The sequence below is a fragment of the Eupeodes corollae genome, chromosome 3 (genome assembly GCF_945859685.1).
Source record: "Eupeodes corollae chromosome 3, idEupCoro1.1, whole genome shotgun sequence".
NCBI lineage: Eukaryota > Metazoa > Arthropoda > Insecta > Diptera > Syrphidae > Eupeodes > Eupeodes corollae.
The window spans coordinates 62,447,790-62,508,737 of NC_079149.1; the positions used below are offsets into that span (position 1 = coordinate 62,447,790).

The following is a 60,948-nucleotide window of genomic DNA, read 5'->3' on the forward strand; positions in this document are numbered from 1 at the left end:
TCTGGGTTACACAAGTACGTTTAATAATTGGACTTATGGCAGCATTCTCAAACCTAATGCTTTGTTTTCTTTTTGTCTTCTTTTTAGGCCTTATGGTTATAACATTTTGGTTACTTACAGGAACAATTGGTTTCTTCGCAGCGTATAGTTTTATAAGAAAAATTTATGGTGCAGTTAAAATCGATTAAATCTTATGGGTAGTTCTCTAATCTCAAAACATCATTATTATAATTATTATATTCTCTTTTATGTATTTCTATATAAGTAACATTCAACTGTGTATACATTTAAACTAATTTTGATTTTATGGACTGTAAAAAAAACACTAGTAAGTTAAAGTAGTTTTTAGTTGTTTTTTTCTCTGTTGGCCGTAACCAAATTAGCTTTGTTCAATTTGAATTAAAAAACAAAAAAAACTTTCATTCAAATAAAATTAATATAAATAGGCATTATAAGTTATTTTTAACTTTAATAATTATAAATAACACAAATGCATAAATAATAATAATGATAATTTAATTAAAAAGAGTTTTTGATATAATTCGTATTGATTTTTGACAAAATTTAGCCAATAAAAGTAACACAATCCTAACAAAGTTTGATCGTCTGGGTTCAAAAGCCTTAGTTTCGCCGATTTAATAAACTATTAGATTCACAAAACATAGTTTATTTACATGAATAAAAGGAGATGATGAATCAGACTTCATTAATTATAACTATGAGACTATGAACAATCTTGGAACCCGTTTACCTGTATCCTGTATCCCATATATTGTATATTAAATAAAAAAGGTTTATTTCAAAAAGTATGAATAAACGACCAATGGTGGGCCTCAGAGCTTGACTCGCTCAGGAAGGAATGCAGGAAACTTTTCAACCGGGCCAAAGCTGCAAGACTAGCCTCCCATTGGGACTCCTACAAAGAATCCCTAAGAATCTACAAGAAGGCACTTCGATCTTCTTGGCGATCCTTCTGTGGCATGATAGAAAAAACATCTGAAGCCTCTAGGTTACGGAAAATTCTTTTAACTAATCCAGCTATGCCAAGCTGCTTGAAAAATACAGACGGCTCGTGGACAAATTCAAGTAATGAATCGCTGAACTTACTATTAGACACTCACTTTCCTGGTAGTTCTCTTACCGAAACTTGCAACAGTTTTATACGTTCAAGTTCAAATACAACATATCCACAAGGTCTAATCACAAAGGATAAGCTACAATGGGCTCTCAACAGCTTCAAACCATATAAAGCTGCAGGACCAGATGGTATAATACCAGTCGAATTACAGAAGGCTTCTGATATAATTACACCAATCCTTGAGGCAATTTTTACCAGCTGTCTTTACCTGGTCCATGTTCCCTCGGCATGGAGAGAAGTTAAAGTTGTTTTTATACCTAAAGCAGGTAAATGCTCCCAAGTCAATCCTAAAGATCTACGACCTATAAGTCTATCATCATTCCTTCTTAAGACCCTGGAAAGATTGATTGATGTCCATTTAAGAGCACGTATCGATACAAGACTTCTGTCTTCGTCTCAACATGCCTACTGTAAAGGTAAATCGGTGGAAACAGCGTTACACACTTTGGTACGCACCATCGAATATTCCCTCCATCATAAAGAGTTCACTTTGGTTGCTTTCCTTGACATCGAAGGTGCCTTTAACAACGTGGACGCATCTGCAATCACATCTGCACTGACATCTCTAAATGCAGAGAGTTCGCTTCGGGAGTTAATTCATTTCATGGTTACTAGCATAATAATTAACTCAAAACTGGGCAACTCTTCTTGCAGACGATTCGTTAGTGGAGGTACACCGCAAGGCGGTGTTCTATCCCCTCTCCTCTTGAACCTAGTGGTGAATGAAATCCTAACTAGTCTGGATGCGGAAGTTTTCAGAGTGATAGCTTATGCGGAAGACGTTGCTATAGCAGTTTCAGAAAAGCATCTTAATATCCTAAAAGAACTCTTACAAAATGCCTTGGACAGACTAATACTTTGGGCTGATCGGTGTGGACTGGGTGTTAACCCACACAAAACCGATCTGGTCTTATTTTCGAGGAGATACAAAATTCCATTTGTCAAACCTCCTTACATTAAAGGTATCCAAATAAAATTCTCAGATGAGGCTAAATACCTAGGTCTTGTCTTAGACAAAAAACTAAATTGGAATCGCAACATACAGGAAAGAGTCAAAAAAGCTACTGTAGCTCTCTTTTCTTGCAAAAAAGCTATTGGTAATAAATGGGGTTTCAACCCAGAATCACGCATTGGCTATACACATCGGTAATCAGACCGATTTTAACGTACGGTGTGGCAGTATGGTGGACTGCTTTAGAAAAAGGTATAAACAGGGATAAGTTAAATAAAGTCCAACGTTCAGCCTGCCTATGTATAAGCGGATCGCTTCGACCCCGTCTGCGGCACTGGACACCCTGCTCTACCTTACACCTCTTGACATATTCAGTAAACAAATAGCTGCAAGCTCTGCTATTCGCCTCAATGCTTCGTCGCAGTGGACTAACAACAACATTGGCCACTCCGTAATTCTAAGGTAGGGTAAACTGGGGCACATTTGACTTTGTGATTTTCGGTGTGAACACATCCTTTAAGAAGAAAAGTTTGGATAGTGAACGAAGCCTCAATTAATATAAAGAAACGTTATGAACTTCGGCAGTTTTGCTTCAACTCGTCATCGAGTAACACGTGTTTTTGTGATTTCGGGATTTTTGATGTAATTTTTGACTACAGGTTTGTAAGAGATTTGTGAACAAAATAAAAAAGGTTTTGTTATTGTGAATTAATATTATGATAGCATTGTTCCTAAATTATTAATATTTTAAAGCCAATTTTGTTAAATCAAAACATTAATATAAAAAAAACATTACAAATGTTATGAAAAACCTTTGGGGCACCTTTGACTTTTGCAAAGGGGGCACATTTGACTTATAGTAGGGGTACATTTGACATTTGTTAAATGTGCCCCAACATGATTTGTTATGCTAATATTTGTGTTTTATTTTGTTTTCATGTTTATTTTGAAGAGATGGTGAGAAACTACAAGAGAAAGACAAATAGGATAGCAATCGACGAAGAAAAGGTGAAGAGGGCTATTGCAGACATACGGAAAAAACTTGAAACGCAAACATCAGCTGCTGAAAAATATGGGATAAATAGAACCACATTGATCATGCGAGTGAAAAAACAGGATCCCTTATTTAAAACGAAATTCTGAACTCTCGCTACGTAAGCCCGAAAATATGAGCCTAGCCAGACTAAAAGGATTTACAAAATCAGCCGTTGATAATTTCTTTCAAAACCTTCAACAAATTTATGCACAATATTCATTTGACCCTAAGGACATATACAACTTAGATGAGATTTATTTGACGTTGACTTCGGCAATCTCTATATTAAATAAGATATTTATAAATTTTCCTATGAATAATTCTTAACGACCTTATGGACTGATAGTTTTTAAAATGAAGTTTTATAACCTGTTATTTTTTTTTAAAGAAAGTGAATTTATTTATTTATGTTTTTTATATTGTTAAAATAAATCGTTAAAACAATTTTTGACTTTTCTTTCCATTCAAACACCCGCTAATCCTTTTTATGCATACGATCATGAGATAAAACTGCAATTGTCAAATGTTCCCCGCGCAAAGTCAAAGGTTCCCCATGCCCGGGGCACTTTTGACAAAATGACTTTTTTTAAAACAAATTTTTAAAAAACGATGCATTTGTTATAACAGTTAAATGTATCTGTGAGTCTTATCTAGAATAGTCAATGCATCTTATAAATAAAAAAGTATTGGAATTCATATATAATATTCGGAAAAACAGACTTTTAAAAATTAAGTGTCAAATGTGCCCCAGTTTCCCCTACTTAGAATCAATTCCAAAGCACACAGACTACACCATCCCCCAACTACAATTCGACAGGAATTTCCAGATTTTTATACCTACCAGATATTTTTGGGAGGATAGGACATTCTTGGAGGATAAGTCAATCCACACAGATGGCTCAAAAACCAAAGAAGGGCTTGGTGGTGGTGTGTACTCTGAACGATTGAAATTAAGTCTCTCATTCCGCCTTCCCAATCATTGTAGCGTGTTCCAGGCGGAACTTTTGGCGATTAAGGAAGTCTTGTCTTGGCTCAAAGAAAACGTGATATCAACATCTGATATTGGTATTTTCTCTGATAGCTAGGCCGCTATCAAATCTCTGGACTCTGTCTCTACAAACTCTATAACAGTCCATAACTGTCGATCATCTCTAATGGAGATGGCGCAACAGTTTAATATTCACCTTTGCTGGGTGCCGGGCCATAGAGACATTCCAGGTAACTGTAAGGCAGATGAACTCGCCAGGAACGGTATAGTACAGCCCATCCTACCACGTTTGGCAAGTACTGGCATACCAATCGCTACTTGTAAACTGCTACTAATGCAAGACGCTGTGAGGAGGGCAGGCACCAGGTGGACCAACATCACCACGTGTCAAGCCACAAAAAACATCTGGCCAACACTGGATTTAAAACGTTCAACGTGCTTGCTCTCTCTAAGCAGATCGCATATAAGCTCGATAATAGGTGTCATAACCGGACACTGTCTAATAGGAAAGCACGCCACGAGACTAGGCGTATTCTCAAATGACTTTTGCAGAAGCTGTATGGACGAGGAAGAGGAAGAAACGGTTCTTCATCTTCATCTTCTCTGCATGCCCTGCTCTAGCTCGAAAACGCAAGAATTACCTAGGAGAATTCTTCTTTAACGATCTAAACGATCTAAATCATATCGGTATAATCAGCCTCTCACGTTTCGTAAGGGACTCTGGTTCCATTGAGCTTAAGAGGAAGTCTCAAGATTCATGTGGTATCACAATGGACCATTAAACTGGCCTAAGTGTGTCCGTTTCCATCTTGGACAGCCACTATAACCTAACCTAACCTAGCCTACTGGAAAGTTAAAAAATCTCCCTAACTATTAAGTCAAGTCTACTTTTATCAAAATGACAGTTGATCATGTTTTTTCATTTAACTGAAAGCTGAACTTTATTACTTTATGATTTATTTATTTTTTGCACAGCTTCATTTAATGTTTTGTCCAAAAGGTTTCCTTGAAAATTTGGAAAAGAAATAAGAAATATTTCTTTACAGTATAAAATACAAATCGTGATTGACTTGTAGCTTGCCTGAGGAATATTGTGTAGACAATAATTTGTTTGGTACTTTTTGTACTATGAACTTAGAGTAAAGGTTTGCGAAGTAAAGTTCTGAATTTGAAATTCATGACATTTGAAAAACTTACTAGTTGCTTAGGTCAAAATTTACGTTCAAAGAATGAAGTTGACTGCAAATGAAGTCCGTTATGTTGCCTAAACGTGCCCAATGTTGGATAAATTATTTTGATCCATACAAAAATTAAGTTTAATTAATCCACCTAAACAGAATTAATTATTAAATGTATGTAATTTTTGGAAATAGCAGTATTGGACTTTTTATTCCAAATGTAAGCAGAGGAATAAGAGAATCCTCAAACTGAGAGCTTCGGAGAAATGTTAGAAAGTGTTGTTCTTCCCCTAAAAAATGTTAATAACATTTTATTTTACAAAATAAATATTCGAAAATTTCATCAAATGAAAAAAAGCTGCGTTTCATATGTGGATCTAAATTGGTAGAATGAATGCTTTCATGTAAATGGACGAATACCGCGCAGTATTACCGGCGTTGCCGATATACACAGATTCACTTCGAATGAATAGCAGAATAGTAATTAATGAAAATCCAAGTTAAATTCACTTCGATGAAAAGCAGAATAGGCCTGTAAGTAACGTTCGATGCCAAACTAGTAAAATAAAATACTCATCTACAAGCAGCTCTTATGACCAGTCATCAACTACTCCTTTCCAGCATGGTTTTCAATCTCGAAGACAGCTATGAAGAAGCTTTTAGTATTCGAAAGGACAATTCTCAGAATTTGCTGTACTTCGACCAGCAGCGACGGAAACAATACATGAACAAACATCTATACTCTGAAGCCAAAATAATCCCGTTTGACAAATACCTAGTCCTGTCAGCGAAGAGACTTGTACGTGTAAGGGACTTCTTTTCTTACAATTAAACTTTATTTAAATAAAACAAAAAAATAATATATCAAGGCAACGCTGATTTACGATATTATGTTCAGCTTAAAGAAATATTATAAAAGAAAAGCTTTACACATATGTTTCGTTCGAAACATAAACTATGTTATGTATAAGGTTATCACTCAATGATAGATCGAATGATATTCAAACTGTTCTTATGTACAGAACTTAAAATCTATTGTTTCTTTGTTTTAAGAAAGCTTTCTTTTAAAATGATTGTCTTAATCTTAAGTACAGTCTGAATAAATAAGTCAAACGAAGAAGTTGTTTTTTTTTAATGTCTTTTGATTTGCTTGCTTAACCTTCCGAAGGCAAGGCTTTTTTGCCTTAGTGAATTACATCTGCTGTTGTTCATCGTCCCATCACCTTTTATAAAAAAAACAGTAATGAAACTGAAGATCAATTATTATAATTTATTAAAGATCAAGTATTTACATTGAAAGAAACTGAGAAAAGTATTCTTTTGAGGTTTTATAAAAAGTAGTGGGGTGATGGGCGACCCCACTTGCCGTCGGAAGGTTAAATATTTAAATTGCACGTTCAAATTATTTTAATTTTTTTTAATTTTGCATGCCGTTAATTTAATTAAATTAAACATTACATACGGAGCATCATCGACCACCCGAATCAATTAATGAGAAGGATGACCACTGAACAACGACATCCAGAACTAATGTACCTCAACCTCAACCAGGAATGAACACAATGAGAACGATAAATCAGCTGACTTAAAAAAAAAAGGTTGACACGTAATTGATATATGTTTTTATAATTTTTTTAAACTTAAGACACTTTGCCAATAAATGTAAATTTATCATAAGTATCATATAAATTAAAATTGTACAGTTGTGTTCATAAAAATATCAGTGCTCTCTAAATAAGACAAAAAGGCCTTCAATATCAACGTTATAATATATTTCATTAAACTTCTAATAGCAAACGGCAATATTTTATTCATAATAACAGAAAATTAGTACTATCGATTTTTTACCGTTAGATTTGTCACTGTAAAAAAACGTTTTTTAAATATTTGGCTGTTCATAAAAATAGCAGTGCATGACAAAGTACTGGATGTATTACGTAAGAAGTAAGAAAAACTGTAATAAGTTATACGAAAGTATACAAATAATGTTAGCTTACAATTAGTACTTTGTTGCATAACCATTGTTTTGTATGATGCTTCGTATCTACGTGCATCGAGTTTACTAAAACCTGACACCTCTTGACTGGCATTGCGTTCCACGAATCACGCACTGCTTCCCAACTGCTTTCGAATAGGTTTTGCTTTATGAACTGCGTTCTTAACATCCCCCCACAAATTTTTGATTGGATTAAAGTCGGGGGCTTGATCGGGCCACTCCATAACGAATAACTTCTTCTACGCAAACCATGATTTTGTCCTTTTTGACGTATGCTTTGGGTCATAGTCCTGTTGGTATACCCAAACCAACGGCATTTCCTCTTCAGCATGGGGTAATATAATCTCCTCCAGAATTTTCACATACTCGGTTGCATTCCTTATACCCTCGATGGGATAAAAGGCCCGACCCCGTAGTATGAAAAGCAGACCATATCATAATTTGTCCTCTATCATGCTTCACTGTTTTTATAGTGTACAATGGATCGTATGCTGCATTTTAGCGTTTTCTCGATGACCCAAAAGGGTGCTTTTATCGCTCCACAGAACATTCCTACATTTCTCTTTTGCCAAATCTCTATGCGCTTTAACAAACTTCATTCTCTTTGCACACGCCTTTTCGTCAAGAATGGTACCTTGCGTGGACTTTGGACCGGTAATTTCGCTTATAAAAGACGTTTTCGTATTGTGACAGTGTTAACAGACAGTTGAAGTCCATTTCTTATTTTCCTAGAGCCTATGGAAGGGTTCTGTTTGCTAACTGAACAATTTTTATGTCAGTTCTTTCAGTAGTCATCCTTTTTGGGCCTAGCGTTTTCGGTTTATTTTGCCATTTTAAGGCGTTACTGACCATTTTTGGTGAGCAGCCTTGGATGTATTGAATATTTTCGTAGGTTTTTCCCTTCAAACGCAGTTTCCCAATAAGTTTTCGAATTTCTTCCGTGCAGTGTCTTGAACGTCCCATTGTTTATTGTTGAGATAGTATTTATTAATTGTTTATATACTAGTATGTTACAAATACTTAAAACTTTAAATATTAAAATATTTACTTACCCAAAAATTAGAGTATAACTTCAAGCTAAAAGTCTAATATGAAAACGAAAGCCCGTTAGATGCAAGTAACATGTAAATTTTTTTTTGTAAGAATGTCCGTTTTTTTAAATAATTGCCAATCTAATAAAATTTGATCAGCACTGCTATTTTTATGAACACAACTGTATATATTATGTTCAATGAAACAAAATTCAATTCAAAAGTTAATGATTCATTTGATACATACTTATACAAATCCTGCAATGGGTACCTGGCACATAAATCTTACGGCTACCCGTGTATCCGATTACTCGGATAATACTTGTAAGCACCAGGTTCCCGGGTATTCATTCAATTGGTTATTTCCCGGGTTAGGTTAGGTTGGAATGGCTGTCCAGATGTCATTGACGCACGTAGACCTCAAGGGTCCATTGTGATACCACTAATGAGGTTACTCATGGGAGAGAAATGTGTTAATCGTTGCCAGTTCACTGGTATTATCGAGGAAGGGATTACCGAGAAAGTTATTTCTTCTAATGGAGAGTGCTGGACATGTTCATAGAAGGTGTTGGACTGTTTCTTCTTCCTTGTCCATGCAGCTTATACAAAAGTCATTTGTGTAGACCCCTAGCCTCAGAGCATGTCTTCCTATTAGGCAGTGTCCTGTTATTACTCCAATTGTAGAGCTTTGTCTGCTCAGAGATATGCTTGGCCATATTTGCTTGGTTGCTAGGCAGGTAGGCAGGTGGTACTCTAGCATTTGTTGGTTCTAGACCATATTGTTTGAGAATATATTTGCATGTAGCAAGTGGTGTTCCTATGTTATGTTTTTGTCTAACATTAGGCAGAAGTGTTCCGTTTTTGGCGAGCTCATCGGCTTTGCAATTTTTCGGAATGTCTCTGTGGCCCGGCACCCAAATGAGGTGAATATTTAACTGTTTCGTCATCTCATTCAGAGATGATCGACAATCGTGGACTATTTGAGAGTTTGTGGAGACAGACGCGAGAGATTTAAGAGCAGCTTGGCTGTCCGAGAAGATTCGTATATGCTTGCAAGATAAAACGTTTTCTTTGAGCCAGGATAGTGCTTCTTTAATCACCATTACTTCTGCTAATACGCTACATTAATTGGAAAGTCTATAGAATAGACTGAGATTCAGTTGTTCCGAATAAATACCACTTTCAACTCCGTGATCGGTCTTTGAACCATCTGTATAAAAGTGTACCGCATCGTCTTCCAGGGGTCTCTCTTCTTCTCAGGAGGATCTTGAAGAGATGGGCACATGGAAGCTTTTACCGAATACCATTTTTGGGGTGGTATAGTCTAAGCGATCTGGGATAGATCTGAAACTGTCTAGAATAGTAGTATGTCCAGTATTGTTACTGTTCCATTGAGAGGTGGCTCTAAGCCTCACACATGAGTTGGCAGCCACCATTTTGGAGAAGATGTCAAAAGGTGAAGGGTTTAAAAGCACTTCCAGTGCTGCGGTGGGTGTTGAGCGAAGTGCTCTTGTGATGCACATACCTGCTGACCGCTGGACTTTGATGAGCTTATTTAGATTTACCATCTTGTCCAGTGCGGTCCACCATACGACAGCTCCATAAATGAGTATCGGTCTGATTACCAAAGTGTATAGCCAGTGGGTTATTTTTGGGGAGAAGCCCCATTTTTATCATATGGCCTTTTTACAAGTAAAAAGCACTACAGTAGCCTTTTTTACTCTTTCATCAATATTTGCCTTTCAATTTAGTTTTTTGTCTAAAATAAGGCCTAAATATTTAGCTTGGTCGGAAAAGCTTAATGGTATTCCTCTAAACTTGGGTGGGCTAATCTGAGGAATTTTATATCTTCTCGAAAAGAGTATTAATTCTGTTTTATGTGGATTGACGTCCAAGCCACATTGCTTAGCCCATTTTGTTAGTCTATTTAAGGCATTTTGTAGGAGTTCCGAGAGAACTTGGGGGTGCTTTCCAGATACGGATATTGCAACGTCGTCAGCAGGTGCAATCACCTTGAAACCCTCTGCTTCCAATGATTACCCGGGTTAAATTAGAGCTCTAATAAAATGTCAGCACATTTTTTTTTAAATTTTATTGAAGAAATTACATAATTTTTTAAAAGTATTCGTATACGTTCCTCGGGAAAAAAAGTTAGTTAATTATTTTTTTCTTTTTAATTTATGTTCTTAAATTAACTATTGTTTTTACATTTAAAAAAATAAGTTTATTTCTTATAATTAAGTGTCTAGTTAGTTTAAATGATTCAAAAACATTTTTATATTGTATAAAAGTGGAATAATGTAATAGACTTCAATTCTATACAGCTAGGACGTATCATTTTGTTATTTATTTGGAATTTGTTTTTCTTTTTAAGTTTTCTTTTTAATATATGCATATTTAAAATAAACTATCACAATTATTATCAAATTTTATTTGCTAAGTTGGTTTTTGTTTTTTTTTCTTTATTTTTGATTAATGTCATATTTTTTTAATTTATAATAGTTATTTTGCAACAATGTTTACAAAGGGCTAATAACAACATATTGTGCGTATAGTTTTTGAGACCATTGTTTTGTTTATGGAAAAATACAACAAACAAAATGTGAACATAATTTTTATATTTTGAGCACGCTTTGAAAAAAAAAATGAATAATTCTTTTATATATAATAGAATCTTATAATTTGATTTAATCATCATCATAATACATTTTTTAGTATTATAGTTTGAACAATATACTGTTGGATTTATTTGTTTATTTTTTAAGAACTTATCACAAGTGATCTTTTTAATTAAAAACAATTTGGATTGAGTAACTGAGGAGGGAGTTTTACAGAAAGTGGGAAAGGATGGAAAAGTTTTTTTTTTCCAGTGTCATTTACTTTAATCACAAAACGCGTTTATATTATCTTAAGGAACGATTTGAACTTTGTTCAGCTCTTAAGAATTTTAGTTTACAACTTTATTTAGATGATATACAAGTTTATTACAATTATACCTTAGACACTTTGCTTCATTAAGAAGTGAGCAAGTTCATTTGTATATTTTCCACTAATTAAGTTTTTGTATGTACGTTGCTTGCGGTCAGAGTTTAAAGATTAATACAAATTTAAGTATGACTATAGTAATGGAATACTTTTAGGACTTTTTTTTAAAACATCTATTGAACTGAAGAAACTCAGGGGTGACGTTCTGAAAGCAAAAATAATTAAAACGTTTTCAGTCATGCAAACGATTTGCTACACATAGCTCAAAAAACATATAAATTCGATTGCACGCTTTACAAAATATCTTTACAACACAATTTCATTCGTTTTTGAAAAAGAAACAATTATTTTAGTTTTGCTTTTTGAAAATCTTGGCCCAGTTTTTGTTTCTTTAAATTTATATGGTCCAGAATAGATAAAAGACAGAACTACAATAAAATATTCTTAAAAATTATTCAAAATTCTAAAAAATATTAATAAAATTTTCCCAAGCATACAATTTATAAAAATATAATTAGTTGAAAATGAACAAACTAAATTATTTTTGAATTTATGATAAATAGTTATAAGTATTTCAATGTATATTTAATAAATTTAATCAAAACAAGAATGGCTAAGAAATGAAAATAAAAACTTAAAATCCGAATAAAAGTCGTAAGCCGAAATTCACAGTAGTTAAATTCCATCAAAATACTTGCTTTTCTTTATGTGGGAGAAAAAGTCCTGGACAAAATTACAAGTAAGGTACTTTGGCCCACTTTATATTCCTAACATTTATAATAATAATTGAGATGAAAAGAGTACATGGTTAATATATTTGATCAGATTTGAATAGAAGAAAAAAACGAATGTACTACTGTATTAGGTGCCGTAACAGCTCGTTCATAACTATGGTCTTAACTTAACTTACAACTCTCAACCATTCCAATGTGCTAGTCACATCAGGGATGAAGGACACTGAAATTCTATATGTAGAATCCGAACGGCTAGTTTCAGAAAGCATTTTTCATGACAAGAATCACTCTTTTAGAATTCTCAATTCCCCACAAGGGGCATGAAAAAAACTCAAGGTATCTAAGTTGTATCTAAGGAGTTTGAACATCCGTTACATTTTTTGTGAAATATATTTAGCAATTCAGTTGCTTTTGTTTAGTATTTTTCTATTATTAGTGCAGTTTAATCTTCTGTTTAAATTTTCCAAGTAAATTAATTTTGACCAACTATGAAAATTTGATAAAAATACTAACCATTTATGTACTTAAATTGTGTGTCGTATATATTGTGTCGTACAAAATTACTTAGAATAAGGAGATTTTAACTTTTAAAAGAAATTGTACGAATATCTAATTGAAACACTGGGGTGGAATCGGCTAAGATGATAGTTGACATCAATTCTTTGATAGTCAAATTCCGTCTGTGTAAGATGATTCAACTCAAATCAATTCGATTGAACAATTTCTGATTCAAATTGACAAAATTCGTTGTTGCCTTGGTGAAATTTTAAATTGATTCTTATAAAATATCTAAATAAAAGTTTCAAATTGGCTGATTTTGCATACAACTCTTACTTTTCTTGCTTTTTCCGAATGTAGTAGGCTTTGTCGGTCACAGGAATGTGTTTTTTAAAGAAACAAAGTGTTTTTGTAAGCGTCTGGTAGCTCTATTCGGAATAAACATATCTGACTATCACATTTTTTTGTGACATATTTTTAGGTATCAATTTGACTATCACCTTACGTAGATCAAATTCGACCATTTTGATTGCAATCACCTTAGCCGATTCCAACCCTGTATTTCATTATTGACAAAAAGTGGTACAAGTGCATAAGGCATTTGTTGGATAAGTATGCCATAGAGTGTATACATTTTTAAACTTAAAACAAATGTGTATCAACATATTAAGACAAAACTCTTGCACAAGAGCTCATGCTTCCTAACTTGTTTCCAACAACCCTCTTTGGTCTGTTTTTACTGGGACACATAGATTATAAACAACTATAAAAAAATATTCTTAAACAAAAGTAAGACATCAGCGGAAGCTACAAATACAAATAATAATCAAGTACTTCATTCCCTCCCATTAATCAAATTGAAAATTTGTGCCAATTATTTCAATACACCGGTTTTAACTAAAAACAAGGGCAAAATTTATAAAAAAAAAACCTCTATTAAATAACCAACACTGTTCTCCTCTTGTTAACTATTCAATATACTAAACTTATGCTTAACATGAAATTTTATTAAACAAAATATAAATTTAAATTTTAAGACTGATTTTAATGTAATGGTACTTAGCATTTCATACAAATAATTGTTATACAAATAGCAACCTTTTAACTTACAAAGATTAGATCACACTGGTGTTTTTAGTTGTCTTTCATTTTAGCAATAATAGTACAAAATCTAAATTATTATTTAATAATAAATTTAAAACCACACTTTAACTTTTCATTTTACATTTTTGCTCGTTTACGAGTTTTTTTCCAATAAGAACAAGATAATTAAAAAATAAAACAAATAACTCAATCCAAATGATTAATTATTCTATGTTAAGTTCCATTAGGCAAGTTTTGGGCTCGTCTGGCACTTTTAAGCTTTTTTTTGATCTCATTGGATATTATTTAGTTTATGCTATAGCTACTGCTAGCGGTTCCGTTTGGTTTTTCTATTGACATTTCCTTCAATGATGATCTATTAAAAAGAAATGTTTAATTGTTAAAAAACAAAAGATATTTGTAAGTGGGACATAAATTCTAATTGGTTCTGAGAAAATAGCTCAACATAACAGATACAAAGAATTAATTTGTTAAAAACAGGATTATTAACATTTTTAAATAAATCAATCATTAGTCAACCACCAAATTTAAATTAACTGAAACTAAAACCCGAAATGTTGAAGTCTTGTAATTAATTCAAAGAAGTTAAAGTAAAATGAAAAAAGAAAAAATATTTACTTACTTGTAGTATTTGACTAGCTTCGAATGCAGTTCCTGGTAAAAGAATAACCGGAGATGAAACGTGGCCTGATTCCACACACAACATGTTTGGATATTCATCGTCTCCAAAATCGGAAATTTCCCGAGCTTGATCTATCCATGGATTCCACACAACTAATAGAAAATTAAATATAATGATTTTATGGTAAAATTATTAGATCGAACATTTTCAAGGTTTAGTGGTTTATTTATTTTTTATTCAAATTCAGATTTCCTTTTAAATTGATCATATAATTATAGAATTTTTAAGATGAATTGTACTAGTCTTCCTGTTGACGAAATTAAATCATAAAAACATTTTAATCTGTTTTTAGAAGTTTAATAAAAACAGGTTAGGTTTAATGGGATGATCAGTAAAGACCGACAAATATCTCACTTTGAGTTCTGTGAATCCATTGTGCTCCTCAAGAAAGGAGAACGATTGGTTCAGCTATAGAAAAATCGGTGAGGATTTAGGTTTAGGGAACATTTTTGAATATGTCCTTGGTTAACAACAACAAGAATTTGGTTGAAATGTGAAAATGTATTTTCCTAATATTTGCATTCCTCTTGTAGCTATACTTGAGTGTTTGCAGATTGGGAGATATCTTCCCCTAATCTATATATATCTAATACCTATTCTATTCATAAGGGTGCACAATGAGTTGTGACGCGTTAGGATACCTATCAATTCAGACAACTGAAGACTGAATAATTGTAAAATGTATTTTGTATTTATTTTGGAAATAATCCCTGTAAGTTTTAATAGCCGATCAACTTGCTTACTTAAGGTGGCGCTACAGTCCTGTGTAAATTAGGGCCTCACTCAACAAACTTCTCCATCTAGCTCGGTCCCTAGCTAGATGTCTCCAGTTTCGCGCTCCAAGTTGGATAAGGTTACTTTCCACTTGTGCGCGCCACCTGATCCATGGTCTTCCTCTACAGCGCTGCCTGTGGGTGTGAATTCGAAGACTTTCCAGGCAAGAGCATTGGTTTCCATGCGCTCTACGTGATCCAGCCATCTTAGTCGTTGAACTTTTACCCTTCTGGCTACATCTACTGTACTGTCTACATTGCTGTACAGCCCGTACAGCCCGTCGTTCCATCTTCTCCTCCACTTCCATTCGATGCATACGGAACCGTAGATCACACGAAGAACTTTTCTCTTGAAACGATCTAAGGTTTCTTAGCCGAAAGAAACAGCTGTTAGCATGAGTTATTCTTCGTTTCATCTCAGCGCTGGTGTTGTTTTCTGCGTTTACAGCGGAGCCTAGGTAGACGAAGTCCTTGACTACCTCAAAGTTACGTCTATCGATGGTGACGACCACCGACCACCTGTTATTTGTAACTTCAATGAAACTTTGGTGGGAAAGCCCATTTCTTTGCTCATGGATTAATTCAATATGGCTAACATTATGCATTAATACGTGTTCGGCCAATTTGCCGACTTTTGAATTTCCACCAGTGTCATTGTCCTAGGAAGATACCCGCCTGAAGTACATAGTCGTTCCATAAATTCTGTTACACAACTTCAAGACCTTGTTGCTCAAAACATTCATTTGATATAAAATGTTTACCTTATTTTTCTAAATATTAACATTAGTAAGGAAGGAATAAATGTAACTTTGGATTCAGATTCGCTGATGTTACCATTGAGGGAGGCGCTAAAGAAAATAGAGTCGTAATAATAACATAGATATGAAATGAGTTCTGGCGAAATGTTCTCCTTTTAAAAACTACTAGGAATATTTTTTGGAAATTGAGTTCTTCTCCATGTTCCCATATTTTCAGGAGAAGATTACCACCCCAATAAGTTGTTGTCTGCGCGTCGCCCCTGCGCGAAAAATGAGCATGGAATAACTTTTTTTCAAATGAAAAGATTTTTAATGTTAAGAAGTTTAAAACAAAGAAAACGATACAATTTATGCGCATCATTATATCAGACTAACGATCATATCATCCTAAGGATCAAACTCACCAATCACTACCCTTCTATAATGGTTTGATTGATAGTCTCACTCCAAAGTGTCACATAACGCAAAAACGGTTGAAGAGTTGTACTATAGAAAAGTGGTAAAGGGTTTGGTAAATTGTTTAACAAATATCCTTTTCTTTTTGGTGAGAAAAACAAAGCCAAGACAACACAGAAGTTTCTAAGGGTCAATATTTTAAAGAAGCTTAAGATTGGCTTTCGGGAAGACTATATTTTAATCCCCAAGTTTATTTTTTGTAGTCAGAATTGGAGAGCATCCAAGACTTCTTTGGGGAATTGTTAAACACTTAAGATAGAGTAAACGGAAGCAGTGTCAAAAATATGAATTGAAACAGAGCGTGTGACTATAGTGTGATGGCCACAAAGTTTAAGGGCTGGCATTAAAGCTGAAGCCGATCATTTTCAGTAAAACTATTTTTTGAATTAAACTAAAATTATGACCAAATAAATGGAACAACAATGAATAGAAAATATTATATAATTCTTATCTTATGGTGTATGCTAGTAACATAACTTAAGGCACGACTACGTAGTATGCTGTATACTGAGGAGTCAAATGAAAAGTGAGATTTGTAGGTTAATTAAATAAAGGCATGTATTTATCTTCGCTACTTTTGGATTTTTAAAAACTAGACAAAACTGAGAATTTTCTGTAAGGTTAAATGACGAATCGAATCCAAAAAAATATATTTAGTGTTTTGGAAATAAAAACGAGAATGGACAATAATATCTGGACTTATTTGTGTAAGATAATTTGTTTTTGAGATTTTATAACAATAAAACCTTAGCATCTGATTTAATTAAGAATCATATAGAAATTTTTAATTACCAGTATCAGGAAAGTTATATTTATGCACTCGCATTTTTCTCCCAGAAACAACATTTGTTATGACATGTTCCTGAGGAGTTTGCTGGTAGATTCTATCGGTCCATTCACCAATAGTCACGACTTCTCTCCCTTCTTGATACAATGCTCCATCACGTGTCTAGAATATAAAACAAAATTTATTTTAACTTATGATTTCAAAAGTAAGCAGAATATTTAAGCTATAAAGTTTTATTAGTCGTTAAATGTTCAATTGAATTATATTGAGGCCATCCAAAAACTGAACATATTATTGTTAAAATTACAATTCGTTTGTTTTATTTTTGTCATGAACTCGCATATGAGAAATTATAAATTTTAAAGACTGTTTCGAAAACAATAGTCGATAATCAAACTTACAAAAATGAATATTTGTAAATTTTTGCTAAGCTTATCAATATTTAAATATTTATCTATCTAAAATATTGATTTTATTGTTTTTTTCCTTACTTTGTCAATAAATGTACATCCATGGAGGCCAGTTATTTGGCATCTACGGACATCAGGAACCTTTAAGTAGTTGTGCAGTAATAAGTTGAAGGTAAATGTGAGGTCCTTACTTGGATTGTACACACCAATGTGGAAATGAAGTTCTTTTTCACGTAAAATAAGACGGTAAGTTATTCGAAATCTGAAATTTGTATTTAATTATTATGTATCATCGGTAATTTAGTAAAGTTGAATGTTTTATAAAATTAATGTTTGTAAGTATAATGCTTACGGATAATTCCACATATTTCTTGTAAATTCAGTATCCATAAGTGAAAAAAGTGCTTCTACATCTCCATTGTGCAATCTTTCTGGTGGTCTTTCAAGTGTCCATCGGGTTATTCTTGAAAATCCGTGCTGTGGTCCTAGTGCCCACGGACCAAATTGAGCTAAGAAAAAGAAATTATTTATTTTATATATGTGAAATATTTTTGTATAAATGCTCTTTCTTACGAAAAACAAATGGAATCCCTCCTCGGATAGCCTTTTTTCCATCGAAAGATGCTAGCTTACTGTAAGATAATAAGGAAAATATACCCATTAGTTTAAGAGTATTTTCAAAAAGATATGTATATCAATCCATACGATAAGAAAATGAACTTCATGCCAATGCTTTTCGTTTTTTTTTCTACAATAATATCAATATTTACGTTTTACATGAAACAAACTTATATAGCTCTTAATCATTTGTTGTTTTTGTATGAGAAATGTATAAAAAAGGGTACAAATTCAGTTCATCCAAATATCTCACGAAAAAATGGCTGTATAGAAATAGAAATGTGTAGATATACGCACTCTTATACTTAATTCAACAGTGTGGCCGGTTTTTTTTCAGTTTTGGTCGGCGATAAGCGTTCAAAAATGATCATTTTCCGATTTTGAGGTCGAAATGATAACCACATAGGTAATACATGAAAATAATAAAAAATGTTTTACTTTCAGCCTTCTGCTTGCCACCGGCATTTTAAGCCTTTTCAAATGCATTTTTCAAACCTTAATACTTTTTTCTATATCAGAGGACTTTTCCTGATTAAAATGTACATCTTAGACGATCTTTGGGATGCATCTTTAATTTTGGCATAATCAATGAATACAAAACCCCCATTACATCATAAAATTGAATTAAAAGCAAACACTTTATTTATAAATTGATTTTATAGAAAAATTCATTCATCATCAGATTCATCGGATGAAAAATTCAATATAATGGGTTCACTATCAATGTCTTTACTTTAATTTTCGTTTACAATTAATTTTTAATGGTTTCTGGAACCGCAATTCGGTAAACCTATTTGTTTTCCTCGTTGAACTGAAAATGGGAAATCTGTATGCCTGTATCTGTATATTATGTGTTGGGAAAAATAATGGAAACAATTTCGTGTTCATTCTTTTTAACACATAAAAGGTATTTGTGAAGAGTAGGAAAATAAAAACGACACAGATAGATTTTTTATCAACCAATTTTGAGGGGTGCTTCGGGTCATTATCCTGCATTAAAAAAATAAAGTAAATTGGGTGGCGCGACAGTCCGTTGAGAACCAAGGCCTAGTGACTTACAACTCTCAACCATTCCTGTGTGCGAGTAATGTTGTCAGGAATGGAGGGGACCTACAATTTATATGCCGACTCCGAACGGCTAATTTTGAGAAAGCACTTTTTCATGACAAGATTTACTCTTGGAGAATTTGTCAATTCCTCGCAAGAGGCAGTACCCGTGAAAAGACTTTAGATGGCATAGGCAGGGATCGAACCCAACACCTCTAGCATGACAGTCCAACGCAATAACCATCATGCCACGGGTACCACATTATCCTGCATTAACTCCCATTTAATTAGCACCTCCTCTTCATATTAGAATGAATGAATTTAAGATATGGACATAATCCATAACGCACATCTTATCCTTGATTCAAAATATTGGACCAACACCAGACGCTGAAAAGCACCTCCAAATCATCTTATTCCACCAACGTGTTTCACTTTCTTCTTTGTGTATTTTGGGTTAAATTCCTTGTTCTTTAGCTTTCTCACAATAAATTTTTCCATCGGAACCAAAAAAAATTGATCTTCGTTTCATCCGACCACAAAACTTTATTCCAATTAGAGTGATGTAAGTGTTTGTTGGCAAAGCCAAGCTCTGTATAATGTTTTTCTTGTTCAAAAACGATACTTTTTGTAGAATTCTAACAGGAAGACTTGTTTGTTCTTTTGGGCTTGAATGTACGATTTAAATGATGTTCAAATGGTAGACATGTGCATTCAAGAGGACACAAGCGTCCACAGGTTTTTCTCAAAACCCACCTCTGTCTATCAACTCCTACTCTAACTCCCCGCTGTGAACATCGGGTGCCTAGTACCTCAACTGGAGATTGGGTTCCAACCCCAGTGAAAAGTTGTTGGGGGCAGCAAACAAGAGAGGGGGGGAGAGGTGTTTCCACTAAGGCACCTCTCCTTATCCAGGCGGCAGCGGACGAATTCTCGAGTTAGAATCAACGGTGGCGTCTACAGTTCCAGTAAGGTTGAACTACTTAGTGAACACCTTATAGGGCTTCTTCGACATATTCGGAGCCCAGGCCTGTAAGGAGCGGTTTATCCGGCTCCCCTTCCTTGGAGTTATACTAAGGATCTGGCCCCCCAGGTTGGGGGTTGTGCCGTCGGGGTGACTTCTCCAAATTATATAACGGCGATGACGAACCGAATTCCGCTGTAAGGGAGATAGAACCACTCAACCTCGGCGACGCAGATCAACAATTCCGCCTACCCGACCTTGACGAAGTGAAGATAGCTATATCTAAACTTAAGTCAAACAAAGCTGCTGCAGCTGACGGCATCGCTGCCGAACTATTCAAAGCAGCAGGCGATGACTTGGTACGGAACATGCACCAACTCATCTGCAAAATATGGTCGGAAGAAAGCATGCCCGATGAGTGGAATCTCAGCATAGTGTGCCCGATACATAAGAAAGGAGACCCTCTAAACTGCGCCAACTACAGAGGCATCAGTCTCCTTAACATTGCGTATAAGTTCCTCTCTGCCGTATTATGTGAACGTCTGAAGCCATTCGTCAACAACCTGATTGGTCCTTATCAGTGTGGCTTCAGACCAGGAAAGTCCACTATCGACCAAATATTCACATTACGGCAGATCTTGGCAAAAACCCAGAAGCTTCAAATCGATACCCACCATCTCTTTATCGATTTTAAATCCGCGTGTGACAGCATCTATAGGGAAGAGCTCTACCGAGCAATGTCTAGTTTTGGCATCCCTGTCAAACTTATCCGTTTGTGTAGAATGACGATGGAGAATGCACGCTGCTCTATCAAGGTCGGAAAAGATCTTACCGATTCATTTGATGTCAAAAAAGGTTTTAGACAAGGCGATGCACTGCCATGCGACTTCTTCAACATCGTTCTGGAAAGAATTGTGCAAAACTCAACCTTCAACACTAGAGGCACAATCTTCCAAAGGTCCATCCAATTACTCGGATACGCAGATGATATTGACATAATTGGAAGATCAAAGCATGATGTCAGTGGAGCGTTTTTGAGCATTGCGACGGAAGCGAAGAAGATGGGTTTAGTGGTCAATGAGGGCAACACCAAGTATATGCTGTCATCAAAAAAGGACACTGAACGATGACGTCTTGGACAAAACGTCACCATGGACAGCTATAACTTTGAGGTAGTTAAGGACTTTGTTTACCTAGGCACCGCTATTAATGCAGACAACGACACCAGCGCTGAAATCAAACGAAGAATTACTCTTGAAAATCGCTGCTTCTTTGCACTTAGAAGGCAATTGAGAAGTAAAGTCCTCTCTCGAGCATGTAAAATCACCATCTATAAGACACTCATCATCCCGGTTCTCATTTATGGCCCTGAGGCCTGGACCCTGTCAAAGAAAGATGAGAGCGTCTTAGGATGCTTCGAGAGAAAAATTCTTCGGGCGATTTTTGGTCCCGTACGCATAGATGGAGAATGGAGGAGAAGATATACCGACGAGCTGTACGGGCTGTACATATAAATTTAAATACTTTTTTCTTGGAACAGTTTAAGGTTTTCGCAAATTCAACTATCGTTTTTCCAGTTCGCCTTAGTTTTTTCAAGGGAGTATTATGTTTTATGTTACCCACACCCATATTTATTAAAATAATATATGACCTTTAAAAATGTTGTCTAGTATCGAATACAAAACATCTGACAAACTAAAAAACAATCTCAAAAAGCCTATTTTCATACAAAAAAATTGATCCCTATTTTAGAACTATAATTAATGTAGCTTGTTTCTATAATTTTTTCTGGCGAAATCATCATTGTCCTCATACGTTTTGACCGTTAAGTAGAAACAATAAGTTGTTTTCACGAAACAATTTACCATTTAAGAGTATTATTAGGTACTATTTAAACATAGAATAACTAACGACAAAAGACCTAATTGTTAAAAACATATTGAGTATTGAAAATGATGTAGATATGAATTGTTTCTATTATTTTTTCCAACACTGTAGTTGCGACGATTTTTGTGTTGCATTAAAACGCTTTTACTTGGCGGCAATGAAATTCGTTCAAAACCTGCAGACAAAATGTTTAAGCATATAATTACCATAATATTTAAAACTTTTAACTAACTCTTAATTTTTGGTCCGAAGTAGGTTAGCATGCTTTGTAAAGCAACTTATATTGTGCTTCATTTACTTTGAGGGCCGTTGTTTTACATTATGTGTAAACAAACGCCTGATATTTTGGTATTTCATTTTTTTTATGCTGAAGAACGCATTTAAAAAAACTATTTAAATTCATCTGGGAAGCAAAAGGCTGTGACCAAAATGTCTTGGATTTATATTTTTGTAAACAGGGAATTTTAAGATTTTGTGATATATCACTCACGTGATTTATTTATTTCGACCTCAAAATCTGAAAAATGAGCATTTTCAAGAGGGGGAAAGGGGGCCACCGGGCCTGGGATTTTCTAGGGGCCCGTAATATTGAAAGCAATGAGGAGAGTGTTTTTTTTTGTCTTCAATATACTCCACATTCATCATCAACATACCTATTCCCACTTATTTTTAGGGGCCCAAAAATTTAAAAGCATTCATGCTTTCGCAATCAAGCCCCTGTTTGCAAGTTATCTACAAATCTATCAGTCACAAGCTTCCCGATCTGGGCTCCTCATTATTATTGGCGCACATTTATGTTAATATTTAATGATAAATTGGGCAATTCTGAAATATTGAAAGAAAGCTATAATAAATTATTTCGCTTTCCTTTTTAAGTTTAATGTAAATTTCAAACTTATTTTATTTTGAATATTTTTAAAGTCAAAACAAGAAGTCCAGCAACTTAAAACAAAACACAAATATTAAATTCGGTTTCTGTTTTTATAAAGTTTCTTTTCTTCTATTTTTGTTTCTGAAATATGAACGTACCATATCAATAGAAATTAAATTTAAAAAAAGGCAAATATGATTTTTCCGTCCCAGGCCCGGAATTCTTCGCGGCGGTCCTGAACAACTTGTTAAAAATTGGAAAAATTTAATTTTCGATAGGATTTCGTTACCGAGCTATGATTATTGATTTCTTATGTCAAAAATTGAAAAGAATTGATGTGGACAACGTTACGTGCAACACCAGCTGAAAAGCAATCGAAATTTTGCAGAACTTTTTCTTGACGGTGTTATAACTTATATCTCGGAGAAATAACAACCATATTTTCAACCGTGATCTTTTATGATCATGATTTAACACCTTTAAAATTGGTATCTTTTGGACCATGTGAAAGATAAGATGTTTCACAATTGAGGACACATAGTGTGCATATTATAAATTAAATAAATTAGGTGGCGTAACAGCTCGCTCCTGTGTATGAGTAAAGTCAGGGCTGAAAGGGGCCAATAGTTTTAATGCCAGAGCACTTTTCATGACAAGAATTTCTCTTGCAGGATTAGACAATTCTTCACAAAGGGCAGTACTTCATAAAAAATATATTAGGCTGCAACCTTAATTGGCTTATATAGTTTTGCAATGTTTATTGCAAAACTAAACTAAACTTAAACAAGAAATTAAACATCCCTGGATTACTTTTAAAGAATAATCTCGTTGTAAATATTAAATTGAAAAACTTTGTTGTAAAAACTGTAAAAAATATCAATGCAAATATTTAGTCAAATTAAAAAAAAATCAAGTGACGATTTCTTACAATCATTAGAATTTTACCTATATACTCCTCGTTTTCGCAACAGCTGAATTTTTATGATTATTGACTCAGTAATAGCGACTGTTCAAAAGTTTAACGCGATGAGCTCAACTTTTGTTTTTATATGCATGCATATACTTATTTAAATGTGCGAATTTCCGGCGAGGTCCTAAAGACAAAGGCGTGCTAATTGCATGAAAAAAAAAAATTAAAGAGAGGTCAGGATCTTTTAATGCGATGAAAAATTTTAAGAAAAGACACGAAATACGCCTGTTGAAAATTTGTGGAAAAAAAACTTTCAGAAAAACTTTCAAATTTTTAACGCCGATGAATCTGGGTTATTCTACCGACTTATGCCCAACAAAACCCTTGTAGCTATTAAGAAATCCTCGGCCAACAAAAGCGCTCTTACTTTTAAATAACGTTCCTTGTCACCCAAAAGATGGTGTGTAGATGGCAAATTGCTCTGCTATTCTTCAGCCAATGGACCATAACGTTATAAATTTAACAAAATTGCATTCCAAAAAATGTCTATTGGCATTCTTAGTTGGATGTGATTGATCAGACCTTGAATTAAAAATTAAAGCACCTTCAAAATGCAATTTGCCTTCTATCCAACGCATGGAACGGCATTGCAGGCAGATCCAATCAAAAAATGTTTGGAATGATTTGATGACCTCTCATACTGATTTTGAAAATGAGGATGAGCTACCTTTAAACACAGTTCGAGCTCAAATTATAAATGAAAACACGGTTGTAGAATCCATATCAACTCTTTTCAATGAAATTTCCGTCAACCAATCCATTTCAAATGAAGAAACGTATGATTGGGTACGCGAAACGATTTACAACAATGAGGAAGTCATGTTGTATTAAATAAGTGTTGGTTTTCTAATTTTCACTTTGCATATCGAAAAAGAACAATTTCTAAGGTCAATATTGAGAAGTTATCAGTGTGAGATTCCAGTCTCTTTTTCAAATTGAATTACATAAATAGACGAGCGATTGTAATCTTTGGTGGAATCGAATTTTACAGTGGACACGTTTGAAATGGAAAAATCGGGATAGTACCATTATTTCTACCATATACTTATAAACTCAACTCCACCAATTAAAATACACACACATACAAATTTGCACAAATAGAGATACCAACAAGGTTTTCCACTTTTTACTATTTATCTGAATTTTAGATATTTGTTTTCAAAATTTCCTACAACGATTACAGTATGACAGTCCAATCAAAATTGGGCTATATTTACACCAAATCTTATTTAGGGCCATTTTCCGCTCTTAGAAATAAATCATATAACAAAACATTGAAGTAATAACCTAAACAATCTTTCAAATGAATTTGTTTTCGGAAATCGGGAATATATCGTTATACAATTGTTAACTCTGCCTGTCAACAATGCTATACAAAAATATACTGTAGAAGCTTTGCACACTAATTTGAAATAATAAATAAATTAAACCAAACATTGTATCAATGCAATAAAGACAATGGCGGTGATTGATGCACAATATTTTCAACAGCTTAAATGTAAAACATTAGTATTTATGTAATTTTTCATTGTTTTGCTTGTATTCAAAATAAAAGTAAATCTTTTTGATCGATGTTTTCAATGGACTACTTTTTCAATTCCAGTTTTAGACCATTAAATATTTTTAGTTTGAGTTTAAGACATGGCAACCCTAATACCAACCGACCACAAGTATTATTATTATTATGCTCGTAGGTACATAGTTTTTGTTTGCTAAAAGGAATTTCAACAAAACTTAACGTTCATAAAAACTATCTATCAAATGGATGAGAGAGTATTATTTATTTATTACATTTAACACATACACATTATTGCAGCAAAAAGGTAGAAATCTTTGTGTATAGTTGTACATAGTGAGCGAGGCAATAAAAAGGAAGGACATACTATAAAATTAAATACGAGTTCTGCACATCGTTGGAGGATAAACTGCTCATCACTTGGCTACCCTTTTGTATTGTTGATATGGGTTGTTCTGTATTAATGAGCGCAATCTTTGGTTGAATTTTTATTTAAACTCCAAGAAGAATTGTCTGAACTTTATTCATGAGAAGGTTTTTTTCGGAAATCTTATTTGAATACTTACAAGCTACCTCTTAAATGCATAATCGAGGCATCTCGGCTAACTATAACTCCTTTATTCAATATAAGATTCTTTTGAAATGTTGTAAAGAAAAGAATTAAATGTTCACTGTCCATCAGTGGCTTCGATGTTATCTTAAAATATTTCTTCTTTCAGAATTAAAAATTATAATAAGGTCCATGACTTAATGTTACTTGCCAATATAGTCATACGCATTTCGTTCACGAATAAGTACTCAAATTAGTGCCCAAAATGTGATTGTCTAAGAGAATTGTTTGCATCTTGCTCGGAAAATAATAAAAAAAGGGGTCCAAAAACTGGAATGGCTTTTGTTTTGTGGTCTTTTCCAAAATATCTAAAACAAATCTCCCTTGCAAGCTGTCAAAATTCAATATTTATGTTAAATGGCTGCTTTTGAAATTGAAAAAAATTTGATTGGTTTTATTTTTTTATCATATAAAACACTATTCAAACAAGTGGTGAATTTATAGATTGTGTAGGGAGCTTTATTTTAGATGAAATTGATACTCTCTGCACAAACAACTTGAAAGGCAAAGGCTTGTGAAGTAAATTTGCAAGTTTGAATTTAATAACATCTGAAAATCTAGCTAGATAGTTTCTTTGATCTTTTTTGTCTCCTGACCGTTCCCAGTATGGACCTTAGAGCTCTTACCTTTGATGTCGATAGTAAAAACAGGTTAATTTACTGTTACACATAAATTGAACATTTTTTGTTTATAATAAGCATACACTCAACGGTTTTTTTATAGTCTTAATATGCCAAGGACGCTGCACGAATAAAGGTATACGTTCAACATAAGGTGTCGGTGTGCATTGGGGGCATTCACTAAGCTAGCGGCTACGAAGTCAAAGGATTTTGATTGGCTAAATGCAATTACAAAAGTAGTTGAAATTCACCTTCGAAGTAGTGTACAAATTTCAGTGATTTTGACGTTTCGCAATCAGGGGGGTTATTCCGTAAAACGATAATCGTTCGACGATATCGTTTCGACGATAGTCTCACTTCACGTAAGACGATAATCGTCAAAGTGATATCGTCAAAACGATAGCGTTTACACGATAGCTAAGTAGGTATCGTCTGCTATTTATTTCCATTGACAACTAAGCAAATTGAAGCAAAAAAGTTCCGGTATAGTTTAGTTTTGTTACAAAATGAAAATAAAAACTCAAAAAAATACAATGAATTCGGTTACGCATTTTTTTATATACAAAACATTAGTAATCTCTCTTAATTGTTGTTAAATAAATAAAACACTTGTAGTTTTGGAATTGCAAAAGAGGACTTTATAATGATATTATAAACAATAAATTTGCCAGACGGTTGTCGTTCTACATACATAATGTACATATATACATTCAATATTAAAATTTGTTGTAACTATTGAAACTTTGGGGCGTAAGAACATTGGTATATTCGACAGGCAACGATTTTTGTATCGCTCTTGCACAAAGCACTAATCCAAATAAGTTTTGGAAATATTAAATATTTTTGAAGCCAAGTTATGTTCCCTGTGGATAAAATGAAGTCTTCACTTCCTTCCCTTTGACCAAATTGGGTTTATTACTGCAACTGATTTACAAAAATATAAGACATTGAACAAACATTTTCATATTATTGTTTTATCTTCGTCGGCAACAAATGAAAACACAAAAAGTGAAAATAACAACAAACATCACAAAATAATTGGTATGTTTATTAACAATACGTTTTTTGCAAATTTTCAAAATTTCCCATAGAGAAAAACTAAGTTTAATAACATTTTCAAGTTATTGAACAAGCATTATCTTTCGTTGAGTTCATTTTGACATTTGGAATATACTCAACGAACTTTTACTGAAAACGATTGAACGAGACGATAGTGATAAAGTTACGTGAACCAAATTATTGACGATATCGTTAATGATAATCGTTTTGACGATTATCGTTTCGGAAATTACGGAATGACACCCCAGCTCTTCAGTAAGGACACAAGAATTCAAAATACAATTAATCTTACGGTATTAACCCCTTACTGCATGATTTTTTTTTCTTCATGAAAAATATATATTGCTCAAAATCACCAAGGTTGTAAATTTCAAAATTGATGACTTTTAGCTTATACTGTTTTAAAATTTGTATATAAATAAACTTTGACAGGGCAGCGAACAGATTTCTATACTTTATTAGAAATATTTTTTAGTATTAAATATCTTATAGAAACCATCAATTTGGGAACGTTTTTCTAAGTTGGATAAAATCGACAAGAACAAAACAAAGCACATAATTTAAGCTTTGATTTATAACATGGGTGTATTATGTATCTATATTTAATAAGCAATAATGACAAACATACAAAATCTTCTACAAGAAAAAAAAATACGTCAAATCATGTCCGGGAACCTTCCCGAAATGACGATTTCAATTAAGAGCGCCCTTTGATTATACGGCGACCATCTTAAATGCGATCTGACTTTGTCAATTTGAACATATTTGAGGTTTCTTTGTTATTTCGAGTCGTTAAAAAAGAATTTCATCAATAATTAAATGTAATAAATACGTTCACCGAATGACGGACTATTGATGTACACTCTACGAGTAATGAATAGAAAGGTGCTTCACATTTAGATATAATTTATTTGGCGAAAAATACTTTGACAACGACTGACGTTTGACACCGAATGGCTGGATTTACTTAAAATTAATTTTGATCAATTATCGATATGTTCACTGAAATGACTTGTGCGGTACTGGACAAACTATTTTTGCATTTTAAAACTTAAAAATAAATAATCTTTTAGTATCCTATCTAAAACTACATTTTGTATAAAAATACGGTGTATTCAGTAATGACCAGGGTTAAATACCTTAAATTTTTCAATTATATTTTGAACTTGTTGTTGAAGATTGTAAATTAGGATGCGTTCTTGAAATGATTTTCTATGCATGTATAATGATTTCATTTAAAATTCACCTTATTGATAAATTATATTGTTTGATGGACACACAAAACAGGTTAGTCTTAGTATTTTATTCATTTTTGTTTTTTCAATTAAGTCAACATTTAAGGCAATTGTTTAAATTGCTAGCAAAGCCAATTCTGCATCTTGTTGATTTTGAGCCATATGTGATAGTTAATTATACTTAAAAAACACGTGCTTCAGGAATTTAAATTTTTTCTGAAAAAAAAGTTCAACATTTTTCGATTTCCGAAAGTAACAAAAACATTTTCAATAAATTAAATCAACCATTTATTCATTCAAGTAAAGATTTACTTTATAATTTTCGGCACTCCACACAGAATCTTCCATGGCAGTCTGGAACTTTACACCCCTGTCTTGTGGTCCAAACAGGAAGGTGATCTAATTGATCTAATCGAACGTCCTGCGATGGCTGGGTCACGTAGAGCGCATGGAAACCAATGCTCCGGCCGGGAAAGTCTTCGAATCCACACCCACAGGACAGCGCAGTAGAGGACGACCGCGGATCAGGTGGCGCGCACAAGTGGAAAGTGACCTCACCCAACGTGGAACGCGAAACTGGAGACATCTAGCTAGGGAGCGAGCTAGATGAAGAAGTTTGTTGGGAGAGGCCCTAGTTCACACACGACTGTAGCGCCACCTTAAGAAAGAACGTCCTGCGATGGTATTATGGCAACAGGTCCTTTCAATTCAATAGTAACTTATTCTCCATGACATAAAAGCGTCGTCTACGTTTGTTAGTTGTACTTAGTTTACTGTTAATAGTACAATAGCCACGCATTCACGGCTGTCGTGTCGGTATAGTATCCAAGAACTGCATCTAACAGATCAACTCTACCCATATGCCGATTATATATGTCATGACTGTCTTTGGACATGATACAGTTTGGTAGATCTTTTCTTTTTTGTTGAAGCGTTGGACTTCAGAAGACGGTTTGCTGCCGACATATGTCGAAGCAAGGTTTACAATTCTGATATCACAGAAACATCTAGATTATCAATTGTCGCCAGTTTTTCCACAGTTGCACCTCTTCCTTTTTTGCAATTCCTTCTCGGTAGGAACTTTATAACCCGGAATCCGATTGGCTTTTATCGTTCCTAGCGGTAAAATTGCTGTACTAGTTGTCAAAGAATAATTTGTAGTTGAATCCGTCGGGAATCGTTCTCGCCAGTCGAACAACAACATCACTGGATGTACTAATCTTTCGGTTAACAACTGTACATGTCCTTGGGCTCTCGTATAAAGTTCAAAGTCGGAGCTGAACACAGGGCTACCACTAAAGGTAATTGCGTCGAGTTGGTGTTGAAGCTAGTAAGCTAGTGCCTTCTAAGTCAAGGGATTCTGATAGACCAAATGCTAAGTAATTCACATTGCCCCTCCGAAGTAGTGTACAAATTTCGGCTACAAAGTAAGTGGACACATGATTTTGACGTTCACATTTTAACTTCTCAGTAAGAACACAAGAGTTCAAAATAAAATTAATCTTTCGGTACCTATTTAAAAACAAATATCATTATCTTCTATTTGATTTTATTGAATTTAAAAACAAAAAATACTATTTAAAGTTCCGAAAACATAAATGTTTCTTATTTAATGTATTTGCTTTTGTCATTAATAAGACAGTTCCGAATTACAAACTTTGTAGTGCGAATTTGCATTCACAAAGCTAGTTGAATTTTGGCTACGTAGCCACTAACTTTATTAATGCGCCCTTTGCATTGACAGGAATGCAAGGCGTCATTAGGCATTCAAAATGTGGGTAGCACGATTAAAGAACAAATCTCTAAAAATTATAGTTCCAACCAAATTAAGGCTCGAGGGTATCTACTGATGTGCTCACCCTGGGGGATCTAGTATATAGGTTGAAAAATAAGAAGAGGAAAATTTCTCTTAAGCATAACAAGTTAAAATAACATTATAAACGAGTGAGGCAGGAATCATTATGACGATGTTCGAGTGTCAGCGAGATACAAGAAAGATTACGACAAGACAATGTTCGAGTGACCTTAATAAGTCAGCAGTTAATTTTAAAGTTCTTCTTTCAATACTGTTAATAAGTAACTAAAGCACCATCTCAGAAATGGAAGCCAATTTTAAGCTTTGCGTGTGTATAGGTTTTACAGGTTTTAGCCATACCAGACTGAGTACCCGTGGCGTAATGGTAAGAGTGTAGGCCAGATGTCTTAGGTTCAATCAACTTTTTTTTCCCCTGTACTGCGTATTGCAAATAGTTGATAAATTTTTCAAGAGTAATTCTAGTCATGGAAAGTGTTTTCTCAAATTAGTCGTTCGGATTCGGCATATATTTTGTTTTCCTCACCATCTCTGACATAACTCGCACAAGGAATAGTGGAGAGTTGTAAGCCACTAGGCCTTAGTTTTCTATTGACTGTTGCGCCTCCTCATTTAAAAAGTAGACAAAACTAACATACCGACATCCAAAAACCCTCTTTATGAAGATATAAATCCTTCGTACGTATCACCCTCCAAAACCCATTTGTTTACATTGTTGTATTTGTGATGTGAACGAATTCAACGAGAAAAATTGACTTGTTTTCACGAATACATAGAATCACTTAATAAGTTTTTAGGGGAAATTTAATAAAATTATAGGAGACATCACACGCATACTTAAATAAGTTTATGAGTCCGATTTCCGGTTTAACCAATATGACCACCGAGGATTTATATTTTTACTAGAATGTTTTTGCCGAAATCCTTTTAAAAAACCCAAAACGTTTTATGCATTTTTGGTGAAATAGCACATGTAATCGTGCCACAAGAGGTAATTATTGATGCACATAAAGTTGTGTTCAAAAAAATAGGAGTGCCTGTTCTTTTTAGATTAAATCGTGACTCAAAAGTTGTATAATTTTTTTAAATTTATAAATAAGTAAGGTAGTAAAAACGAAAGGTAGCCAAAACGAATTGTTCAAAATAATAGGAGTAAACAAAATAAAGTATAAAAAACTAAAAAGATTTTTTTATCAGTATTTTCTGGAAAATTCTTTCTTTTTTATAATTGCTACACATCTGCGTGGCATAGAGTTCACAAGGGCTTGGCAACGCTCAACTGGAATTTGGTTCAATGTTTTCTCGACTGCGTCCCACAACTGCCTCGAATTCAAGGGTCTTCGTCGAGAAACACCCTTTTTCACATCTGCCCATAAATTTTCTATGGGATTGAGGTCAGGCGACTAAGCTGGCCAGTCCATGACCTCAACCCCATTGACCCGAAACCATTCCTTGGCAGACTTACTGGTGTGTTTCGGGTCGTTGTCTTGTTGAAATACCCATTTAACCGGCATATTCCAACTCGCATACGGCAGGCATCACAATGGACATTATATCCACATAAACGCGCTGGTCCATCGTGCCAATGATTTGATGTATGGGGCCAACACCAGCATATGAGAAACTGCCCCATGCCATCACCTTAGCACCTCCATGCTTTACCGTTTTAATGGTGTAACGAGGCTTAAACTCGGAATTTTCTGCACGTCGGACGTATTGCCTAGAGCCAGTTCCACCGAAAAAAAACAATTTTGATCTCGTCAGTCGTCACAAAATATTTCGCCATTTCTCTGCAGGCCAATTAGCATGGCTTCTTGCAAATTTCAAACGAGCGGCTACATGTTTTTTTGTAAGCATCGGCAAATTTCGTGGACTGTGAGCGAAAAGATTGTGTTCCAACAATCGCTTTCTTATTGTTACGCTACTAACTGCCAGTCCTAGATCTTCCTGGATCATCTTAGAGGACGCAAAAGGATCCTTTCGGCTGTAGCGAACAATACGTCGATCGTCATTTCACTCGTTTCTCGTTTCCGTCCCCGGGTTTCGACTTTTTTTTCATATTTTACAGCATTGGCGATCATTTGGTCAGAGCACCCCAACATCAACTTTATATCCTTGTAAGTTTTTCCTTCATTTCGCAACTTTTTTATGATTTCCCGTTTTCGTCGGTGCAGTGCTTTCCTCGGCCCACTAAATAGCCAAACTTGTTTAGATATTCGATATTCCAACTATTTAATATTCCTATTTTAATTTAGTTACTTACTGTTTATTTTTTTTAAGTTTTTGTTTTTTTTTTACGTACAATATAACTCACACTCCTATTATTTTGAATAGCCTGATTGAGAGTAAAGATCATTTTATCTCTGGTTACATATGTAAACGGTTATGAATTGCAAACCAGTTCTTTGCTGTATCATCTTTAATGTCCCGTTATACTTACCGGTAGAGAAATGGGCTGATTACCAGTATACACACAATGAAAAAAGCACTTGAGCAAATTTTGTAAAAGCACTCCTATTATTTTGAACACAGCTGTACTATTAAGGGTGACAGTGAGGAAATATCTCGCTTCAAAGATTGAAGACAAATATTATAAACGCATTGTTCATATTTTGTCCTTGCAATTCCGTATCCCAAGAAAAGGAATGTGAGTCTGAAAGCAAATATGATAAGCTTAGAGTACTATCGTCATCGAAACAATGAATTAAACAAAAAGCTGCGCACAGAGGACCACAAGAACGGAGCCTCGCGACTCACCATATTTAAAATGTTGTATCGAAATCATTAAGCAGGCTTAATGGGTGGCTTTTCATTTACTATCGAAATTATGTTCGAATCTTGAAAAAATAAGGCATTTAAAAATTTGAAATTTTTTTTCGGACTACTATCACTATTTTTCTCACATTATTGACGAATTTACAGCCATTCAAAAAAGGCAAAATACATAGGGTAGGACCTTCGACGACGGTTAAAACAAAGTAAATTAATTGTAATTTTACTTTAGGTATGTATTATGTAATTAACAATTAAAATGAATAAACAAATTTATAAAAAAAACTTACTAAATTTTAAAATATTAAAGACCTCGCTCATTAGTCTCCGATTAACCAAGCCACAACGAAAAAAAATCCATGCCATAAAACCACGAGCAATTTATCCTCAAACAAAGTCTAGAACTCGATTTTAGTATAGTATTTCCCTTTTGTTGCAAAACTACATTTACAAATATATAAAAACATCTATGTATACACACAGTTTGTGCCTGTTTGCTTCAAAGCTGTATGTGCAAAATGTAAGATATAATGCTCTCTCATCCAAGTGATAGATAGTTTTTATGAACGTTAAGTTTTGTTGAAATTTCATTGAGCAAAAACTAAACTATGCACAATGTTAATGCATGTGGCATGGAGTATAGAGTATGGTATATGTATGAGCGCATGGATGGATGGTAAGTTGAGTTATGGCAGAACCGTTGCTGTTCGACTTCTGTTCCCCGAATACGCGCACCGCGCCATCCAAGCCGGCCAATTGTGTTTTCTTATTTGTTGTTCAACAGAAGCGTATATGCGATGCTTAGACAGTTTTTTGTTGAATTTTCAGAGAAAGATTCCATGTTGTTTTAATTTTTTTTATTTTTTTGTTAAAGAAACATTCCAAGACGTCTAGTAAATAACTATACGTTCCTGAATACAAAAATTAAGCAGACAACAAGGTAACTTAACAAAAAGCATCACTTCGTCGGCCTCATAACCAAACCTGGTAAAGCACAAACCTAAAATTTCAAAGGAGAAGTTCAAGTATTCATTGGAATTAAATGCTTAGCAAACTTAAAACTTTTGTTTGGGCGAAATAAATTTTATTAAAAAAATATCGGCATAAATTAAGTTTTAATATTTCACTTTGAAATTTGTTAGTTTCGAAAAAAAATTGCATTCATTTATTCTTTTTTCGACAGTTGGGAAAAAATGTATGAGCATTTTGTTTCGCTTAAAGTTACAAAATAGTTATTCATGGCTTTGGGTTACTTCAGATTTTATTGAAATTAAAAAAAAAAAAACATACTTTACAAAGAGGCACACATTTTGTTTTAATATTTGTCTGATAACCAAATTAAAGTCAAAGTGGTTTACGTTCAAATTAACATTCCGTAGGATGCAGATAATGGATTTATTTAAACCATTAAAAGAGAAGAGCATATTTCAAGAGCTTGGCGCAACAGTCCATTGAGAACTAGGGCCTAGTGACTTACAACTCTCAACCATTCCTGTGTGCGAGTAGAGTTGTTAGGGATGGAGGAGACCTACAGTTTTTTTAAGCCAAATCCGAACGGCTAATTTCAGAAAGAGTGCCTTTAGGCCCAAAAATCTATTTTACTATAATTCAATTTTATTTATTTTTTTATTTATTAGAAACTATTTTAAATATCTTTTTTTTTATTTTTACTTAAAAACTACCTAAAATGAGGTCCTTAATAAAATTAAAACTTTTTCTTATTTCAAGTTTTTTTTTTAATTATTATACTTCTTAAAACAACAGCCCTACTGAACCGTCCTCTGACGTGGTAGATTAGCGAGACTGCTAATCTATCCTGTATCAGCCCGCATCTGTCTAAAAAGAGGAATGTCTCTGGTGAAATGAAGCCGCTCAAGCGTGCACTCTCAAAATACTCGTCGTTCGGATAGAACGCCCCGAAAATTAAATTGTTGGTCGAAGACATAACTCTTGCAATGTGACCTCGAACGAGTTTTATCACGAAATTGTCAATTCTGTTCATTCAACCTCCCTTGTATAGGACCTTGATGGAATGGTAATGCACGAAAGAAGATTCAGCTATTCGATATAAGCCGGTACAGCGTCGTAAGCCCTACACAATAACCACCACGCCATGGGTACTACATCATATATTATACTTCAAATTAAGAGGATAAATTAAAAATGTAATCTGTGTACCATTAAATTGTCGTACAACGGTCAAAAAAAAGGTAGTTGTCTGAAAATCTTAACTTTTCAAATAAATAGGTTTTATTTTAAACGTTCTAATTGATAAAAGACAGAGAGTCCTTAAATATCTACTTTGGATGAACAAAACTTTTAAACATAGGTTTGGTGATTTTTTAAAATGAGACTTTTCCGTGATAATTAACCTAATCGTGAAATTAACAGATCATTTAATAGTAAATAAATTTGGTGCTTTTTTTTCTCAAAAATAACTACAAAAATAACTTACCAAAACTAACTTTCTTTAGTCTCCGATTATGTACTCGTATTTTAGATGTCGCGATACTTACGAAATAAATGCAAAATTTCAAAAATTTATCATCAAAGGAATTCTTACACAGGACTTCCAACCAAGATTGGTTTCCAAATGGATGGACAACATAACATACAAACTTAATGCAAAAGTTAGAATTCAAGTTGATTCTGAGTTTTTAATATTTATCTTTTAAGGTATGGGATTTAGAGCCTGAAATTTCAAGTGCTATGATGACACCATACTGACTGTTGGCAAAATTAAAAAAAACTGAACTAAAGATCACATTTATGGGTGAATTTTAAAGGTTTAAAAAGGCTTGTTGTATGTTTTAAAACTGTGCACTTATTACCACGAGGACTTAATAATATTTAGTTTTAAGAACTAAGTTATATTAGTAGAATTAATAATGATTGCAAAAAGCCACAATGGTTAGATAAGTTATAGAAACCGATCAATAGTAAAATATGTCAACAATTACAAATACTTAAAAAATTCGGAATAAGTAATTGATTAAAACCAAATGGCGCAAAATTTTAAACAACCCATTGTTAACGGCTTGTCATTTTACTTACTAACAATCCAAATTTTTTAATTTTTTTTTTTTTTTTTTTTTTTTTTAACTAGTAAATTGATAACTAGTTTTTATTAAAAAACGGTAATCCGAACATGTCTAAAGAATGACAGTTTATGAAAATAAACAAACTTCATTCCCGACGAATTAAAAACCCTCATGTGAAAGAAATGTCAAAATCGACGAATATTCGTTCATTCGTTAGTCTTTGGTCGTGCTCATGTGAATAGTGCTTTAATTGGAAATCTCAACGTAGACTAGACATATGCAGACAGATTGATATAGTAAATTGTAAAAATCTAAAGTAGGCACTCCGTAATTTTAACTTTAGCAAATGGTTCAGAGGTAGTGTGATAATAAAATCGTTTAAAATTAGCCTTTTAGTTTAGTAAATTCCTTAAAAATGATTTTAACATTTTACTATATCGCTTAAAATTGTGTGCCAATAAATTTAACGAACATCGCCAAAATAACATTAGAATGCCTATTAACAATCACATATTTATAAAGGTTAACAGGCTTCAGCTAACTAATTTTTAGAGGTTCTTCAAACCTACATGATATTTTAATAGTTTTTCGAAAATGATTTATATCTTTCTCAAATTTCATTATTTTAAGCTTTAGCAAGCATTCGTACTGCAAAACAATTTTGATACAAATCACGTAAAAATTCCGTATAGAGAAAAAATGAAAAAGTGAGTCGTAATAGCCTAATAGGATTTTTGTAATTTTATGTATGTATATTGTTTTAAAGCAAAAAATTGCTTTAGATTTTTGTAACAATTCAATTCAATTTCATAAAAAAAACATATAACATTAGTTTGTTCTGGATAGATAGGTCAGAGTTCTTTCCTATTAACCAGTACATTTTTCTGTACTTCAAGTTTAGTTCTTCTCTTTTCTTTTTGATGTGTTCTTTCCATTTAAGCTTTGCATCCAAATTCATTCCAAGGTATTTGGCGGTATTGGAGTAAGGTACTTCTGTACTGTTTATAAAAATTGGAACATTGTTTATGTTTTTGTTTGTAAAGTTTATATGCGTCGATTTTGTTTCGTTTAATTTGATACGCCATTTGTGCGTCCAATCACTAACTTTATCGACTGCATTTTGCAATTTTTGTGTAGCCTTCGTAACGGATTTATCTGGCACCAATATTGCAGTATCATCAGCAAAGGTGGCCATGATAGCGTTGATGTCCACTGGAATATCCCTTGTATATAACAGATACAGGGTTGGTCCTAGGACACTTCCTTGTGGTACACCGGCTTCAATTTTCTTAAGTTCCGAGTAATTTTGGTCGTACCGTACTCTAAAGAGTCGGTTCGTAATATAGGATTTCAGTATTTCGTAGTACTGCCTGGGGAAGTCCCTATGCAGTTTGTACTCAAGTCCCAAGTGCCAAACCTTGTCAAAAGCTTGAGCAACATCTAAGAATACAGACGAGCATACTTGTTTTTCTTCAAGTGCCTTTTCCACAACATCCGTAATTCGATGCACTTGGTCTATCGTGGAATGTTTATTTCTAAATCCAAACTGATGGCTCGGAATTAGTCTTCTTTCTTCAATTATTTTGTTAAGCCTTTTAAGTAGCAGTTTTTCAAAAACTTTTGCCATGATTGGTATAAGCGATATTGGTCTGTAAGATGTAACTTCTGTTGGTGGCTTACCTTGTTTAGGTATAACAATGACTTCCGCAATTTTCCAATGATGTGGCACATATCTTAGTTTAAGGCATGCGTTTATTATAAATTGGAGTTTCTTGAAGGCTATAAGAGGCATTTCTTTCAGAACCTGAGCAGTTATAAGATCGTACCCTGGTGATTTTTTGTTTGACAGCTTATGTTGACACATGCTTCTTACTTCTTTGAGCGTGACAAAAGGTATTTCACATTCGTCGTTTCTGTCAACAAACTGTAAGGGATCTGTAGCTGTGCTTGCTGGGAATGGCTTGAAAACATTCGCGAGATGTTCAGCAAAGAGATCAGCCTTTTGTTTCGGGTTTCCGATCCATTTACCATCTTGAGATTTTATCGGCGGGTTTTGTGTCTGAGGTCTTTTTAGACGCTTAGTTGCTTTCCATAAGGAGTATTCTGTAGAAGCATCCGTCGTCAGACTTTTCAGGAATCTACTTAGTGAATCATTTTTAAACTCACAGATTCTTTTTTTTAATTCGTTGTTAAGACGGTTAAAAACTACCTTATCATCTGGGAATCTCGTGGATTGCCATTTTCTTCTAGCTCTTCTTTTTTCCAATATCAACTCCTTTATTTCGATAGGATATTTTATTTCTTTTTCTCTCGCATTCGAAATAGTTGGAGTACTTTCTTCTGCAGCCTGCTGCACATCAGCAATAAATTGTTCTACTTCATGATCAATTTGTTCAATTGTTTGCATAGGGGATCTTAGGTTTATAAAATTTTCAAGTTTGTCTCTGAATTCGTTCCAGTTTGTTCTGTTATTCACGAGCTTGGGATTACTTTTTTCTATTATTTCTGTTTCGCTCAGTGATAAAATTACTGGAGTATGATCTGATGATAAATCATAATTACCTTCGACACTTATATGATTTCGTTTAATACCTTTAACTACGAAAAAGTCTATAAGGTCTGGTATTTTGTTAGTATCAGATGGCCAATATGTTGGCGAACCAGAAGAATAAAATTCGCAGTTGTATTTTCGGCCTGCTTGGTATAGCCGTTTACCTTTTGTTGTTATGAGCCTAGATCCCCATTGGGTGTGTTTAGCATTGAAGTCGCCACCAACAAGGTAGTTATGTCCTAACAAATGTAGGAGTTCTGCATAGTCTTCTTCAGTTGGAGAGCGCCTCGGAGGGCAGTATATAGCTGCTATTTTGAATTCTTTCTTTTTTATACCAATACTAATTGTTGTTACTTGCATGTTTTCTTTAGTAAACTTTGGTTCTTCAAAGTGTGTTAAGCACTTTTTTATAAGTATTGCTGATCCTCCCCTAGCTTTGTCAGCTGGGTGCGGAGCGTGATAACATGTATAGTTTGGTAATTTATTATCAAGATTTTGTTCAATAGCGAGGTGGGTTTCGGACACCAAACAAATGTCTATATGCTCTATGTCTAAAAAGATGTTTAGTTCTGATACATGCTGTAAGAGACCGTTTGCATTCCATGTTGCGATTTTGAGTGTTCTGTCCATCATTGTTTTTTAAGAGCGACTTCTTCGCTTAGCTGTTTTATGTTTAAATCTTGTTGGTCAATCCTTTTCAGGATGAGTTCCAGCATTTCTTTTATAGAAGTTTCCTCATTCTTCCGCACATTTTTTACAATCTGGGAATAGGATTTATTTTCATCACTTTTGTTTAGTGCAATTGCTTTTCCCGGTTGATTTTTAGTAATGTTATCGACCGTTACTTTTTTGCTTTCAACTACTGGTTTTGTGTTGGTTGAGTTTCTAAACTTGTTCCCAGTTTTGTTTTTTCTTTTTGTGTCTTGGAACTTTTTTGCTACTGGACATCCTCTGTAACTTGCAGGATGATTGCCTTGACAATTAACACATTTCGCTTTCTGTTCTCTGCCCATGGGACAGTTTTTGGTTGCATGTCTGCCTTCACATTTAACACAAGCGAACTCGCGATTGCAGTATTTTTGTGTATGCCCAAAGGCTTGACAGCGCTTACATTGTGGAACACTTTTCGACTTTCGCAGTGGTTCAATTTTGACAACTATGCCCATAATTGATTTAATACTGTAAATCTTATCGAGACTTTCTTTATTTTCAAACGTGAGCATAAATAAAGGTAGAGATCTCTTTTTTGTCGTTGATACCCCAGTGGAGTCTTTTACTATCTCATTTTTAATAAGGTTATTGGCATCGAGAGCTTGAAAGCCTTTTTGTATAAGGTCTTCGACAATTTCTTTGGCAACACATGAAGAGTGAAGGCCTCTTGCTACTACTTTTATCGATCTTGTAGCTTTATTTTCGTACGAGTGCCACTGAATTTTCTTTTTGTTCAATTCTTCAGTGACAGATCTATACGCATCGGCGTCTTCAACAATGACTTTCCAATTGTCTTTATTGTATGATGTATATTTACATGCCTTATTAGTGCATTTTTCTACTATGCTCTTTAGCTCGCCAAACATTGCCAATCCGGAGATCATAATTGGGGGTGGGGCAGTTTGCCTGGTACCTTTAACGTGAGACTTATTTTGGGGTAAATCTCTTATTTCTTTATTGGATGCTCTCATTTTTGTAGCAGTATCTGATTTTGAACCTGTTTGCTGACATTTTATAACAGCCTCTGGGCTACTCTCTGCTTTTCGTTTCTTTGACTTACGTTTATTTCGGTTTCCTTCAGTTTCAAGCAGGAGCTCTTCCTCATCAGTATGAAACTCATTAGCAGTTTTTTGTGGGCTTTTCACTACTGGTGACTTTTGACTTGATATATTGTCTTTCACGGACTTTTTATCGAGCAAGCTGACTTTTTCTTCGAGTCTCTTCACTTGTTGCTGAAGACTTTCAACAAGGGCTTCAAGTTGTTTTCTGGCTAAGATTTCTATTTGCCATTTATCGAAATAATTTTCGGATTCAACTTGGTGGATCTCGTTGTTTTTTGTGAAACACTGCTGATCTTTTGTTTCGATCTTTTCATGGATGGTTCCTTTTTCGTTAATGACTTCTATGTCATTTGATTTTTGCGTTGGGGGTTTCGATGGAGTAACCCTTGGTGATATTTTTGGTGGAGTTCTTAGTGTTTTTGAACTCCGTCTATTTCCTAGAAGCAATAATTGGTCCTCCCCAGAATCCATAGGACCGATCTCCGAAGAGAGTGGATTTACCAGTTTATCTGGATTGCCACCTGGGGTATTATATCTATTTGTTTTACTCATTGCCATATTTGTTTTTATTTTTGTAACTTTTGTTTAGTTCCATAAATAGCTCAGTTACCTCTTCTATTTAGGTTTCTTGCAGAACTGGTTCTTCAGAGCGATTATCTTATCTTTTGCTCCTAATTCCTGAGAAGGTAGCTCAGGTGTCTCAGCTCTTGGATTCAATAGATCCAACGCTCGTCGTTAGTTCACCTTACGGTTATCCAGCGGGCACCACTTGGAGGTGACGATGCGATTTTGCTCCGCCTACTATTTGCTCCGCATAGTATTGAAACCCGTTTGGACATATGGCATCCAACTATGGGGCTGTACAAAGAAAACAAATGCTGAACCCATCCAAAAATTCCAAAGCAAGGTCCTTCGTGGAATAATAAATGCCCCTTGGTATATAAGAAATAGCGATCTACATCGTGACCTTCAAATTGAAATGGTTACAGAAGTGGTTAAGAAACACGCTGTATCACACAATAAGCGGCTGCAAAGTCATACTAACTCTGAAATGGAGACCGTATTAAATGTACGAGACAATGTTCGGAGATTAAGAAGAACCAAGCTGATGGGCTAAAAGCTACGGGAAAGTGATATAACCTTAAACTTCCCCCAATGCGATTTTAAAAATTAAGAAATAAAAATCATTTGTCGATCTTTCATAGATTGGTCCTGATTCACCGGTGGTTTTAGTGCGGTAAGAGTCCCACACTACTCGGTACCGATTCTTACCGAGTGTCTTTTGAAGATTTCCATCGGATATATAAAAAAAAAAAAAAAAAAAAAAAAAAATAAAAAAAACATAGAGACCGAAGATTCGTCAAACCACGTATTTTCTTAATAAATACATAAATAAGGCAAGTCCTTTGCGAAGTAGGGCCTAGTGACTTACAAAACCTATTCCTATTTTCGACTATTGTTGTCAGAAATGTGGACCTTCAGTTTTAAGCCGAGTCCGAACGGCTTATTTGAAAAAGCAATTTCCATGACAAGAATTACTCTTGGAAGATTTGTCAGTTCCTAGCAAGAGCCAGCACCCGTGAAAAAAAAGCTCTAAGTTAAACAATAATACTTAATTCTAATGCCTTTCGGCCCTAAGATCTATTTAACTTTAATTCAATTTTATTAACTTCCCATAGGAAGTTATTGTAATGGGTCCGATTGGTCAAATTGAAAATTTTGACATTTCTCGACGTTTCAAGGTCCCTAGAGTCGAAATAAAAGATTTTTAGAAAGATGTCTGTGCTTGCGTACGTTCGCGACGTTTTTTTCGTCGTCCATAGCTCACGAACCAGAAGAGATATCGATTTCAAATAAATTTTGTTATACAGATAATAAGGCAGAGAGATGCAGAAAGGGCTCTCAAGAAAATTGCGTGGATGGTTTTTTTTACCATAGCAGTTTGAAAAAAAGTTGAAAATTTTGGTTAACCCTAAATATCTTACGAACCAAAAACGCTCGAGACTTGAATTAAATTTTATATTTGTCACCTCGAAAATTTTACGACTGAAATATGATTTCATCTCCAAAACAATTTTGTACAACAAAGAATAATGTTTTTGACATCTGATAAAATTTTAAGAAAAATCGAATTGACAGTTTTTTTTGTAAAAAATATAATTCAAAAAATTGAATATCGATTCAAATATCTTTTCAAAAACTTGAAATTTAGGCTTCAAACTTATTTTATCTTATAAGAAATATTGTTTTCAATATTCTGAAAAATGTTGAGAAAAATCGAACTGACAGTTTTTTTACAAAAAATAAAAACCTAAAAAAGATTAATAAAAGTTGGTAAAAATTGATTTTCGACTCAAATATCTTTTCGAAACTTTAAGATATTGGCTTTAATTTACTTTTATCTTTCGAAAATTATTGTTGTCAACATTCAGGAAAATTTTGAAAAAGATCGAATTGACAGTTTTTTTTTTTAAATTAAAAACCGAAAAAAAAATTAACAAAAGTTGGTAAAAATTGATTTTCAACTCAAATATCTTTTCAAAAATTGTAGATATTGGCTTTAAACTTATTTTATTTCACAGAAAATATTGTTTTCGAAATTCAGTAATTTTTATATAAAAATCCAACAGTCCGTTCTAATCTACAAAAAATAGTACGCAAATTTGGTAAAAATTGATACGAGTACATATAGACAAACTTTTAGGCAAGACAAATCGACAGACGGGATGGAATGTTATCAGTGTGGGTCTCATCCCAGCCTCTTTTTTAATTTTGTATTCATTAGAAAATTAAAAAAAAAACTAATTTTATTACAGCACTAACCATCACGCCACGGGTACTATTAATTACACATTGCACATTTATAAATAAATTTTGTTAAGAGTCTGAAATAGTGATTCGAGACAAATCTCTTGCATACCAAATTGAGATTTATCTAATTGTAAATGCTTGCTCTTACTATCTGGAGCTAATTCTCAGAACTTATTCTCATTAGACTGAGCAAAGGATTCTGCATAACACCCATATATATACTATTCACCCGTTGGGAAATGTTTAAGAAATGTATACATATGACATTGAATGAAAAACAGAACTTTAAAATGCTTCGTAAAAATACTATTCTATTCTGGAGTAAAAATTCGAACCTAAAGAAAAGATTACAGAAATGAAAAGGAATTCAAAAACCTATTTCTCTAAATGTTTCCTTTTTTCAACTTCTACCTCAATTTTGCCTGGACTATATTGTATACCATACTAACTTACGCCAATGCTACAAAAACTATACGTATCTCGAGTATGTCTGATTTTGTTGTGATAGGTATCCCTTGAAAAGAAATACGTACGAAAGAGAACCACTGTAGAGAGGCGCATTTACCAGAATTTATCGATCTGAATTCCTCTATATATAGGTATATGGTGTATGCAAGTAATTCCATTCATAAAAACCATAGCATTGTTTTGATGGTGTTGGCGGTTACTTTTTCTGTACAAGAGAAGCCAACATTAAAAAGAAGTTTAACATTTGACTAGGTATAACACACTAAAGGAGTATTACTCGTTTTTTTTTTTGTTTCAAAAACGATTCTGTAAATAGTAAAGGATTGTATGCTAGGATATGGCAAACATGGGGAAATCTTTTAAGGCTTTGATTTTTGTCTTTAAAAAATATTATATACACATTGCCAATCACTAGGATGAGGCCACATATTTTTCAACCGATTTTCGTTCTTAATACCTGCTGGAAATTTCGTACCAATAAAAATTTACTACATTTGAGTAGGTAGATATTTTCTTTAAAAAAAGTAATAAAATTAAGGGGTTAAATAGAAAAAACAGTTGGAATTTCCCTACATTAATTAAAGAGCTACTTAAAAACAGTATGAAAAAGTGCGTCACTTAGATGAGGCCACATGAAAAATCTTATAAAATATCAAAAAAAAAATGAAACAAATGTTTACAGTTTTTGGTTTTCAAACATTTATTTATTAAGTTTTTCTCAATTAATAATGAGTATGCCCCCCCATTTTTCGATATGACCTCTATTAGACGGTTTGGAATGTAATCATAAAGTTTTTTTTAAATAGTCAAGTGAAATCTCGTCCCAGGCATCACGGATAGCTTCAATTAAGGAGTCCTTGTCTTCAAATTGTCTACCACCTTCATAAACTTTTCGAGATAGCCATGCCCATACGTTTTCGATTATGTTCAAGTCCGGTGAATAGGGTGGCCATGGCAAAAGCTCTACGTTTTCTGATAAAATCCAGCTTTTGACAACCCTGGAAGTGTGGATGGGGGCATTGTCTTGTTGGAAAATCCAAGGCAGAGGTCCAAAAATATTTTTCATCTTCGGAAATGAGCGTTCCAACAAGTATTTGTAGCTGTTTCCGTTCATTATTAGAGAAAGAAACTCCAATTTGATTTTGCCATAGTAGGTGATAGCTCCCCACACCATAACACCTGATGTACGGCTGTGATGTCTTCCCAAAATTAGTTCCTCTTTTCTTAAATCATGAATATAAAAGTTGTAACCATCGGGGCCGTTAAGGCTAAACTTTTTTTCATCCGAAAAGACGACGCGCTTCCATTGACTGCTCCAAGAGACATGTTCTGTTGCAAAGTTCATTCGCAGCTCCTTGTGTTCTTGCTTTAGAACAGGTTTCTTTTTGAGTTTTCTTCTCTGGATAGTACCATCTTTTCTTATTTTCCTTCGGACTGTCGAAATACTGGCTGATACTCCGCTTTTGGACCTTATTTTAGTAGCTGATTGAGTAGAATTTGAAGCAATACGTAAAATTAACCGCTTTTCTCGGGATGTTGTTACTTGGGCTGTGCGTCCTTTTTGGTTTTTTCCATAGTTTTGAGGATCAGCAAGATAGTTGTTTACAACTGTCTTACTTCTGTTCAGCTTCCTTGCTATTTCTCGGCTTGAGAGTCCCATTTCCTTGAAAGCATCGAGTTGTCCTCTTTCTGCTACTGTCAACGTCTTTCCGGAACCCATTTGTAGTTGAAATTTAATAAAAATAGTTATTTGCAAAACGTTCTTAAATATTGTAACCCGTTTGGAGTCACATTACGTTACATTACGTTCTTTTCCTTACGATTGTCAAATGAAACGTGAGGTCGAAGCTTCATTGTGATAGCATGCATTGAATTCCTATGGCTGAACTCGTAAACGTCAGGCGAAGCCGAAGCTGAAGCGTGTTTGTGATTCAGCCATTATTGTTTAAAATGTCGTTATCAAGAAAACTTAAATCTTACAATAATCAAACCAAGGTATTTGTTTCTGAAAAGAATATTCTTACTTAAGTCCAGTAACTTTGTCATTTGAATGGATGGAGACCTTTCGTTAATGCCGGTATTTCTGATTTGTTTGTGGTGTTCGTCCAATTAATTATCCAAGTCTCCGACCTCGAGCGCCCAAAACAAGATTTCCAAATATCAGAAAAGCCGTGAAAATTTCGGGCCTTTTTCGCTAGTTGGTATTTTTTAGGTAAAACAAATAAACTAGAACTTGAGACTTAAATTGTGTTGGTTTTCAGAGTCTGGTTCTACAAAAATTAAATAGAAAACATATATATGGGGAAGAAAATAGCCCATCAGGGTTAAAATCGGTTTTTCGGGTTTTGTCGATTTTTTGCCATGTTGCGTTCAGATCTCGAAGTAGAAAAGCTTGGATTTTTCATTAGAGCAACGTCATAAAAAACAGCATCCCTCACAGCATTACTCGCACACAGGAATAGTTGAGAATTGTAAGTCGATTGTAAGTCTGTTTTCAGCGGACAACTGTTGAGCCACCTAATTCATTAAAATGTCATAAACACATAGCTTAAAAATTGGAATTACCGATTTAATGAAAAAGGCTGTTTCTGTCCAGAAAATAGTATTCACCACCTAGCCTTAAGTGTTAAACTTGGTTTCTATGACTATTTTAAACCTGTAATGGGAAGAGTAGTCAAATATGATTTCAAAAAATCTAATTTTTAAGGACTAATTAATCATTTAAATTCGTTTTCTTGGAACTATATCGTTGATAATTATGAGCTCGTGGATGCATATAATTTATTGCTGGGGACAATTAAAGAAGGAATAAACTTGTTTGTACCTAAAGTCGTTGTCTTTAATAATTCAAAGCCGCATTGGTGGATTAAACGTTAATCAAACTTAAATAACCAAAAAAATAAATCGTATAAATTATATCGAAATTCCGTCAATGATATTGCACTCCGGAGTAACTATCTACGTCTTCAAAAAGAATTCGATTTTTTACATACATTTTTGTACAAGGATTATCTGTGTCGTACTGAATCTTGCTTGAAACAAAATAGTAAACATTTTTGGTTGTACATAAATAACAAAAAATGCTCTAACGGGACACCAAATTGCATGCAGTATTTAGGGACTATATCAACTAACTTAAATACCATATGCAACCTCTTTGCAAATTTTTTTCAATCGGTTTACTTCCCTCAATATGTTCCTCAAAATTATTCATCAGTTATGAGTGATAATACCATCAATATAGGCAGCTTAAATTTAAGCTGCAAAGATGTTGAGTCAGCTCTAAGGGATCTCAATGATGATAGTCAACCGGGACCTGATGGCATTCCACCAATTGTATTGAAAAACTGTGCTGTTGCTCTTTCAGGGCCATTAACTCTACTGTTCAATGTTTCTCTCGAAAAGGGCCTTTTTCTTGACGATCAGAAAATTTCCTATATTATTCCTATCCATTAATCTGGCTCTAAACAGGATGTTTCTAATTACCGTCCTATAAGTAAATTGTCTACTATTCCCAACATTTTCTAGAAAATAGTTTATGATAAACTAACCTTTATTCTCAAAGAAACGATTGCTCCACCTCAGCATGGATTTATACCTCGAAGATCCACTACAACAAACCTATCTATTTTTTGTAACCAAATTACTAGATATCTCGAAAATGGTTTTCAAACTGATGTAGTCTTTACGGACTTTTCGAAGGCTTTCGATAGGGTCAACCATTGTATACTATTAAAAAAGATGGAATCTATCGGATTCCATTCTAATAGTTTAAAATGGTTTGCGTCCTATCTCATAGGTAGAACACAGTTTGTCCGCGTTAATGATTTACATTCTGAAGTGATTCATGTAACTTCTGGTGTTCCTCAAGGAAGCCACTTGGGACCCCTTCTATTCCTGATATTAATCAATGACATACCAACGGTTATCAACAATTCTCTCTGCCTAATGTTTGCGGATGATATCAAATTTTTCCGCTGTATCAAATCCTTGGACGATTGTCTTTTACATCAAAGTGACCTTGAGCGCTTATCTGTATGGTGCACTGCTAACCAGCTTTTCTTAAATGTTTCTAAATGCCAATCTTTATCTTTCTCTCGTAGTCTTAGTCCAATTTATTTTGAATACGAAATAAATAAAACAAAACTTACTAAAGCTTAGTAAAGAAAAGAATGACATAGGTGTAATATTTGATTACAAACTAAACTTCAACTCCCATATTGATTTTGTTGTTGCTAAAGCAAATACTATGCTAGGGTTTGTGGTTCGCAACTCAAAAGAGTTTAAAGATCCATTTACCCTTCGGTCATTATTTTATGCTTATGTGAGATCTTCCCTAGAATACTGCTCAGTAATTTGGGATCCTTTTTATAAAATAAATAATAATAATAATAATAAAATAAATAAATAAATAAATAAAAGACTACTTGACTTAAAAAATAGTATAGTACATATATATAATTGTGTCCAATTTTCTCAAAAACTAAAATTGTGTTTAATCAATAACGTAAAGGGTGATTTTTTTGAGGTTAGGATTTACATGCATTAGTATTTGACAGATCACGCGGGATTTCAGACATGGTGTCAAAGAGAAAGATGCTCAGTATGCTTTGACATTTCATCATGAATAGACTTACTAACGAGCAACGCTTGCAAATCATTGAATTTTATTACCAAAATCAGTGTTCGGTTCGAAATGTGTTTCGAGCTTTACGTGCGATTTATGGTCTACATAATCGACCAAGTGAGCAAACAATTAATGCGATTGTGACCAAGTTTCGCACTCAGTTTACTTTATTGGACATTAAACCAACCACACGAATGAGTACAGTGCGTACAGAAGAGAATATTGCGTCTGTTTCTGAGAGTGTTGCTGAAGACCGTGAAATGTCGATTCGTCGCCGTTCGCAGCAATTGGGTTTGTGTTATTCGACCACATGGAAGATTTTACACAAAGATATTGGTGTAAAACCGTATAAAATACAGCTCGTGCAAGAACTGAAGCCGAACGATCTGCCACAACGTCGAATTTTCAGTGAATGGGCCCAAAATCCGCTTTTTTATCGACAAATTTTGTTCAGCGATGAGGCTCATTTCTGGTTGAATGGCTACGTAAATAAGCAAAATTGCCGCATTTGGAGTGAAGAGCAACCAGAAGCCATTCAAGAACTGCCCATGCATCCCGAAAAATGCACTGTTTGGCGTGGTTTGTACGCTGGTGAAATCATTGGACCGTATTTTTTCAAAGATGCTGTTGGACGCAACGTTACGGTGAATAACGATCGCTATCGTTCAATGCTAACAAACTTTTTGTTGCCAAAAATGGAAGAACTGAACTTGGTTGACATGTGGTTTCAACAAGATGGCGCTACATGCCACACAGCTCGCGATTCTATGGCCATTTTGAGGGAAAACTTTGGAGAACAATTCATCTCAAGGAATGGACCGGTAAGTTGGCCACCAAGATCATGCGATTTGACGCCTTTAGACTATTTTTTGTGGGGCTACGTCAAGTCTAAAGTCTACACAAATAAGCCAGCAACTGTTCCAGCTTTGGAAGACAACATTTCCGAAGAAATTCGGGTTATTCCGGCCGAAATGCTCGAAAAAGTTACCCAAAATTGGACTTTCCGAATGGACCACCTAAGACGCAGCCGCGGTCAACATTTAAATGAAATTATCTTCAAAAAGTAAATGTCATGGACCAATCTAACGTTTCAAAAAAAGTTCTCAAGCTCTTAAAAAATCACCGTTTACAAAAATTAAAAAAGACATGTTTTTTGTTTAAATAATGTATCTGTTATTTTTGACTTTAATATTTTACATTTTTTTTTTCTGATACTATAGACAAAAGCAAAATTTGTCATTTTAGTATAAAAACGTCAATTTAAAAAAAAAAAACCGATGCAGCTTTAGGCTCAAATTAAAGTTAATTTATTTGCCTTAAAATCGTAGATAGTGATTGTTGAATTCTGGGAAAGATTAATTTCGAAACACTAATGTCCAATTTCGTAAACAGCTTTCATACATTTAACAGGATTTTAAACTGTAAAATCAGATAATTTTGTTTCATCAAACGTTTTTAGTAAACAAGCTTTTAAACACCTTTTAAAACTAAATGTCCATTTTTGGCTCATTAAATTTTAAAAGTGTCATTAAAAATGAATATAACAGATTTCTCTCAATATTTGAAGATACAGAATGAATATGTAGGTAAACAAACTCATTACTATTTATAATATAATTTGTATGATTTTAATTTTTAATTGGAATATTAGATAGGTCATCTTCGAAGAAGAACAACACATAGTTATTCGCCGTACAAGAGTATTCCGCTTTCACAAGAATCCATTTTCAGACTATGATGATATTGACTTCAAAATGAGCTTCCGACTTTAAAAAGCATCTGTGAAACAGTTGTTGAGTTTCTTCGGTCATCATTTGAAGCATAAAACTAACGTAAATAAACCCGTCAGTGCATTAAATCAAGTGCTTATTACTTTACTTGATGCCATAGGACCTTTCCAAATCTGCGTCGGAGATATGTATGTTTAGTAAATTTTTTTACACTTCCTAAAGATCGTCATGATAAATTAAACGTTCACAACAAATTCTACGGCTTGGCTAGATTTCCGAAAGCTCTTGGTGCAGTCGATTGCACACACATTAGAATTCAGTAACCTGCTGGATCGGAAGAAGAAATTTTAAGGAACAGAAATGGATGGTTTTCAATTAACACTCAATGCGTATGCGACAGTAATTTAAAATTCATTGTAGTATTTTGCGATTCTTGTCATTTATTTCAACATGTAATGCTTTCTCGTTTTTTCTCACCCAATTCGCTTAATAGAAAGAAAAAAGGGTGTTTTATTTTTACAGGGTTGTAAAGAGAACTCTATTTTAACAAAAATATCCCTGAGATTTTCAGTTTTAATCTTGGTGAAACTGATAAAATTTAAAAGGCTTTTAGATAAACGTGCTTTTAGTGTTTGTTTATGAATTTGAACATACAGTGAGTGGCATTAATATATAGTTTTTATCATGCAATTTCTTTTTTCATATTTTCCACTTATAAACATTATTATAAATCTTAGTATTTTTTTTATTTTATTTATGAATGAATATATTCCTTACAACTGATCAAAAATTATCTGCCCTTTATCATCCTCCGCTAAGATTATTAGATGTAAACGTATAAAGGCTGAATGTAAACGCTCCATTAATATTCGGTTTTTTCTTCCTCTGCTTGTTTTGACATTTCTTAAGACTAACGGTTTGTTTTTTTTTTAATGTAAAATTAAACCAAACTAGTCTGTAGGTTTTCTGCGTACATTTGTAAAGTAATTAGAAGTCAAACATTATAGAATTATTCAATAAATAAAACATTTGTCGTAAAAGGCAAAGTTCGAGCCTTGAAACAAGAAAACTTGTGATTATTCAACACGAAAAAGGTGAAACTTACAAGAAATTTGCAGAGTTATTAAACACTGTCGGGGATAAAGTCCGGAGATACAAAAATGAAGGAAGAATCGAGACAAAGATGCAGTTGGGCCAACCAAAAAAACTTATGACGAAAGAAGAACGTCTATAGTACGAAAGATCAAAGCTAATCCTCGTTTAAGTGCCCCAAAAATAGTTTAAGAAGTCAGAATTAAATGCAAAAAGCAAATATCTGCATCAACCATTCGTCGTACCATCAAAGCATATGTCTACAATGGTCGTGTTGCCCGAAAGAAGCCCTTCATTAATATGCGCAGCAGGAAAATTCGAGTCAACTTCGCGAAGGAGCATAAAAACAAGAATGCAAGTTGGTGCGACGACGTTATTTTTGCCAACAAGAGTATGTTTAATCTCTTTGGTTCAGACGGAAGGGTTATGGTTTGGCGGAAACCTAACGAAGAGCTAAAGGGCAAACATTTAAAACCAACTGTCAAACATGGCGGCGGGCATGTCATGGTTTGAGGTTGCATATCTGCAAAAGGCATGGGGATCTTGTTTTTATCGACTGCATTATGAATAAAGAACAATATTAAATTTGAGACAAAGTGCTGAGAGAATGGGTGTTTTGCGCAGTTTCAAGTTTTACCAGGACAACAATCGGAAACATAAGGCTCATGTTGTTAGAGAGTGGCTACTCTATAACTATCCAAAAGTTATCCAAACACCTGCGCAATCTCCAGACTTAAACCCCATTGAAAATTTGTTACTTCAATAAGTGGACTTAAAATTCGACTCCAAGAAGAATGGAACAAGATAAGTGTTGAATATCTTTCGAAAATTATAAAAAAAAAAACATGCCTCAAAGACTTCAAGGAGTCATATCCAATTAAGGTTATCCGACAAAATATTAAATCATTTCTTAAAAAATGAATTTCTTAACGATGCATTTGTGTTTTTAGAAAAAACCGAATATTAATGAACTATGTTTTTTTAAAGTTTTGTTCCTTTTCTATTTTTTTCTTTGTTTAGCTTTTAGTTTGGTAACCAAAAATTATACCATTTAATAAGAAATAATAAATTCTTTTTTCACAAGTAAGAAATAGTTGTACATATTTTATTTTTAAACACCAAGACGAAGTAAAAAAAAAATTAACAAAAACTGAATATTAATAGCAGTCACTGTACATAAGTTGCCTTTAAACGATTTAATTTTCTTGTATTTACTTGCAACAATAGAATAGGTATGTAAGCATGCAATTAAAGCCTCTTATTGCATATTCCAAGAACAAGAGCAAGAAGTTCGTAAACCTTTTATTTTCCTGGACTATATCCTAGTCATACCAATAAACTTATTCTACTAACACAATCGTATTATAATACAGATTTATTTTGTTGTGGAACGTATAAAATAACAAAAATCCTTTAAGAAAAAAAAACCCTACGAAAGAGAAACACTAAAGAGATCTATCGATCTGAAACTTCTATGGTCTATGGAAACAATTCCATTCATAAAAACCATAGCATTGTTTTGGTAGTGTTGGTGGTTAGTTTTTCTGCTAGCAGCTATATATACAGCTTCTGATGCTTTGTTTTGCACATGAACATTTTACTAGAATAAGTAAAAGCTGCAATAAAAAGCAAAACTCTTCGTGCCATATAAAATGGAATATGAAAAAAAGTGTATACATATACATATATATGTATATTATATAATAAAATAATTGATGTAAAAATGATTCATTATTTAATTTGTACTTTAAAATGAAATTTAAAATCAACTTCGACGGATAATCAAAAGCAATACCAATATGTATGTGGCTTAAGAATGTGCACACGTTTTCCTATTCGACAGTGATTTCACCTATGAAATTGAACAGTTTGATTATTTAATCATAAATACCAAACTCTTTTTTAATATTTTACCATATTTTATATTTTTGAAGTCAAATCATATCCACATTCAATATAAATAGTTTTCTTAACCAAGCACGATTATTGTAATTTAGAGCATGTTAATGAGTTGGGTGTACTTTGTACTATCCACATCGAGACATTTATTGGGAAACCACTTCTCCAAATCGTTAGTTCTACAATTTGACATTCAAACGTATTTATAATAAGTACACGAATTTTAACATGCGCTAATTTGTTGACTTGGCGGTACTGTTATATTATTGGTAAAGTTTTGCTAAATTATCGGCCAGTAAAATCATCGCACCACTAAATCAGTTTTGGTTGTTTTGTAAATCTTGAAACATCCTACTAATACTTAAAAAGGTTTTAGGTAAACCATCGTTGACACATAATGAATTATTAATTTGCTTTGCTGCAACACTTTTGCCGTCATCTGTATTTTTCAAAGGTTTCAAAATTAACTGTTAGACCACCTAACTTCTAATAACATAGCTTTCATAATTGAAGAAAGAACTGCATACATTTTCTAGTTATTCTCTGAACCAACTTTTTTTTTCTTTCAAAAGGACCTGCTCCTCAAAGTAAAATACACAACAAGAAAAAATGGTCATAAGTTAACTTATTAACTCTAGAACTGTAAAAGCTATTCAATTCTGAAATCTATATTAAATCCGTGAATTAAAAAAAAAAAATTTAAAGCGGACGTGCTATATATGTGTACCCTTTTTATTTTTCAATGTTTGTAAATTAATAATTAAGCACTCCACCGAAGTGATATCAATCCGTAAAGTAGCTACACTAACTAACAGAAGCCCAGCAACTGTTTAAAAAATATTAGAGAAGTATACAAAAGTTCGGCCACGAACTTTTACGGATGATGAGAAACCGCTTATAATTCGCACAGTAAAAAAATCCGAAAATAAGTGCACCAAAACTGCAGGCTCAGATGGAGGAGCAGATAGGTCAGTCATGCAATCCCCAAACCATAAGCTCTAATTCTATAAGAAAAAAAAAATGATCAGCAAAGTCAATCGCAAAAATCGGATTGAGTTTGCTAAAAATCATATCGTAATGAAATCACTTTTTGGAATACTGTTATAATCTCAGGATCGGTTATGGTTTGGGGATGCATGGCAGTTTCTGGAGTAGGAAATTTGGTATTTATCGAGAACACGATGGATCGTTATGGTTACCTGGACATTTTGAAAAACAATATCTACCAGAGTGCCCAGAACCTGGGCTGTGAGGGGTCATTCATCTATCAACAAGATAATGACCCCAAGCATACTTCACATATTGTCAGGAAATGGCTTCTTTATAATGTGCCCAATCAACTTAAAATTCCACCGCAGTTGCCGGATTTGAATGTGATCGAACATTTGTGTGCCAAATTCGAAAACATGACATCAAAAACAAATCTGAGCTTAAAAAGGTCATTCAAGAGCAATTGGCAAAAATAGGCCCAAATGTCACCCAAAAACTTGTTTCTTCGATGCCGTCCGGAATTAGAGCAGTTATTAGAGCGAAAGGGTATCCAACAAGATACTAATTCGCAATATTTTTTAATTTTTTGTTAATTTTAAGAAGTGTATAATAAGTTTTGTTATGGACATTTAAGCAGGGTTTTAGTTGATAATGTATATCTTTATGGGTTAGGTTAGGCTATAGTGGCTGTCCAAGATGGAAACGGACACTCTTAGGCCAGTTTAATGGCCCATTTTGATACCACATGAATCTTGAGGCTTCCTCCTGAGTTCAATGGAACCAGCTTGAGTCCCTTACGAAACGTAGGCTGATTATACCGATATGATTCAGATCGTTCAGATCGTTAAAGAAGAATTCTCATAGGTAATTCTTGCGTTTTCAAGCTAGAGCAGGGATGAAGAACCGTTTCTTCCTCTTCCTCGTCCATACAGCTTCTGCAAAAGTCATTTAAGAATACGCCTAGTCTCGTGGCTTGCTTTCCTATTAGACAGTGTCCGGTTATGACACCTATTATCGAGGTTATATGCGATCTACTTAAAGAGAGAGCAAGCACTTTGAACGTTTTAAATCCAGTGTTGGTCAGATGTTTTTTGTGACTTGACACGTGGTGATGTTATTCCCCCTGAACTTACACTCTAAATGTGTTTGCTCTTAACATAAATCTGTCTAAATTTGAAGATATTATATAAAGTATCTTTATTTTGTGTAATGCATCGTAATCATTGACACAATATTGGTTACAATGATTGGTTATTATTCTTCACTATTACTTGAACCCAATATCTCCTTATTTATGAAAATTACAGATATATAAACCAACGAACAATTTTAAATCAACGTGAGCGTAACATTGTTTCACAAAACCACTGTTGTTTTGAAAAAAGCGTTCGCTTTTGAACCTTCAATTTGTAAGGAATACAATTCAGAAAAACAATACTCGTATAATTAAACATAATTATGAATATGCAATATGCACCTGGTTTAACGCCACGCAAAAGAAAGAACCGTACCACTTCATTGTGGGTTTGTTGAAGCTTGTATCGAGCAGCTCCTCAAAAATCATGTGACAATACCGTTACAACTTTATCACTTTATTTAGTCCTTTAGTAATTTGTATGGACATTTCATTACAAATTATTTTTGAGGTTTTGTTTAGTGTTTATATTTTATTATTTGCTTTCTTTAGCTTTCTTTATCTCTACAACATGGTTTTTAACTCTTGTTTATTTTTTTTAATTGAAAATATGATTCTTTACAAATTAAAACAAAATGGCTTACATACCTAACGAATAACTGCTCTTGGTTATTTACACGCCAGGATACGACTGTAGCTCCTGAAATAGAAAGTAAAATAGAAACAATTTTTATTTAAGAAATATTTATTGTAGGTATATTTCGAAATATTAAAAGAAAAAATTGGACGGCAACATCACATAGTCCAAAAATAACACAAAAAGTCTCCGTACAGCGGCTTTCTCTTTCTTGATCCTGAGATATTTACTATAACAAAATATTAAAAAAAAAATTTGAAAATCACAATTACAATTTTTTAAAACTTGGTAAAAAGGTGAAGGTGGAAAGTAAGTTTTTTTTCAATGTTACCACTTTGGTTTTTACATTTATTCCTAGTACTTTAAAAAAAAAAATACTACAATTATGTTGATGTACGGAGACTTTTTAGACTATGCGTACATACACATGTAGGACGATGAGCTATCTGAGACAAAAATAGAGACCTAATCTTTTTTTTCAATGCGACAAAATGGCTCTAACATAATCGCTATGAAGCTTCTCTATCAATCTATCCCTTTCAATCAAAGGTCAAACGAGTTTTTGGTATCAAAACGGCGGACTACAGCGCTAATTGGATCTCAGGCTAGGTTGCCTTGAGATCGCCATTTCTACCTACCTACCTACCTTGGGTTATGTTTGTTGTCTATAAACGTGCTAAGACAGGCAACACGTCAGTCTTATGGTGAGTCGTTATTGTTTTGTTAATCTAAAGTTTATTTTTATTTATTTATATTAAACTTTGGTTTGTTAAAATGTAGTTATTGACATCTCAAATTTCGTCTTTTTCGTCAGTCCTAAGGCGTCAGTCCTGTGTCAGGTATATTGTTATTGTTCTTTATTTTGTGATCATTAGTACTTTTAAGATGAATATTATTAGATTTTGTTTATATTGTTTATTGAATACTTATAAATATATATTAAAACTATGTGAAAGTAGCAAAAGGGTGAATAACGTAACGTTAAATGTCAAAAGTCTGTTTTGAAAACTGGTATATTTTCTCCCAGTATTACATATTAATAATTATTTTTAAATGTTACTAAGTAAGTAAAGTAAGTAAGTAAGTAAAATTAAGGTTATAGCTATCAGTATCAATCCTTCATTGAAATTTGAAAAATGAGGAATCTGAAATGTTTTACAGATGAGCGTTTATAGCAATTAGTAAATTTAAGTAATTAAATTAAATGTCACTTTGAGGCTTCGCTCCTCGGGCAATTTTTGTTGCTGTTGCTTTCATCAGTAAAATATTTAATGATGTGATCGGAACAGTTAAAAATTGAAACACCAACAGTAAAACGAAATGGAATTTTGTTTGGCTGTTCAGTAAAATGAAATTTCATCATTAAAATTTAAATGGATTTATAAATTAAATAAAACATTAAATGCACTGTTTTTTTTTTGTTTGAAAAAGATAGGTACTTGAATATAGGATCCATCTTATTGCATTAATCTTTTGCTAGAAATAAATTTGTAACATGTTTAAAAACTAAAAACTAAAATTTTACTGATGGATTTTACTAATAGCTATAACCGGCTTCTAGGAAACACTAAAATCTAACAGAGTACATTATTTTGCATTTTTTATTTCTTGACAATTTTTAAAATAAGGACAATTCCGTGAAATGTAAAGCACTATACCCATAACACTTAGTTTGTCATTGTATCAGCAAAATTGTTTACATATTTTAACACATTACGTAGCCTTGAACATGTGCCGTAAAAAGTGGAGCAATTTTAACTTTCATTAAAAAAAATTGAGAGAGGAAAAAAACTTTGAGCTTTTACTTAAATAAGAATAATTAATTGGTCAAAAAGGAAAAAAAACTACCTGTAAAAATACTATTTTACGTATTGTTTTGGGGAGGTGTCAATTATAGTTACAAACAATGCAATTGGTTTCGTCATAAAATCGTTAGAAATTCACTGAGACACCGCTAGGAAGCAAAGGGTTAAGAAATTTTACATATAGTGGAAAACTTCAAATACCAAGTTTATCTGATTATTCGAATCAGAAAATATAAGACCACTAGTACCACCATCATTTCAAAGGAATTTTGTTCAAAATTTAATTACTGCAAGGAAATTGGTATTCTACTTTTAAGTTCTTATATCGCCATAAATATTCGAGACCTTCAAAAGTTTTGCGGTCAAAAAATAACATTAAACACGAAGCGATACTCATCAAGGTACTGATTACCTATACAAATAATTAATCTTTATTTATTTTCAAGTCATCATAAGGTACCAAGTACCAACAAACGATAATAAAAATAGTTTTTCTTTTTCTTAATGATAAATAGTATAGATTATTATTTTTCATAGTTGCTTAATGTTCTATAAGAACTATCTAATCAAATAGAGGCTTTGACCCACACAGATAATAGAAGTTTAATAATTATTTTTTAACTGCGCAACATAATAAGCTCGGAACACGGAAACCAAGAACATGTAGATAAGTAATTAAATGTCCGAACTGTTATTTTTGTTTTTATTGAAACGATTAAATTACTATAAGAACAAACATATTCATTTTAAGCTTTACACTTAAACTTAAACAAATTTCAGTAATTATTGATTACGGTTTAAGTTTTGAACAAATATAAATATTTGCTTACCGTGTAAGTTTATTGTGCATGTTGTATTATTTCCACGATCCAAGACAACAACACTTGTAGCCGCCGCCGCTGCCATTATTTAATACCAAGTAATTAATCAATTTGTTTATCTACTTTAAATCGACCGACGACGGAGAAATAGTTTGATTTAATTTTGATTCGAACTGTTTTAATTGTTAAACCACCAGCCCACAAATGACAGTAATATGCTTTATTTTATTTAAATACAGAATTCAATAGGTATATTAACTTGGTGCAAGCAAGTTGCTTTTTTAACATCATACAGAGTTGTTTTAGTTTTTAGATAATTCTTTTGTTTGCAAAATTTTAGTTTTGCATTTCGATTTTTTACATCTAAACTCCAGCTATATGCACGAACTATAATATTTTGCGTGTGACTGGTTAAATAAACTTTAGATTAATTAAAAAACTTTAGCTCGCTCGAACAAAACTGACTAAATTACAACCTTCGAAAACCGGAACAACTGTGATGACTTGTGTCTTGTCTGTCGCTCGTTTCTGTGACAGTGACCAGACCACCACCACCAATTAGAGTACTACTAATTTTATCAACAATACTTTCAGTCAACCTTTTGATCGGTTTTATATGCATCGTCGGAGAGTTCCATGACATGAAGTTGATGGTTTGATCTGCAGTTGAGTTGAAAAGGATTGCTGGGCGCAATAGAAAGTCTCCGGCAATATATTGGAGAACTGACAGATGATGTGATTGGGTTGATAAAATATTTATAATTTGAAAAGGTTTGATAAACTTGCTGTTCAAGTGATTTAATTTGACAATCGCAATAAATAACAGATCTTAATGATTGTAACAGCTGATTTTTGTTTAGTTTTCAAGTTGGCGTCACTAGTCTTCATAATTTATTTTTCGTAAAAAAAGCATTTGACTTAAACTCTAAGATTAGCATTTGTCAGGAGTCAAAGAGACAGTTATTCTAAATTGTACATTTGCGTTTAGTAGGACAACATTTGAACGTAATATTACTTTTACATAATACTTCAGACAAAACTCACCATAGTGAGGTGAACTTAATTGCGTGTATGGTTAGGTTAGTTTTCAATCAGTGAGTTCAACTCATCTTTATTGAGCACTAAATTAATAAAAGTAAACTTTTTCGGTATTAATTAAAAATTATGCTCCTAAATATAAAAAAACATTATAAAATCATATTTTATTCAATACTTTACAAAATGTAAAAGATTTGACAGTTCTCTAAGCAATTAAAATGTAGTTTTGAAGTTGTTTATAGAAATGTCAAAAGAAACGAAAAATAATAGGTATACAATAATAGGTATTCAATATACAAAGAATAATGTAAGCGTGTAGGATAAATAATGTTAAGACGTCTCCCATTGCATATTGCAACTGAACGGGTGGTGGATGGGTAATTTTTATTGAAGAATTCAATGCAATATCTTCCCGAAGCGTTTTGTTTTGTTTCAGTGATGCCATAATTGGTTCTTTTTGGGAGTTTCATTCAAAGTTTTTAAATTTTATTTTTAAATTATTCCTACATTTTATTAAATTTAAAGAAGGTTTAATCTTTATATATTAAATAGAATATATGAACAAAAGTTTTTTTTGAATCTTTCATTTTCACTTGTTCCCGTAAGGCACACGTACAAAATGTTCATTTTGAGATTTCTTCCCTGGTTCAATGATGACATACTCGATTTTTTTGAGGATTTCATTGAACTTTTCTTTTGATTTTATTTTCAAATTCCCAAGTGGGTCTTTTAAAGTAGAACATAAGAAAAAAAAATAAAAGATTGGCTCAACTTTCCGTTACCGACGCACGAATTTCGACTGGCGTTTTTTTATTTGATAGATATGTGGAAATAAATAATAACTATAGCAAATTTAGAGCGAGGAAACATTTATTTCTCTTTCAAATAAATTTTCAAAGTTCACGTTTTCACATACAAAACACGCAAAAATGGTTGATTTTGACATTTCTTCTGTTTTTATTCAGTGCTGCCATACTTGTTTTTTTTTGTTGGGGATTTCTTTGATTTCAGTGCTCAAATGCAAAAAGTACTTCTATAGTGAT

General features: G+C 33.5%; 2 protein-coding genes across 2 annotated transcripts in view; one reads left to right on the forward strand and one right to left on the reverse strand.

The window, feature by feature from the left end:
* The window catches only part of LOC129951449 (transmembrane 9 superfamily member 4), an 11,109-nt gene extending 10,568 nt beyond the window's left edge, over nt 1-541 (forward strand). Inside the window, exons 10-11 of the mRNA XM_056063592.1 lie at nt 1-14; nt 88-541. The exon at nt 1-14 is cut by the window's left edge and continues 125 nt beyond it. Of these exons, the coding sequence (XP_055919567.1) occupies nt 1-14; nt 88-188 (115 nt within the window). The 3' untranslated portion in view covers nt 189-541. The remainder of the gene's footprint in view (nt 15-87) is intronic.
* Nucleotides 542-12,711: 12,170 nt separating this feature from the next.
* LOC129949446 (uncharacterized) lies at nt 12,712-59,425 on the reverse strand. Its single transcript, XM_056060914.1, has 8 exons — nt 58,877-59,425; nt 56,253-56,304; nt 18,080-18,138; nt 17,859-18,015; nt 17,588-17,768; nt 17,102-17,258; nt 14,263-14,414; nt 12,712-13,995 (listed from the first exon to the last, which is right to left on the reverse strand). The coding sequence occupies exons 1-8, from the start codon at nt 58,950-58,952 to the stop codon at nt 13,948-13,950; spliced, it is 882 nt and encodes a 293-aa protein (XP_055916889.1). The 5' UTR covers nt 58,953-59,425; the 3' UTR covers nt 12,712-13,947.
* Between the last annotated feature and the right edge of the window lie 1,523 nt (nt 59,426-60,948).

What these genes read in the sequence shown, in the direction of transcription:
- LOC129949446 (XM_056060914.1), bottom strand. Translation starts at nt 58,952, where the DNA reads ATGGCAGCGGCGGCGGCTACAAGTGTTGTTGTCTTGGATCGTGGAAAT. An exon ending in AGGGATTCCATTTGTTTTTC is followed by an intron (nt 18,016 to 18,079) that starts GTAAGAAAGAGC and finishes TCTTTTTCTTAG; the next exon opens with CTCAATTTGGTCCGTGGGCA. An exon ending in ATATAACTTTCCTGATACTG is followed by an intron (nt 14,415 to 17,101) that starts GTAATTAAAAAT and finishes ATTTTCTATTAG; the next exon opens with TTGTGTGGAATCCATGGATA.